This window comes from Scomber scombrus, chromosome 21, assembly GCF_963691925.1.
Source record: "Scomber scombrus chromosome 21, fScoSco1.1, whole genome shotgun sequence".
Classification (NCBI taxonomy): domain Eukaryota; kingdom Metazoa; phylum Chordata; class Actinopteri; order Scombriformes; family Scombridae; genus Scomber; species Scomber scombrus.
Genome location: NC_084990.1, coordinates 14895283 through 14948447, shown reverse-complemented (window position 1 = coordinate 14948447; position 53165 = coordinate 14895283). Strand labels below are relative to the sequence as shown.

The window sequence follows — 53165 nt, the reverse complement described above, 5'->3', positions numbered from 1 at the left end:
TTTTTATACACACTCACAACACAAATGTAGCATGACGTTGAAGAGGATAGTGAGCAGGAAGTCTGGCTACCTCACTTGGCCATCTGTCTGCGAAAAAAAGGGAGAAGACTGCATTACTATGATGTCAAGGCCTACAGGATATGGGGGACTTTGTGAGCAAACTGTCTTCATTTCATGTTATGTGTAGTGAAAACAAGACAAGAGTTTGTGAAAGATTGTAGATGTTTATCGAAGTTGCTTGTGCAAACACTTTTTGGTTGGTTGTTTTTTTGTTTCTGTTTTTGTTTTCCAAACGCCTGAAAACAGATTTGGTTTATTGGATTTGATGCGGGAGGTAAATCACTTTTGTACTGGATGCACAGACTGCTCATGATGTGCACATCTGCTGTTGTGCTATGAATTTATGATCTACATATGTGTCACCCCTGCTCTGACTAGAAAATGATTCAGGTACTACATTGTGCATATGTAAAAAAAACGGTCTTCTCTGCTACATCTTGGTCAAATGAAAGTCATAATACACACACACACACACACACACAGAGAGAAAAAAAATGCACTCTGGGGTTTCTGTACGTCAGACTGCTCTCGAGTGATTAGATTACAGTACATTCATGTTCTTCACAGCTCCAATGTGACAAATGCTTTGTGTGTACCCCGGGGAGCTTCTGTCTCAGTATGCCCTTCAATCACACACACAGATTTTATAGTTCACTCCGTTCCATGTACTGTAACTTTAAAATCATGCTTCCTGTCATTATATTGTCTGCATTGTTTTATCTGTGTGTAATGTCCTGTAATATTTGCTGTCATAGCTGGTTGTGTGCTGTGACGCGAGGATGATGTGCTGTCTAGAATTTCAGAAATGCCTGTTTTTTTTCTATGGGAAAAGCAGAGTAGGGAAATAATCCAGGATGCTTGATTAAAAACCAAACTCAGTGTTGTTTGCCATAAAAAAGTTAAACTTTCAGTCCCTCAGACGGTCATGTACTAAACTCTGGCAGTCAAAATATTTGCAGGATTTTTGATGAAAGGTTACAGTTTCTCTCAGCACACATGACTCTGAGGGACTGATATTGTTGCTCCAATTAAAGGTGATATCAGGCAAAATCACTTCACACCATTTGATTTATTGCTATGTCATTATAAACCATAAGGTGGTAACAAACTGCCTTTGTTTGCAGCAATAAGTGTAAATAGAAATATGACATTATTTGTAAATAGCCTTATAAAGATACTGTATATATTGGCTCTAAATAGCACTCTGACCAGCAGGTTTGCAGCTGTCCAGGAGCCATTAAGGGCATTAACTTCACAATGATAAATTACGGGAGATTATTGTTTATTGTCCCACTTACACATATATGCATCTGTTTGCTCAATTAACATTTACCCCTATCAGCACAAATCTTTTCAAATACTATGCACAACAGTTCTAGTCACTCACTTTATTTTGTACTTGACTTATCTCCAGCATAGCCACATGTATATCTGTGCTTCTGCAGTTTGAATAAAGATTTGAATTTGGACTCCAGCTTTGGGAGCATAGCAGCTTTTACAAAGTGACCATCTTGGATCAGTGTGCACCATGCTAAATCCTTAACATTACCATCACTGACTAGAACCAAGATTGGCTCAGGATCAGTATTATCCAGGTGAATTCCAGCTCTCACCATAATGCACACTACCAGGCTAGTTCTCTGCATGGCTAGCAGCCCTGTGATCCTCACATCTCTCAATAAAAGCAGATGAACTCTCAAACTGTGTCATCTGTTATTTGTTGTTGTTGTTGTTGTTTGTTTTTGTCAAAGAGTTCAGTAAAGGTGTTTCATTACAGATATTTTATCTCAAAAGTCACTCCAAGTTCTTTCTCAGACAAATACATGTGAAATCATTTGAACAATCATGGAGAACACCACTTATTTTCCCCAAACTGGCCACAATGTTTGCAGTCAAATGGCAACTGAATTTTTAAACTTGTTTTTTTACCTCATAAGTGTTAGAATAACTTCAAAACATCCAGATTTAGATTTTCTTCCCTGGAGACCATGAGTGCAGGTTATGTACAAACAACACATACAGTGTAATAATGACAAAAATAGCACACAATTGATGCAAAATGTCCACAGATATCAAATTTATTTAAAACGTTGTATTTGTAGTTGAAGTAAGTAAAGATGGACATTGTACTTTGGCAAGTACTTTTAGTCATTATGCCTGATTTGTTAGATTCAAGCAAAATGTGACTATAGTCTCCCACACAGCTGTCATTACAAAAGGTAACAGATCTGATTTTTATCTGGTGTAATATTGGAGGTTCTGTTGCTCCTAAACCTACATTTTTTCGCCTGTTTTTATCATTGAGTAGATTATTTTTTCATCCAGCTGCACATCTTTTCATCACACATTCATTCGCCACTACTCATTCTTTCATTTGTATGTAGATTTGAGTCTCACAAAAGACAAGTAACTGAAGTACCTAGATGTGTCCTTCACTGCTTCCTCAGTATTTTGTACCCCAAACAAGGCTGTCCATCCTTCAATTGGTCACTGGCCAGGCAGTGATTGTCACTAATCCTCACTAAACGACCCTGGAGGAAGATTAATTAATGTTGTCAACCACACTCCTTCTTCTTCAAGAGTAGATGTGGTTAAACAACAGGAAGATTGGGTGACATATCTCACTGTGTTTAATCAGAGTGAGTGATATGAAGTAGTGACCTCACAGTGAAGGCCACTGTTTATACAGTCACTGGCTATCAAAGACTTATAGGACATGAAAATGCAGACTTTTAAAACTTCTTGAGATAAAAAAAACACTTCTCCAACCACTTCTTGCTGTTGCTTGTACTAAAAAGCACTAATTTAAAGCTGAAAATCTGCACTCATTTTCAGTCTGTCATTTTACAATTGAGTTCCTAAGATTTCAAATTCAAACAGAAGACGCCTCCCTCCGTGGTCGCAGTATTGAGTACACTGAGATCTTTCATTTGAGTTGACAGTGCAAAGCCTGAGAAGCCTGCTTGTTCTTAATGACCATAAATAATATGATTAACTCCCAATGAAATTAATTGGCAATGGGCAAAGCTGCTGGCAGGCCGAATACTAAGCTGGCAGAGACAGTGTTGTGTGTCTCTGTGTCTGTTGTGTATGTGTGCCTGCTGTGGTGCGAGGAACATTTCTCAAATCATGACCCAGTTCTGTTATCAAATTGGATCAAATGTGATTTTCGTCTCCGTAGAGGGAGACAGAAATGTGTGCAACTGGCAGTACATCAAGCTACTTGTACACTTTCATAAAATTGCTGACTTTATCGCTAAAGATGGCGTGGTGCTCTCCACTTACTGTACAACCAAGCACTTGCATGACAATGAGTAAAATTCCCTGAAAATCTCATTCTGTGGCTCAAATGTCAGTGACAAGCAGAGAAGGGTGAGTGACTGTCTCACCCTGACCTAATCATTTTCATTTTTCTTTCATGCTACATCCATCAACTTAATGACAAGAAACTGAAGTGTTCAGTCTGGGGCAAGAAAATCCAACTAAGAGTATCAAAAAGACCCTGAGCAGGTCCTGAGCATATCATGCCCACACCACAAAATGCAATCAAATGGCTCATTAAATGTGTTATTCGTTACACAAATCACACATTTCCTGACACTCACATCGTTGCATCTTTTAAAACAGAGCAGCAGCTGGACAGACTCACAGTAGGGGTGATGATCGCAGCACAAAGGTGTTAACAGCAGGAATATGGCAACAATGCAAATTCTGGAAGAAAATCCGTGCTCAAAATAGCACTTGATTATATAGGCAGGAAGGCAGGCAGAGGGAGAGGAAAGCACTGTCAGAGGAGAATAAGGCTTTCAGGTGCTTGGCAGACAGAAAGAAAGAACACCTTACAGACCCCTGCATCAAACACATGCAAATAAAAATAATCTCCTATCCCTCATCTCTCTTACACCTGACTGGATATTATTCACAACTTGAAAATCTTGCTTCAGTTTATGGACTACACCGTAATATCATACACTGTGGATGCTCCTGAGAATATTTTTTAAATGCATTTTAGTCAGGCAGCTTCAGGGTGGTGGATGTAGAAAGACTGACATGCATGAGACCAGAGTTTGTTACCAACCCTGTCTCCTAGAAATTATGTTTATATTCCACAAAATTGTTTCCCTAATTATTTTGCATTGTCAAATGTATTGCTATCTGGATTATATTCACAGTTTTATGCAAATGAATGAAGCCATACATTTATATACCAAAATACGCCTCTTGAGTCCAACCAAAGGGCTTGGTTAAAGGATAGGTTCACAGTGTTTCAAAACAATAGTCAGGTGTCCAAAGGTAAAAACAAGGAGATATATTTCCCATATTTCAGTCTTTTTTTCTACAATCCTTCCATTACAGCTGAACAGGAAAACATTGTAAGTCGAGACTTTTTTAGTTAAGACGGCTGAAGTCTCATGTAAGCTTCAGATAAACTTTTAAATACATATTTATGAGGAATGTGGATTTAATTGCCTTCAACTTAAATTGTGGGCACATTTTGAGATTTTGTAATGGTCAGTATTAACAGGAAGCATGATTATAGCAAGCAAAACCTGTTTTAATGCTCATGTGGGCACCTGACTATTGTTTAAAGAAATATCTTGAAACTGTCTCTCATGAAATCACACAAATTGAGGTTAATTTAATTTAACTAGTCTACAGATTAACAGCCAAGAACCACTGAAACTTGAAGTGAAAGAACTGTGATTTGATTTGTTTTGATTTGTTGTAATCATCATCTGGTTTGGTTAGCAACACTCTTCAACCCACAAAGTTTCAGAATATCATCGCAATGATGTTCATGAAATTAATTGCATCATCAACACATTATAATGCTGCACCTACAGCCTTTTTCTGCCCACTTGAATTCTGGATTTTAAGACATTTCAGGCTCTACTTGCCTTTCCCTCCTCCCTGTCTTATGTTGTCACCATCCTCCAGTTCCAGTCATGTTTACATTTTTCTAGACCCCTGGCCATGTGAAACAGCATGTTTAATGCATGGTCTCATCTCCTGCTGCTGAGGCTACCTCCGCTTTCTCAGGATGCAGCTTGCACAAACACACTCTCAGTGACAGGAATGAAGCGCCACATGGCACAGTCCAGAGGTAAAAAGACAGTACACTGAGTTCCAGGGCTTTAAGTCTGAATAAAGGCAATGCATATTCTCTGAGTTGATCTGGGAGGTTAAACAGGACAGAGAAAATAGGCCCTGGGGTTGACACATGAAAGCTGTCTTTGAAGCATGCTACACTGGGAATGATAGATTTGAGGAATATGCTTCCTAGTTTCTATAGAAGTAGTATTTCCGGGTGGCCCTGGGTGTTTTACCATTATTCTAAGAGATCAAGAGAGTTTTATTTATGAGGGATCGATGCTTCAAACCATTGCTGTCTTTCTATTGTCTTATAGATACAACATTTATTTTTTTAAAAGTGACATAGTGCAATACACTGATCAGAAATAGAATTGAACTCAGCAGTATTAAACAATTTTAAAAAGAAATTCTTTATTCTTCTGTTTCCTGTCATCATTAAAGGTCAAACTGATGCAATAACAGGGTAAATATGTTATATTGTAGTGAATGGGAGTTTAGATAGATTAACTGGAAGTACTTTTCATAACCATCATTTATGAATAAACCAGGTGACAATGAAATGTGTGCATGTTGCTGCCAAATTAGCTCTTTAGAAAACCGAATGGACTGGAGAGTATTTACGACACTACCCTGTCCCAAAAATCTATTTTTTTGTGGCATTAGATAGGCTAATACACCAATTAACTAAATGACCCTTTAAATCCTGTGATTGATGAAATGTCCACTTCAGTGTCATCTCTTTTTTTTCACCAATGCTTAAATGTGATTGCTCCTGAGCAATCATTGCAACAAGCACTTCTTTTACTCACATAAGTGCAAAAATATAAGCTAACAGCATTTATCCTGCAAATTAAAGCATCCAATCAGAGGGCTTATAACCTTGAAGTGCCCTGTTCCTGCTGTTCCTGAAACAAAATCACTGGCTGTCATATAAATTATGGAATTTAAATCTTCAACATGAAATGAAAAAAACTAGGAAATTGTGTGAAAGACTAAACAAAAGATTTAAAGCGGTTTCTGACGCTAACGAAAGTTGCTGTTGAAATATTTTGTTTGATAGTAAATATACCATTACAATGTAAACTAATGTAGATATCTCTTTAATTTATCCTTAAAAAATGAGGTGCATGTCTACTCAGGAACCTGCCATGTATGCCAGATGGCTGTGTCATTGGTTATCACAGATGTTTGACTGAATTAAGCCCATGACATCTCATGAAAATACAACACTAAGTTCCAGTCTTGCAGATCCACCCCACCTCCACACCTGCTCTCAGTGCTTTCACTCCACACTGCGATAGTATTCAGCACGGCACTTCCCCTAACATGCCCTTTCATCAGTGATGACCATTTATATATGTTTTCCCTCTTCATCTTTAACCTTTTCAGCTACTACGTATCTTTGATGTTGTTGTTGGACTCTTGACTCGGCTGCAAAGGGAAAATCAAGGAAGGTCAAGTAGCATAGTCGAGGGACAAGGTAATGAGGACATAGCTCTTGGCTAGACAAGCGGGTGTTTTTTAATGTAAATATGTTTCCCAGTCTGCTTTTATCTGTTGCTTTGATTTAAAAGGTTTTGATAGCTAGTTTGCTCTAGTGTTCACGCCTGTTAATGACTACAGGGCCTCTGGTGATTCATCTCTACACTAAGCTGCTACTTTGCATTAGTTACACAGTCAAAAGACGCAGTTTCTACCTCCCTAATGGTTGGGTAAATACACTCTTTTTGTCAATTACCGGTTTCGTAGTTACTTAAAGCTTTCTTGTTATACATTTACTCAATCTACATGATACAGCGAACTATTAAGATGTCCATGTGAGGAGATTAAAGGCAAAATTCAACATGGGAAGTACGCTTTTACACTTTCTTGCAAGATTTTGACAAGAAAATCAATACCATTCTTTGTACTGCAAATAATGAGCCAGCTACAGCCAGAAGCCATTAGCTTAGCTTAGTGCAATGACTGGAAACAGGCAAAAAAAAAACTAGTACGGCTTTGTCATAGTAAAATCCACCTACTACCAGCTGTTAAAGTGCACAAATTAGCATTATATTTTGTCTAATTTGTACGAAAAGACTGTTTACCTTTGGTTATACAATATGTTTCAGTTATCAACAAATGGACAGTCGAGACACAACGCTGTTCACACCTGTGTCTATCATGCACCTCCAAGTTGTCCAACTGACCACTTGTGTTAAGATTTTGTTATTGTCTATGTCACTTTTGCAAAAAGATCAAAAGGCCCTGCGTACAAATATAATAAATATTACATCAGTCTGTCACCGGACAAGTGACAGATTTGTTTTGTATGGAGCAGCTATAAAAACGAAAAATGTTCCAATAACTGTTGTGTATAGGCTATTCTGTTGAAATTGGCAGGATGAAGAGTCTTTTGGCATTGGTGCGGTGTGACCAAAACAACCATCACTTTTTGCATTGATGATATATTTTCCTGTTATGTCCTTATCGGGCATGCATCAGGACACATTTGCGTTTACCATACAAAAACTATGTGCTGACATGCGTCACAGAATGGTCGTTTACACTTGCATATAGCCTAGCACTGTCCATCTGTGATCTGATCCCCAGAGATGCATTTTAAAATAAAGTGTAAACAGAGTCTAACTGGTTGAAAATTCAACTGTAAAAATGACGAGGCCCTAGGCTAATGGAAGACTCATTTGTGCAGCATCTTTGTCTCAGTCTGATGTGTTTCCTCTCAGGCATACATGATCGGAGAGTGTGTTGCCACAAGTATTCTTTGCCTCAACTCCACAACCTCAGCCCTCCCTGCCCTTTAATGGTTTCCAAATCCAACATGCCCTAAAATCTTGAAAGCGTACTTCCAAATCCATTAAGTCGCTAAGAAAAGGATTTAAAAATCCACGGGAAAGGCTTTCTTTGCACTCCCCCTCCCCATAGCTCATATCACGGTGCATTTATGGATATGAAGATATTAATTTTTCAGCTACTCCGCCTCAGCTCTTTTCTCTGCCTATATATATAGAAAAATATGCAGACACGCTACTCTATTGTTTTCCTTGTAATAGGCACAATTCAGTCAGAGTCCTCAATTTCGCCATAGACCCACAAAAGACACTCTAAATTGTCCTGTCCGGCTATGAAGATGATGGGCAAAACTGATCTATTCAATTTTAAGTGCTTCACAGACTTTGGGGACTCTCATTTCATGGCACAGGGATTAAAGGATAATTAGGGGCTGCTCTGTTTTACTAAAGATGCTTTGCTTGCTAATAGCTGATGCTACTTTTTTACCGCCCAAGTCAACAACTGTTATGGTAAAGAGAAAGATGAAAATAGGAGATTATTCAGCATACTGAAGAATCAGCAAGACAGGGAAATAGTTGGCAATAAGTCTTACCTTGCCTGGTACAGCATGTTCTTACAAAGCGCAAGCTTTAGAGAGAGAGTGCAGCAGGGGAGGAAAAAGAAAATGACGACAGCAGCAACAAGAGGGAGAGGAAATATAAAGACAGTGTGAAATCTCTCATGTTCCCTTAGTTGTGGTTTTAATATGGAAGACATGGTGATGAAAGTTTCTGCACAGTGAAACTAGAAAATACCCAAACAACCAACAGTACATGACTAGATTACTGTTTAAATGAAACATGCTACTCCAGTTTAAATTATGTTTTGATCTTATCCATCTAACATGCTGTATCAGAGTTCTCTACATTGCAGCCATATCATTGAGGATCATTATACTTTCCCCGTTGACCCTGCTTAAAATTTGGCTGCTCACTTCCAAGACTCAGCAAGATCCTCATTGATCAAAACTGGTTTCTTCCATTGATTAAACATTAAAAATTACTAATGTCATCCAGATGGCCCTTTCGTAATCAAGTTGTTTTTGCTTACTTCATCCAATGAAAACTTTCACACTTGACCATTTGCTCAGAAGCGATTTTGATATTTAATGTTTTTCGTGAACTGTGAAAAATGTTTTTGAATATCAGCAGCCTTTTCCCTTTCTGATTTAATTTAACTTTCACCATAAACAGTTATTGTCAAAGTGGAGCAATCCAAATGGAGGTTATCACTGTGGATTACAATTTTAAGCGGGCAATCTATAAACTGTGATGGATTTCACATTTAAAGTATCCCATGAACTTCTGCTTTGCTGATCTAGCATTGCAGACTTTTCCTTAGCTCTCGCTCTCCCTCTCTCTCTCTCCCTCTCTTATTCTCTCCCTCTCTTTCTCTCCCTCCCCCTCCCTGCAGGCTCAAGTATATTGCTAGAATAAAAACAATCACAGCAAGCAATTAAATTCATTTTGTATTTTCTAACAAAACATTGAATACCATCATTGAAATTCACACACTTCTTGAAAAAATTGAGAAAATGAATCATCATCTGAAGACAGATTTATTTAGCATTTTAATCAGTTATTGATGAATGAGTCTTGCTGACTTATTTATTATTAAATGAAGCATTTAGTTTACCGCTGCCTATGGCTGTATTGATTCATTTTGCTCTGTTTGCTGTGAAGCTCTGCTCTTAAGTCATATCTATACTTTCCAAATCATAATTGACAACTGTGTTTGTACCACTCTAACAGTCTCTCAGGACTGAAATCCAGATGTTAAGGAGAGGGTGGAGGGCTGCACAGCAAAGTCATCCCATATGAATCTAAATAGGACAGTCAGGTTGCATCCAGGCTAGGTGCATCTCCCCTGCCTGTTATCTGTCAGAACAGCCATACTGAACACCAAAAGTATCACGTAGTCCTAATTATTGCCACTGATATTGTCCTCATATGAACAAGTCTCATATCAAATTTGAGGTAAGTCAGTGCCATGTGATGCATCCTGACCTCTAAATGGACACCTGAGCACCCGGTGAGGACATGTCGTCCTACACCACAACCGACACAGCTTGAAGGGGATCAGACTAATGTTCTGGAAGACCAGTACTACAAATAAACAGGGGGCATAATGTGTTTTTATAGGGTTAATGTACAAACCATGTGCTTAAGGTGCTGTGTGCTCGGCACAAACACTTTTAGCTGATGCTTCATTGTTTGAAAAGTGTCCAATTATTCTTAATCTGTGTTCATTAGTGTTCAAGCTGAGTCAGACTTGATAAATATGAAAAATTTGGCATAACTGTTCATGTACATATGTCAAGAATAAGGGGAATAAATCATCTTTTTGCCAGTCAAATGTGGTGATTGAGCTTTCTCCTTGATCATATGTATTTGATAGTTTCACAACAAATCATAAATTGTCAGTCAATTGTCAGAAGTATTCAAATCCTTTACTTGTTGTTTTCCAGTGCTGGAAAAGATCAAGTTTAAATAAAAACTTGACAAGACTGGGTTAAGAAAGGCATCACAGGGGCATGCATCTGGATATCAAATCTGACAGCTGTGTCTATCTGATCTGTGATCTTTATCACAGAGCGCTCTTCCAATCATCAGTTGAAAGAGACAAACATGAGGGGGAGAATTAAACCTGATACAGTACATCAATCCATCTATTCAACTAAATTACAGGTGAGTGAAATAAACGTGAGGAATGAATATAGGATCAAAATGAGAGATAGGTGGATTAGAAAGAGTGACATGATTAGGTTAATAATGTCAATTTATGAGCAAACTAATCAAAAAAGGTATCATGATACTTAATAACACTGGACAGAATCAGACTCACATCATAAAATAAAGTCAAAAATTACAAAAACACAGCAGCTGATAGGACAACCAGTTATTAGTTATAGCCCAAAGAAGAGAGGCAGCCCAACACAAAATGAAAAAGGGGTCATCGAACTGGCAAGTGCAGGGTAATTCTTTCAGATTTTAGATAATTGTTTTGACATTTAAAAATAGACCATTAACTACTCTCATCTCCTCATCTTGATTGTTGCTGAAGATATCCTAAACTCTTAAGGGTGCTCCATTTGTTTTGCCTGGGTTGAAGGTCAACTGTAATAAAGAGCCCCGCTTGGTTGCAGCTCATATTCCTCTCCTTATCTAATCCCATTAAAACTCATGCTTCAGGAAATAGGAGTGCCTCCTGGTAATGAAGAAATACACTAACTGAGCCACAAAATGGCCTCGCTGCACAAAGCCTGTTTTCTCCTTCGGTAATCCCTACGACATCTTTGTGAAGCTCTTTCATTTATCCATCTAGATGGTTTCTTTTTTTTTTATTATACCACAGATCCATTTAGTAGTGATTACATATGTTTAAATTGCAGCTTTAGTTAAAGTACTGTGTGTGTGTGTGTGTGTGTGTGTAAAAGCTACTGCGCAGCGAAATTAAATCAGTGTCAAGGTAAGCAGATGCATTATGCTGAGTAAGCCTTTTCTTTCAGCTCCTCAAGGCCTTTGAAAGCCAAATTTTAAATGTGAGGGCTGCTCACTGCCAACCTCTAAAGCTGTCATATTGCTTATGCATGATCCGCAAACACCAGGTGTAGCCAGACTTAAAACATGAAGTCATCTCCCAGTGAACAGGGATTTTAGTGTAAGTTGTGGAAGAAATCTAAGGAGGTTCAACCATTGTATTCCTAGTCGAGAAGTCTTAAAAAATCAAGTATATTTTGTGCATTGTGATCAAGCCTTTCATGTGATCTGAATGGCTGCTACTGCTTTGAATAGACTTGAGAAGAGTCCCCTCAAATTCTTTTTCTCATACCCTCAGAGAGACACACACATACATACCAACAGCAGATCTGTCCTGGTTGGCAACAGATGCATCTGCAAACACTTCAGTCACATCTTCTCCAGGGAGCATGAAAGAAGGAATCCTTCAACGCCCGAGCAGGAAGTGAAAATGACTGGATGACTAGAGCGTCAGCAGTTCAAGTTTAACAAACATGACAGCAGTTGTACGCTGGAGAAAGGATAATGTTTGAATGAAGGTGCGATGTAGACATTTTGACTTCTCTTGTCTGCAGGAAAAGCTGAGAAAATAATTTATGATCTCAGTCATTTATTTATGAAAAGTGGACTTTTAATAATAATTTCCTGTGTTCAGGCTTACATCATTTTACAAGAAATCAACTATCTACACTAAAAAGTCTAACTATGTATGTGTTCTTCACCTCTCTCTGAGGTTATGCGCCAATGTCAACTGCAATATTCGCCAGCTGAATTCAGAGTGACTGGTAACGGGCCAAATGATTGCTCACAGCTAAGCAGATGAATTGATAAGTCATGGACGAAATGCATTACACACATGTAATGACTGAAAAACAGACTTGTGAATGGGCAGACAGCTAAACACAAAGGTGGAGGCAGCACTGGTTCTGCTTTCAAGGTATTTGTATAAATAAAGGCCATTATTCCTCCTCTGGAAAACCTGAGGTTTTTCTGTGGAGTGGACAGTAGAGGTCTAAAATAGAGTAACTATAAATACACAGTATGTTCTCAGAAAACTTCTGAACTCACTGCTTCAGCAAGGCATGGCCTGTTATATGTATGTTTCTGAAAGAGCTTTATGAAAGATGCATTTTGCTATCAAATACAAATCAGACTGATAAACACACACGTAAGTCACAATCAAATAATTTAAGAATATAACTGGAAAACATGACAGAAGTCTTAATGTCATGTCCTATGTGTAATAAATCACAGTATTCATTATTTTTTGTAATTTAGCAACTGTTGTTACTAAATCCTCGTTTTCATTACGTTGCCCGTCTACTTGCATAATCAGCAGTTACTGTTTCTGTATTTCACTGCACAGGAACAGCAACATGCCATAAATCTAGTATCTGAACAGAAACTGGTCACGAGCTGATGAACCCTCTTGATGGAGAGGAGAAATTAAGGACAGTAAGTGATATCTTTTTAGTTTGGTATGATCAAGTTGAATCTACAGCTATCTTGTGGTGTGACTTTTTGGTGCTGGTTCTCTGCTGCCACCTGTTGGACTTTTGAGAAGAGCAGCCCAAAATACAGTACATGAAGCCCTTTCATCCATATTTAAATTCCTCTGACCTAGTGTTTAAATATTCTGACTAAACACAGCTAAGTCAAAAAAATAAAATAAAAGTAGGAGTTGATCTACTTAAATTAAAAGGCATTTGTTTGGCCATTTTACCTATTGGGCAACAGTCCACATTCAGTCATTTCTAATACCAAAACGTCCACTAACTACATCAAACAATAATCACAAAACAATGTTATTCTTTTAACCAAATTTATTAACAACAAAATGCTAAATCTGAGAAGAAATGTCAATTTAGATTCACTTCTTTGCAGTTTCCTCCTCCTTTGACAGGTTCTTGATGATCTCCTCTTTCTTGGCCAGGAGACGCTCCTCTCTGCGTTTGCGGGCCTCCTTTGTCTTTGAACGGCGAGCCTCAGCCTGGTCACTGGATGAGAAAAGGGACGTGAAAGTTAATCTCAGTGTCACAGTTATACTAAATGAAAAAAAAAAAAAATCATGAACTAATGCATAGACTAAGCATGATGTTCTCAAGGTGAACATTTTACTAGTAGTAAAAGGTTTTATTTGTGTTATGACATGGCCAGCTCCCATTAATGTTATATGCAGTTATAAGTTATATATATATATATATATATATATATATATTAAAATATGATAACTTAAGTTCCTATTTTTGGAAATATTCATCTGAACTTACGATAGAAGCTTCCTGCGAGCCTTATCTGCCTTCAGTTTGTGGATGTGCTCCATCAGGATGCGTTTGTTTTTGAAGACGTTACCCTTTGCCCTCAGGTAGAGACTGTGGTACCTGGAGAAAAAAGAAAATGATCTCAGAGTGTCTCAAAACAAGATGACTTTTCATGGAATTGGAATTAAAACCAAAGTATACTGGCTTGTTCCCCAGCAATGAGCGCTGAATTTCACACGTACATGTGCCTGTCAATTTTCTTGGACTCCCTGTAGCGACGGAGAAGACGGCGCAGAATTCTCATGCGACGCATCCATGTCAGCTTCTCTGGCATACGGGCATTGGCTGTACCCTTTCTCTTACCTGTGGAAGGAAAACAGATCAAATTTAATAAATTGTAAGAACTGAAAGTCAATAAATTGAAGAAACATCCATGTCAAAAGTATCGTCAAAGTCTATCATTTGCAGAATTTAATTGATACTTCAGCACTCAGTTGTATGTTGTACTAAATAATGAGTTAAGGATTCAAAGTAGAATTCAATCTAGATTAAAACTGGTATGCGTGTTAAGGAAATGGATAAGGACATTTTTGAATTAATTACCCACCATAGCCCATGTGACGTCCCTTGCGGCGTGCCAGTGTGTTCTTGCGGCAGCGAGCACGGGAATGAACCGTCACAGGTTTTCTGATGATCAATCCATCCTTCACCAGTTTTCGGATCTGCTGGCCTGTGGTACAAATTCAGTGCAATAAAGACAGATGATGCACCAGCCTACAAAGTCCAGGGTATTCACATGTATATCAAGAGAACTCTTGACAGCAAGGGAAACAACTCACGAGAGTTTGCGTTGGCAATCTCATTGGTCTCGTTGGGGTCCAGCCACACTTTCTTCTTGCCGCAGCGCAAGACGCTGGACGCCAAGCGCTTCTGGAGCCTGAGCATGCTAGATAACCAAGCAAAACATTTTTGCTGAGACACTAGGAATAGTGTGATACAAACAGCCGTTCTCTATGAATTTGAACACAGAAAATAGTAAGTAGTATCATATCTCATTTGACATTTTTACTGAGGTCCATGTAGTCTCGCATTTATAGTGATATAGTCCAGGTTTCTATCTTAAATCCTTTTTCATTCTATGGCTAAATATTTCATTAATTCAAAATGATTGTTGGCAACAATTAATAGGAAATAGTAGACAAAAGCTTTATATGGCTCTTTTCAAAATATGGATATAAGTGCATACAAAAAAGTAACCAAAAGGTATAAATCAAAAGCAAAAGTACTGATAATATTCACACTCCAATGTGAACTGAACTAAACTACCGTTTATTGTTGGATTACCATAGTTTTATATCATTATTCTCATCTGATATCCGCGTGACAACACACCATTTAAATCCAGTGAGCTTTAAAAAGTATAAACTACATTGATAAGAAGTTTATACTTTAAAGTAAGTTAATTATCTTATTGCGTGTTTGTGGTTGGTTTTCTGCAGGTTTGGCAGGAGACGGCAGACTGATGACTGCAACTCACAGGTGTGCAATATTGATCCTTGTTAGGGTGAGACCCTGAAATAGATTTTAGACGTAAAATAGGAAAATAAAAAGCAAAATTAAAGTGCCTGGCATGGAAACACTAACCTGTAGTCGACTAGAAGGTATTGGTACTCACTAACTTTACGTGCCACTCAAGCAGAGAAAAGGGGTACCGAAACAATATGATACATCTTTGATATTATGGCTGATTTACTTAACCATAATTACTTTAGAGATCAGCTTGTTCAAATAACACGCCAAAAGATGAGCTGTTGGCAGCTGCGTCGCCGCTTAGAGGACCGGTGGCCTTTCGGGATCATGTTGTGACATGTCTCAGTTAACATGGCTAACCTCACTCACCAACACAGGCCCTACATGTGTTTTAGTAGAAATAAGCGAGTATACTGAAATTCGGATTAAGTCAGTCTTCCCTTTGGCCATAAATAAAGAAGTATATAACCTTTTAAACTGATTTCTTAGAATAAAAACACGTTTTTAAAAGTCAAATGTCTGGCTTACCTCATGGCTGCAGCTAGCTTGAGGAACACGAAGGAAATAGAAAGGCTGAGTCGCGACCAATATAGCTGTCGTCACAGGTGACTGAAGTATGATAGTATCAGCAAAACCAGTGTTTAGCTGTTGATTTAGCAGATACAGTGCGTATATTTTAATTTTGATTCCTCTATTATTATTTGTGTCATATCTGGACTATACTATGTTTTAAAAGTTAAACGGAGTGTATTGAATCATCCCATTCCTCTCCCCCATGGTAACACAGTGGTACGCTCCACTAGATGCGCTGTCTAAGTTCTGAACACTGGAGGGCGCGAAACATCCGTGAACCTTCACGTCTGTACTAGATAGATAGATAGATAGATAGATAGATAGATAGATAGATAGATAGATAGATAGATAGATAGATAGATAGATAGATAGATAGATAGATAGATAGATAGATAGATAGATAGATAGATAGATAGATAGATAGATAGATAGATAGATAGATAGATAGATAGATAGCTTTTCTCACTCTGGAAAAAAGGATGCCAAGAAACAATGCTACAGAACAAAGATAATTCAGTAAGAAATATAGATAGGTTAAGGAAAGAAGTCATGTGCAATAATAATAGAATAAGGTTGAGGTAACTCTAATTTAAACAGCACACTATATTAGGAAACAATTATAGTATAATAGGAATGCACCCAACCAATTTATGTGAGCACTGACAGTTTGAGGAGGCTATTATGCCTGCAATCATGGACTGTACTCAGTATGAAGAAAGAAAGACAAGCTCAGCATAAAAACTTTAATGAAACTGCCAAGTGGGCAGAGCAGAAGAGTTTACTCTGAGTTTGTTTTGCAGGATTTCTTTTCTGTACACTTTCAGAAGGTAGAGGTTATGCACCTAATATACTGGTTGCCAACTGCTGTTTGAAAAACAAAAATACAATTTTAGAAAATTAAATTCAGTTCTCCAATTTTCAATTATTCATGTTTTATATAAGGAACATAATTGATCTGTTTTTCAATCCAACATTTAACAGGATATAAAATAGAATTAACAAAAAAATATACAAGCAATCAGTCATTCCAGTTCATAAATAAATAAATAAAAGGAGGTATAGTATAAAGTAGTAAAACAATTTCAATAGAAATAAAGTAAATAATGTAAAAAGTATAAGTGACAGACATCTTTAATTAAAAAATTCTGAATAGATTTTTTAAATACAGTGTAGAGACTCAAAATAATATTTTATTTCAATTAAAAATAACTTAAATAATGGGGTTGTTTAGGATATTTTTGGTTCACAGGAATATTGCACACTTGTATATAATCTCAGGAACTTCTGCATATTGCACATTTATATATTGCAGATTTATTTACACAGAGATTGTTTTACTGTGTATAATATTTTATTTATTTTTATCACTTTCACCTTTATGCTGCTTTTCCCCCACGATACTGCTTTTGTCAATTTGAATTTCTCCCAAGGGGGATCAATAAAGACACATCTTAGCTCATCTTATATGTCATTTTCCTAACAAAATAAATAATGCTACAAATATTGATATTTTGATACACAAAACAGCAAATAATGTTTTTTTGTGAATACAAATCTTATGTGAACTTTTTCTCCATTTCTTCTTCTTTTTTTATGGAAAATTGAACTGAAATGCGTTACATTGACTTCTTACACGGACCGAAAAAGAGGAACGTTACAGTAACTACGTAAGTGGATAACTTAGTAACTGAGTAACTAGGTAACGAAGTAACTAGGTAGTGAGTGAGCATTCCGGTGAGCAGCGCCGCCCCCTGCTGGATTCTGGCCGAAGTGCGTAGCTGGCAACTCTGCAACAGCGCTCCTGCTGCCTGCTGTCACACATCTTTGCCTGTCAGCGCTGAGAGCCGTCCAGTCCTTTGAGGAGGAGGAAGAAGGGAACATTAGGGGAGCTGTTGTGGCGAGACACACGGGCTAGTGAAAGAACACCTAACCAAAACGGCTGAGTGCGGTTCTGTCGACGGATTTATTTTTGAGATATGAGTCAGCGTAACACAATATTGAAGGTAAGAGATGTCGTTCTGGCTAGCCCCTTGTTAGCGGGCTAGTGCTAGCAGCTACATCACCGACGTTAAAGTAACTGCTACTAAATGCCGTGCGTGTGTGCATTGTCATGGCAACAATAACCGTATTGTAACGTTAGCTTGGCACATTTATGACCCGTTAGAAGCTAAATCACGCCAGGGCTGCTCTCAGCGACACAGAGCCTGTCGTTAGCCGGTTAACTCTGCATTGACATTGAAGTTCAAGAAGAACCTTGGCAAGCACCGGTGGAGGTTTAACGTCTCCTGTCTGCCCCGGTGACTGAAATTAAATGAACTAACGTCAACTGCAATCCTATTTTGACGTAACTATCGTGCGTCAGGCTAATTGAGTCCCGTTGTCGGTGCCTGTAAAGCTCTACAATAGCGTCAGGTTTGCCTCATGTGGCTCTCTGCAATGTGCTAGAGACGGTGAGAGACACGGTTCAATTACTTATAACACGAATCGCCAAATGGTGCAAGGGCTATTTGACTAGCATTCTACATTATTAGGAGACGAGACGCCCTTCAAATAAACAAACAAACAAAAAAAAATCGTCGTGACTTTGAAACTAAGCCAGACGTCAGGCAGCCTGGTTTTTTGAGCCATTGTTGTCTGCACAGCTAGTTATCTGCACACAGCCCATCTGTCACACAGAGACTTCTCCTGTTTGACCTGCTTATTGCAGACAGCTTATTGCAGACAGCTCAGATTAACCTAGTGATGTATAGTAGGAGGGAAACTCTTGTCAAGTGTACGTAAAGACAAATAAAATGTGATTGAGTACAAATGTAGTCTCATAAAAAAAAGGATTTCCCATTTTACATAAGACGCTTAATACTGCCTGACTTCTGATATCAGCTTCAAAAAGAAATACAGGTGTATAATGTTATTTTTTACTGTTTATAACTTGTTGTATTTTACCAACGTTTTGACTTATAAAATATATATATTTGCAAGGTGTGTGTTGCTTAACTTCACAGTAAATATAGTGCTATAACAAAATGATCTTAATGAATTTCACAGATAAGATAGAAGAGGTATGTAGCCTAAGGGTTAACCTGTTTTACATATTTGTATGAGTTTTCCCAGCCTGTTTTATATTAATGGAAAATATTGGATATTTTGTAATGTTGCCTCAAAATTATATTAGTGCATTGCTTATAAATACTGCAGCGACATCTCAATTCTCATCTCAATTCTTATCATTCCAACACATTCTTGTATCTTTTGGGAATCAAGATTAAATGGATTTAATTATATTAATATGAATGCTAAAGAAGGCACAATATAGTCAGATTAATCTTCATGGAAACTTTAATGTCACGATATGGCTGCCCATCATCTGTTACTTAATCACTACTGCTCTTCATTCATCAACGTCTTTGTTTTGCCTCCAACAAAGTCACCCCATCATGTGCAGTACTCTCGGTCATTGACCCTTTTGAGAACCCAGTTTTCCCTCATCAGTGTGCGTATCCTCAAGCAGCCATCACCCCACAACAGCAGGACAAAGTGCATACATCCACTGCTGGACACTTATGTGAGGCTGCACTACCTTCTGACACACATTCAGAGTTTAGCATCAGAGCATTCATTCATAAAATGACTCACTAACCTATTTCCAACTAATGAGACACACTGGCTGTGGTGTTTTCTGTCAATTATCTTTGTTTTTCTTTGCACTTTGTCCTCGTCTCTTACAGGCTTTCGGAATAATCTGCAACATATACATATAATCATATACTCTGCATTTTAATCGTTGAACTGTAAATATTTTGGCACAGCAGTGGTTTTAGTACAACGTGACAGTATATACTCATTCACACAGATGGTATATATTTCTTGAAACTTCTGAATTATTTGAATAGTTTGTTGTATCAGCCACGTAAATGTCAAAGCAGGATACTTTTGGATCTTATCACCAACATATTGGGTGGTCAAGGTACATCTCCAACTCACTGCATTTTAATTGCTGAACTGTAAATATTTTGGCACAGCAGTTGTTTTAGTACAACGTGACAGTATATACTCATTCACACAGATGGTATATTTTTCTTGAAACTTCTGAATTATTTGAATAGTTTGTTGTATCAGACACGTCAATGTCAAAGCAAGCTACTTTTGGATATTATCACCAACATATTGGGTGGTCAAGGTTCATCTCCAACTCACTGCATAGAAGGGTTCAACTATATTGAATGTGGATAGTTGGGAAATTTGCCTGTGTTTACATGTAAAGTGTGCATATAGTAAAGTGACTGTTAATGCTGTTCATCAAGATTCATTCTTACTTTGCTGCTCACCTTACACACAGCAATAACACATACACACCACAAACACATGAGAAAAAGATGCACACAACAATAATATATTAAAGTTTTAAAAAAAGATAAAAAGACTAAGAAGAATAATATTAAGTTAGATGGAAAAAAGAAAAGATTAAATAGGCAAGAGAAGTGCCAAAAAACCTGAGTTTATTGTATTGTGTTAATTGTATAATAATCAAATCCATTTGCAGTCCTTAATTACTAAAATTAGAGTCAGTACCTTAATTAATCTACCTCCCTGTTTTAGTATCAAGTCCACATTTAACTAAGAAAAGTGAACTGGACTGTGTGGACTGTACTTTATGTAAAAAGAGTCTTTGAATGACCTGAAGCTCATTGTGTCCCACTGCAGCGACCTCGTCCTGGCTATCGCTCACCTGCTAATAAGTAGAGAGGAAACAATAGAGAAACAGCAGGCTGACTGTGTGCGTTGTCAAAGTTTGTCATTGTCTTGTCTTTGTGGGTGTTTGGGGCCCAGACGCTGCACACCTCCAATGTAACAAAGGTTGAGCAAGACAGTAACCAGCATAGTTTGAGACCATGTGAGTGACGGTCATTTCAGGCCTCTAAAAAAGACACACAAATAACAAACTGCAAGAAAAACTGTCAAATCTGTTGTTTTATATGGATAATTATCCCTAAAATATTATATATATAAAGAGAGAAATAACGTCTCTTTTTTGTTAAGTAGCTGAAGCAACAGATTTTAATACTTAATAAATATGTTTTTAGCATACCCTAAATGCTTACCTTTTCTATACTGTCTGAAAGTCTTAAGAGGCCTCTGATTAAACATTAAAAAATAGCCAATCACTGATACTAATAGATAACTGATTAATCAAAACATTTGATTAATGAAGTCTCTGTAATATGTAACTAAGCTGTAACAGATATTTATAGAGCTACAGTGAATACAGTAGTGAGTCATCCCAGTCCTCCTCTGGGGCTCATTATTTGTGCTGCTGGTCCAGGTTTCCTGGTGGTGGTGTATCCCAGGGCTGTACAGCTTCATGTTATCTATAAACTGACTTTGTAGCTTCTGTAGATGAAAAACATTTATATTATTTGCTTTGGTGGCACTACTGTAAAACTATATTTATCTTTAATGAGGAACAATTTAGTTTGACAAAATTTGAAATGTTTGTACATTTGAAGCGTGGTCTCTACAGTTGCTGTGGTCTCTTATTCTTCCACACTATTTAAACAGCAACATGTTCAGTCTCATAAGTTGTAATAGTGGCGCCACATCTCTGCTCTGAGATTATACTCTAAAGCTAGTGTTGGTGTGATTCAGCTTAACTGGATGAATCACAGAGAAATGTAGCAGTGTAGCTTAGCTGGTCTGATTGTGGTTGTGTTTGATTCAACAGTGCGATATTTAGCTTTGTATCATGAAACTAGTTTTCTTCCAAAATATATTGATATTTGAATGTATTTAGTAGTATGATATTTTAGTGCCTGCTTTCCCCTATTGCGACTGTAACATGGTGAATGGGAGTGTTTCTGGAAAACCACATTTCACTGTTGAAATTGAAGGCACCACTACTTAAAGAATGAGGAAATGTGGTTGTAATCTAATGCAGATTTCCAAAGCTGTATTTTGGCTCACCCAGCAGACTTTTGCCAGCAAATGAACGGGGAGCTCTGGGTGCAGGAAAACGTGGAGGGAAGTTAAACATAATTTATTTGCACACTACTCACATTGTAATGATACAAGGCTGGTTAAAAATCTGTGTTATACTGGTGCGTCAAATATCTCACGAGCATTAGTGTGACTTAAGCAAGTCTAGTTGCTGAAAGATTAAATGATATTGAAGTGTGATGAGGGAGATGCAAAAGATAAATGATTAAAATGAATTCAGACATTAAAGCAGCATCAAGTTTTTTTAAGTGTCACCTGGTCGTTCATAGTGTCCCTGTCTTTCATATCTTTGGGTGTGTACCGCACAATACTTTCTGCTGTGGATTGTTGCTTGTTATTCAGTGTATTGTGGACAAGCCTGTAATTGTATCTAGGTAAAGTGTCAGAGGATGAGTAAAACAATGTAAACGTCACATTACTCAGAAAATCTGGCCTAACTGGACCCAACAGGTGATCAGTGAAACTTAACAAGTAGGTTGATTAATGAGAGCAGGGTGATGCATCGCATGGGAGGGGTCAAAGTTTCTCAGCAGTCATCTTGAAGTGAGGCTGGTAACATATGGTCTCTGCTCACAGTCAGATGTTGTAGCGTGTACTGTGCTATTTTACATGTATATATTACTGTATATATAAAGTAGAAAAATAGAAGTACAATATGAACAGAATATACCAGAAAATTATTCATCAGTTATTTTGATAATTAATCATTTTGAATAATTATTTTACTTTTTTCTTGTTTTAGATTCTGTTGTTCCAGCTTCTCAAATGTGATTAATTTATGGTTTCTTTATTCTATGATAGTAAACTGAATATCTTTGACTTGTGGATTGTTGGTCAGGACAACAAGGACGACATCTGAAGACGTCACCTTTGGCTTTGTAAAATAGTGATAATCATCACAACATCCTTAGATATTTAATTGAATCGATAATGAAAAGATTTACCAGTGTAATGTTTCAGCTTTTCACACAGAAAAGAAAATCTAGTCGTAACGATATTATCCAACAGATGGGTTCTTATTTTATCTGAAAAGGGGAAAAAACTTTCACTCTTTATCTGCTAATAGTGATGTATCTGAAGACAAGTCTTCAATTATTATGGGTTTTATTCTGTGTTAATTTGTATTCTCAAAATTTGCTTTGTCAGGAGTTCATTTTTAAGGTTAAGTGCTTGTTTTGTTTATTTTAAGTATGATTTTTTAAAACTTCTGTTTCTTATTTACATTTGATCAAAAAGCTGATTAAAAAATTGCATTTTTGTGAATGATTACTACTTGCATAGATTATGAATTTTAGGGTGGCTGTATTAAACTCATTTTAAATGTAATTTTCTGATATTCTTCTGTCTTACCAGCTTGCCAGCTAGTGGTGTGATCTGGAGGGAGCGGAAAGGACAGGAGACAATATGGAGTTGTCAGATGGCTTGTTGCTGCAGGTAAACAACGGAGAGCAGTGGTGTAACCGCTGGAAACACCCCAATGATGACTCGGTAAGACAACAGACCCGAATCAACAATTCATCCTTGTAATGGCATTATAAGATCAGCTTTACACATCTTACAGGATCATTAGTGGTTAATCTTGGCTTAGCACACATTTGTTCCACAGAATAGGTCCATTTGTATTTTTTGTTATTCCGTCACAATAACTGATTTTTGTGCACGGATGTGTGTCCAGGACCGCAGCACCAGCCCGTCAGTCCTGCGCTGTGTCACCAGCACGTGGAAGGAGGGACTGCTGAACAGAAAGAGGCCCTTCGTGGGTCGTTGCTGTCACTCCTGTACACCACAGAGCTGGGTAAAGTTACACCTCAGCTAATAAGCTTGACATGAGTACATTTACTAGACTCTTGTCAGGTCCAGTGTATTGTTTATTCCAATGTGACTATGTATAATTAGCAAGACATATGCACACATCACCTATGGCTTTTTGAGGACACATGAAGTCCAGTTGAACTTTAAAATGTATTTTCTATGTATCAAACACATCCAAATTTATTTCAAAGCACACATTGTTATTTTACTACAAGTTATAGACTGTTTAAGAGATATGTGAGTATTATGGTTTTCTTCATAACATTTTCATGATCAGAAAGATGCTGCAACATTTCTAGCATAGTTTGTTTTTTCTTTTTTTAGTTTCAGTTCCAACATATAGACTAACCTTTCCTGCAGCATTGGGAAAAACACAATGAATCGTGCATTAAAATGTGACAAGCCAGTTAAATAATAGCACAAAAAATACTGAATAACAAATCAACACAAAACAGATCAGACCGGCTTAGTGTAACTTCCCAAGAAGCCCCAAGTTGTTTAGCTCTGTGAGGATTGACAGTTCAGTGTGCATTCCTAGCTTAATTAGACAGGTATTCACCAAAGATGAATACATTTAAAGGAATTATATTGTTATGTTTTAGTTCATTAAATTAGCAAAACCAAGGCTCTTTTTTTCCCTTGCTGATTTATTACAATGTTAATCATCTTCTTGTGGTGAGTGATCATTTTGTTTCTATTCTAGGAGAAGCTGTTCAACCCCAGTATTCCATCTCTGGGTCTGCGCAATGTCATCTACATCAATGAGACTCACACTAGGTACACAAAGCAACAACTACTCCATTAAAGTTATAATTTCCCTTCCACAATATGTTGCTCTAAGTAGTTGATTGCCTTGGTAAGAGAAACAACTTTAAAAACTACATATCTTAATCTTAAATTTCTCTTTGTACTTTTCAACAAGAGCTTGAGTTCAAATACCTCCTGTAGAGTACAATCAGTACAGTGTGGAGAGGTGTTGTCCTTCCTAACCTGTGTATAATTAGTGGCTTTAAATTAAGGGGATCATTGTGTGAAACAGTGGACAGGTAGACAGTTGAATAATTCAGAGTGTTTGTCAGTGGACACAGTACACGTGCATCCAGTGATAACTCAACAAGACACCTTAATACCTTGACTCTAAACATTATGAACATGGGTTTGGGGTAAATTCCAAGCCAGTCCTTTGAATATATATACATACTATAATGTATGCTTTTAGTCATCATGCTATACATTTCATCTCAAAAACTGAACTAAGTTTATATCAACATTTAGACAAAGACATCCCTGAACCAAGATGGACTGAAGGCACTTTGGATAAGTTAGTATTTATAGTTTTGCCAAATATAAAAATATTAGATTAGGGTTTAAACTTCTGCAGCTTTTTTTTAGAAAGCTGTGTGTAATGGATCTATCAACCTGAGCAGCTCTCTGGTTACTGAAAATGTGTTAAGTTACCAGAAATCAGTTTAAACAACTAAGACCAAGTTTGGTGTCATTTGTACTCCAGCAGTTGTTCCTTAGAAGCAAAACTATAACTTTGTCTGTATGTTAAATATAGTCACAGATATATTACTTTAAATATTGTTCTGTATTCTCAGTTAATTCATTCACACAGAATAAAGTATTTAAAAATATGTTTTCTCTTGCTCCGTTGTACATTGGTCCACGTTTATGTTTGTGTGTGCTCATGCAGGCAGCGGGGCTGGTTGGCGCGGAGGCTGAGCTATGTGCTTTTTGTCATGGAGAGGGATGTCAACAAGGACATGTTCGCCAGGAACGTGGTGGACAATGTGCTCAACAGCAGCGGGTAGGTGTCAGTGTAACACGAAACCTTTTTAGGAATGTTCCATCCAGTGCACGTTAGAGCATCATGAGAATATCTAGCGGCTCCAGTGGGATTAAAACTGATGACCTTGGCAACATCAAGAGGATTAAACTATACAGGGAGTGAAAACACTCAGCTATATACAGTTTGGGATAAAGTGTGCAAAAGGAGACCGCATTCAGAGAAATTCTGAAACACTCTGCTCTCAATAGTTATTGATGAAGGTGTCAGTTGACAATAATGGCATCGTAATGTTTGTGATTAATCTGTTGCAGGGTGGAGAGGGTTATTGAGAAGGTAGCCACAGATATGGATGATGCAGCAGGCCAGCCTGGCCAGCAGAACAAAGCTATCAGTAAAGTAAAGCAGAAAGCCAGGGCCTTCCTCCAGGAGATGGTGGCCAACATTTCACCAGCCTTCATCAGGTACATACAAAAGTCTGAAATGTGTCTGTCATTATAATATATCACTGAATTACCCTGAATTGGATTTGATACTGAATCAAGTTTTGCTTTTTTGTTTTGTTTCTGTTCAACACTTTCACTTTTTGTGTTGTTCAGGCTGACGGGCTGGGTGCTCCTGAGGCTCTTTAATGGTTTCTTCTGGAGCATCCAGATCCACAAGGGCCAGCTGGAAATGGTCAAGAAAGCCGCTACAGAGGTCAGTAGCACACACAACACACACACACACACACACACACACACACACACACACACACACACACACACACACACACACACACACACACACACACACAGTTAAAATTGATTACACACTTAAATGAGAATCTGCACTAAAATGTGTGAGGAGTTGTTTTCCATACACAGTGTACACATACAATACACTTGTTGTTAAGTATGTAATGCAATGTGTGCACATTGTTCATGGATACATGGTAAATGTCCAGTATATTTACTGGAGACATTAAATTCAAAGAGACATTTTTTTTGCTGGTACAAATCCTTATACTTTTTTTTTTACTGTCCCATCTGTCATCTTAGATCTTTTAAATAATCCATGTCTGGTTTTTGCAGCAAAATGTCCCCATGGTTTTCCTCCCTGTTCACAAATCCCACATCGACTACCTGCTCATCACCTTGATCCTGTTCTGTCACAACATCAAAGCCCCACACATCGCTGCTGGAAACAACCTAAGCATCCCCATTCTCAGGTAAAGGCCCATGTAGCTTCACGTCAAGTTTGATCCGGTGTGTTTTTGTTCTCTGTAAGTGAAAATACAAAGATCAGTTTGGTATCAGAAGAAAGGGAATTCCCTGGAAATAAATCGAAGAAATGAAAGCTGAACTAAGGAGTTCGACTGAAGCACTGATTTTACGTTGGGGAAAGTTAATCGACAGGCAGCTTAGCTAACAACAGGTTACAATATATATATATATATATATATATATATATATAGCTGTTTTTTTTATATATTGACAGCCGCAGATTATGTGCTGGTGCAGCCAATTAGCCCACTTAATAAAACTTTGATTGTTTTCAGCACCCTGATCCGTAAACTGGGAGGATTCTTCATACGGCGAAGAATGGAGGAGAACGGAGATGGAAAGAAAGACATTTTGTACAGATCCCTCTTGCACACAGTGAGTCATTCTATGTTTTTTGGGGTTTTTTTTTCTCCGCCACATGTAAGCCTGGTGTGTCTTGGTGTCTGCAGCTAATCTCTCATACCACCAAAATGTTGCGCACTATGAGATGAATAAATCCCTGTTTTTGTCAGCTTTGCCACCATTTTGACTGTAAGAGAGTGGGAAGGGACAACCAAGTGAGATTCAACTCTTCTTTGTTTGGGAGGCGAGAGTGAGGTTCGGGAGGAGTTTTTTATGTGTGGTGTGTTAGAAGAAAATGTTCTAAATAAATAACAATGTTTAAATTGAGAAGTTTGGAGTGGACTTATCATCCTGTTTATTTTTACCTTACTAATTGTATACAATTAGGTGAACCCATTGTGATGCTCAGTTAAAATACCATTACACAATTCTGTGCATCTTACAGAAAACTGAGTCCATGCCCTGAGTCAAGTCTACTAGTTGGTTTTTGGGTTGGGTTTTTTTGTTGCTAGTGTGTAATTATGTAACTGCGAGTGGTCTTTAGGCTTTTCTGCTGTGTGCTGAATAATGGGGAGGGAAACTTAAAAGCTTTTCTTTACGTAATGTTTGTCCAGCTATTTTGTTTTCTGTTTTTCCAGAATTCATAGGGCTACTGGACCATTAGCCCTTTATCTTTTAACAAAGTTGTTAAAAATAATAAGATGCTAATCAACTGAGACATGCTGATTTTCATCACTATGCTTAAGCCAACAGGCTTATATGTCTGATATAACATACCTATAACCATTATCAGCAATCTAATAATGCATGTAATAATAAAAAAATGTAGTATGCAGTATCACATGACAAACTGTGAGTTGTAGCTTGCTGTTTAAATTGATATAACTACAGATGGTCTCAGTTTGACTCTTGTGATTGGTGGTTGCCTGGGTGAAATTGTGAAGGGATACTAATTTTTTTTAACATTTTAAAGACGTTTTAATACAGGTTGATGTATAGTGAAAATGATTTATTTTTATATTTTATATTATGATTTATAACTTGTCTACTTATTGAAATATATTTTGAAAACCAACTGTGCACACTATGCATCTCAAGAAAGGCACTGATGCTAAAGCTTTTTGAATAAACTTCACGAGAAATTAGAGAACCTGATTAAAACTGGAATCTGAACCTTTTGTTCAGCTTTAGTATTTGGATAATGAGGCTTTACAGGCTTCTAGTCTCAGAGCTGTTCTACTGAGAATATTAATGCTTTGTCATCGTAAGCTACTTGTAGCATGCCAGAGGACTTGGAGGACTCTAAATGTGCTTTCTACAAAATAGTTGGCCTACTTACTGGATTTATTTATTAGCACCATTCTATCAGAGTTGAGAATTACTGTTATTATTTATGTGTGGAGTTTGTGCGAGAGTGTTAGGCTGTGTTAGAACTGTATATTGTTCGTCCAAGATAAGTTTGTATTGTGCCCCTAAGATAAGAGTTATCAGCTGACGACAGGAGTAACTGTTGGAAATGATGACCTATATCTTATCCCATTGTGCCGCCAGTATTTTACTGGACATTCTCCCAAACAGGGTATTAAAATTTGTCACTGCAGTTTTAAAAATGGGATCAAGTAGTGCCTCAGTGTGGTGGAAGATAGGACTTTAAGCAGGCATGCCTGTGTGGTTCACAGAAAAGTAATTAGCGGAACTCCTTTATGGGCAGAAATGCTAACAATAAAACAAAGCCGCATGATGCTTTAACTGTGGTTCGTTCTGTGAAAGCTGAACGTGGATGTCTGTCTCTTCACAGCTAAATGTCACAGCCTGGGGTCTATTTCAGGCTAAAGCATCTCTTCTAAAAAGTCTTTATAGTGTCTATTTCAGGCTAAAGCTTCTCTTCTCAAAAGTCTCCACATAGCAAGAGACAACTGTGTTCATACTGTTACACAACATGGCTGCCTTGGCACGTGCCTGGTTCCCCGTAGTGTGTAAAGGGATCAAACTGTTAATGACCACCACTCATTTTTAACTTGTTGTTAGGCTGCATATACAGCAGCTGCACAGCCTTCACGTGTCTTACCTCCACCCTGCATTGGAGTCAGTTTTGTGTTTTATAATGTATTATGACACATTTGTCTCGTTTCTAATAAGCAATGCCACCTTTTTTTATTTATTTAACTTTATCCCACTTAAACATGTTTCCTCCATTTACTCCAGTATACAGAGGAGTTGTTACGTCAGCAGCAGTTTCTGGAAATCTACCTGGAGGGTACTCGCTCCCGCAGTGGTAAGCCGTCTACAGCGCGTGCAGGCATGCTGTCCATCGTGGTAGACACGCTGTGCACTGGTTCCATCCCAGATGTACTGGTGGTTCCAGTTGGCATCTCGTACGACCGTATTATTGAGGGCAACTACAATAGTGAGCAGCTGGTAAGAACTTAGATGATGTCTGTTACTGTTTGCTTTGGCAACGAAAACCTCCACCAAAAAGCACAATAAAATGCATTATGGCTTTTAAATTGGTGATTTAGAGGTTGTTTTTTTTTTTACAACTGTCTGAACTGAACTCTTCAATCCCACCAGGGCAAGCCCAAGAAGAATGAGAGTTTGTGGGGAATAGCATGTGGAGTCTTCAGGATGCTGAGGAAGAACTACGGTTGCGTCCGAGTTGACTTCAACCAGCCCTTCTCCCTAAAGGTGACTGACTGCACATCTGTATCAGCTTTTAAACAAATACAACTACAGCTGTTAGGCAAACTATTAATGTTATACCAATTTGGAGAACACCCTTGATTTTAAGCTCAAAGTGTGTCCAATATAAAGTTTAAACTGTAATTGTCACAGTTAAATTCTGAAAAAAATTTTCATGAACCAAAAGTTAGAAAAGCTGTCCCTCTGTTTGTCTGACTCTGTATTTTTCATAAACCTTTTGTTTGTTGAATGTAGGAGTACTTGGACTCCCAGAGAAGCCGCCACATTCCACCACCAGTGTCTCTGGAGCACAACTTGATGCCCACAATTATTTCTGCACAGTAAGTGCAAACTTTCACCTCCAGCTCTGAAAGTCAATGATATCTTCCTCTGCACTCTGCACATGCACAAACCACCGACAGTTCCACCTCTTACGTCATAAACCCTCATACCCACACTCGACTTCTCCCTCCTCCCACTTCACGGCAGGGTCTGTTATCTGACATCTGAGAACAGCACTTGAGTTAACATCGGCAGGGGTCACTTCAGTTCAGCGCTGTCGCTGCATAATAAAACGGATACAGTCATACAGTACTTGAAGGACTGCAGCACTCCATTGCAGCTGGTTCAGAGTCACAAGTTCAGACACCATGCCAGCAGAGCTGATCGAAAACCCTTCAACCCTTTAAGCTGCATGAAATACTCATTTTATAAAAAGTGCCTGAATGCATTTATAATACTACTCACATAATGCTAAATGATGGCATTACTGAGTAGCATATCCTTCCCATAAGTCCCACATAAAAGCCAGTCCTTCCTAGATTATATATTGCATGCTTGGTTGAAATTGTAATGCCATATTACAGAATACATATAGCTCAGATTAGTGTTTATGTCAAATAAGGGGCAGTTCGTTTACATTTACAGCATACGTCAAGTCCTGCATAAACAGCGAAAAGTGTATGATTTAATATGTTATTAAATTTCACGTCATGTTTTTCTAAACAAAAAAGTTTTTAAAAAAAATCTCTTTTTATAGATTTCAATCATGTGCCACAGTGATAGTTATAGCTTTGATGTTGGAAACCACTGTTTGAAATTATGTGTACATTTTCAAGCTAGCATAAAAGAGGTTTTGTACACAGTCATGTTAGTGAAGCTTTTTCACATGTCGACTTCTTATTCTTCCAGGCCAGACGCTCAGCTGTTCAATGGGCAGGAGGAGGAGCAGCTGAACAGGGAGCTGCATGATGACATCTTCAGGAGACAACTTATTAACAACCTGGCCAAGCACGTCCTCTTCAGTAAGAAATTTACAACCACTCAACCAGCATACTACCCTTACTACTACCCTCATATTGTAACCCTGTCGCCACCGAGAAACTCCAGACTGTTGTGCCTTTAATGACAATGTTAAAGTGAATTTCATAGCTCTGTGTTGTTAGTTTGTGGTTTAGAAAGATGAGACAATAAGCAAAAGACGTGACAAGTCATGAGTCATCACAAACTCACCAGGAAGCCACGTTCAGCTATATGTAGTGTAGCATTATTTATTCAATCACATCTCATTCACTTATGATGTTCGAGCATCTGGCTGCTGCTTCATGAGGGTCTCCTTGTATCCTTTTATCTTGTCCAGACACAACTGTACTCCTTTTCATCCTGTGTTAAAGGTGCACCTGCTTGCCGGAGCAAAGGCAGCATTCATGAAACTCTATCCATCATTCTGCCTTCATTAATTGAAATCCAACACAGCACAGCATCAGTCCATCCGCTCCACATCACTCAGGGCTTTTTGCCCCAGGGTAGCACAACAGAAACCGGTTCTCCCCAGCTCATTTAGCTGCATTCTCCTATGTTAGCTCAATTTTTTTTACCCTCAGCCAATCACAAAGCCTCCAGCTGGATGGCATGTTGTTTTCAGCCAATAGGGTGAAGGGGAGGATAGTGAGGCAGAAGAGAGGTGGAGTGCAGTACAAGTGTTGGTGTCCACTAATGTTTTACACTCCTGAACTTGAACTATGCTTAAGATGACCAATAGTAACCCTTGTCCTGAGACATGTGCACATGCGCGCGCACACACATGCACATATCCATTTCTCTTTCTCTCTGTATCATCATTATACTCAACTCTTGGATCTTTTCACACCTAATTACCTAAAACAAACCCAGTACATTAAACATTTTTATAAGATTTATTTTAAGCCAGCAGGCTGCCAAATAAATAAAATTGTAACGTTTATCACAGTGAAAATGTTTGTTAGAATATGATGTTAGTCATTATTAACCAGTCTTGTTTGTATAACTTCCTTTTGCTCAACATTAATATCCCATATAGCATTCATGTTATTGTCTTAGTCAGGACATTTTTATGTTTGGTGTCATTTTCAAAGTTGTAAAGCTGTTCGTCTTTGATTGAGGTCTGAACTCTGCCATGTGTCTTTCAGCTGTGTGGCATTAAGTTCAGTTCAAACACTGTTTATGTTTTGGCTGTTATCTTTCTGTTGTAGGTTGCAACATATAGTATTCTCTTTGTGTCTTCCCTCACAGCGGCTAATAAGTCGTCAGCGATCATGTCTACCCACATTATTGCCTGCCTGCTGCTGTACAGACACAGACAGGTAAGGCCAACTGTCCTCTGTATAACCTCTCTCCTGCTGCTCTGCTTGTATTTACTGCACCCTCTTTCTCCTTTTCCATCCTATTCTGTTCTTTAGATTTCAACTCCTCCTCTTTTTCTCTCTCATTTTTTCATCTTAATCCACCTTCTCTCCATCATGCTACCCCCCTTACACTAGCCAAGGTGATCTAAATGTCACAGACCTCTGCATGGTGGTAATGAATGTGGAGATTTTGTTCTTGCTGAATCCTCAACACTGCTGTACATTAGCAGAGAGCCTCTGCCCTCTGCTGGCACATTGATGCAAGTGTCTTAAAATGAAAAGCATCCACTGAAATAGTCTTTCTGCCCTGAGGAATTGTCAAGTGCTACACATTAAACACTTACGGTCACTTTAGTGGGTTGTGTTCTGGATGTTTGCGGTTTATGGGGTCAGTCATTTTTGGGCAAGATGCACATTTTCAGCATGTGTTTCCTCCACTTTGCTCCAGGGCGTGGTGCTGTCCAAGCTGGTGGAAGACTTCTTCAACATGAAGGAGGAGATCTTGTCACGGGACTTTGACCTGGGCTTTTCGGGGAACTCAGAGGATGTGGTAATGCGTGCCCTCCACCTGCTGGGAAACTGCGTCAATGTGACCAGCAGTGCAAATCGCAACGGAGAGTTCACCATTGCACCCAGCCAAACTGTGCCAGCGCTTTTCGAGCTCAACTTCTACAGCAATGGCCTTTTCCACGTTTTCATCTCTGATGCAATCATTGGTATGTTGAGCCATCTGGTTAAGTTTTGTGCTCACTCTGATGTGTCACTGATCTGTTATTCTTCAGTCCTTTGACAGAGAAAAAATATTCTGTTAGACTATTGTGGCAGTTTAGAGAGACTCACAGTTTCTTTAGGCCTACAGATGTTAGTTTTGTCTCCTCTAAATTTCTCTCATCATTTGTGTCCAGCCTGCAGCATCCTGTCACTGCAGCGAGAGCTGGTGGTAGAATCAGAGTCTAATCAACAGCCTGGTGGTCCCGATAGCTTCCCTCTCAGTCAGGAAAGACTCATCCGCAAAGCTGCCGGGCTCTCCCACTTCCTTATTAACGAGGTGGCCGTCGCACCAGTAAGTTCTGCTCATTTCTGCCACATTCCTGCACTTTGCAAACTGCACAAAAGGAGCCCATCAAGTAGTCAGAATGCATGTTGGGAGTACTATGACCAGCCCATATCCACACTAGGTTTTCTCTGATCTCAGATCATTTGAATGTTTCTTCCATGTTTCACAGCTTTTTCTCCTCTCTGTCCCACAGCCCTGTCAGACTATTTACCAGGTGTTCCACGATGCAGTTACGCGGCTGATCCAGTATGGAGTTCTCTATGTAGCAGAGGTCAGTGTGCACTGTTGGTGGAAAAGAGTGACAGTAACTTTGGCTAACATCTTTGGAAGTACTGTCAGCTACAATCACATGATTGTAGTATTTTGTGGGATTCTCTTTTTATCATGGCACAAGTGGTCAAAATTGTTGATGTGAGTGTGTCTGTGTGTCAGGAGGACCAGGAGGAACTGAGCCCCAGCCCCACAGAGGAACCCTGGCCCAAAAAGTTCCCAGAGCCCCTCTCCTGGAGGAGCGACGAGGAGGATGAAGACAGTGACTTTGGAGAGGAGCAGAGAGATCGCTACTTAAAGGTCTGGTTTAATAGACTTTTATACCTAATTGTTGAAGCACAACAGCATGAACATAACAGCATGGATCATTAAAAACATTCACTGCCAGAAACTCTGTCGTACTGTACACATTGATTTCTGTTGAACTAACTTTCTCTCCCTCAAAATGAATAACTTGTCAGAACATTAAACACGTTCGTCCAACTGTTCTTTTTTATTCTCCAGGTGAGCCTTTCTGCAGAGCACCAGGAGTTCTTCATCTTCCTTCAGCGACAGCTCAGCCCGGTGCTGGAGGCCTACGGCGGGGCTGCAATCTTCGTCCACAGTCTGAGTCAGCCCATGGCGGAGTCTGACTACACTCAGAGGCTCTTCAGATACCTGCTCACCCGTACGGAGAGGGGAGTGGCTGCTTATGGTAATAATGCAATATGTGTCCACACACAGTACACCCTAGACCAAATTGCAAAGTCATTTAAAATTCATCATCCAGGGTAGTTCCTACATTGAATAACCAAATAAAGGGCACAGAATAATGTCTGTGGTATCCTTTGATTCCATTTATTATCCCAATAAGACTCATTATTAAACAACAACAGGTACTGGAACTAAATTTATGGAATATGGACACAGTGTAGTACCACAAAAAAACTATCCAAATTAAATTAATTAAAGCTGTGTTAGGCAGGGTTTTTTTGTCATCATTGGACAATCATTCATAATAACCTTTTAGACTATATTGTATATATTGTAATTGAAGTGTTCTGAGAGAAAACTAGACCTCCTCTTAGCTCTGTATTCAGGCTTTAAAAAATAAAGTCTGTGATGGGAGGCCAATCACGGGTTTCAGAGAGAGGGTTCCTTTCTGGTCTGTAAAATAAAAATTCACAGTGCCGGATCTATTGGCTAACATTACTTAAGATTTTGTTGTCATAGGTCGTTATTTTACACTAACCATGAATACTGTTTTTTATTCATATGTTCAAATTTGTTCATGGTAGCTAATTGTGGTCTGTCACTGTTCTCACAACTGAAGCTAACGTTTATGTAAAAAACACCTGGATGACCTGACAAACTCCTGGGCTGGCTGGTGTTTTTTTCCTCCCTTTCTAGAAAACTCCCTACCCCAGCTTTAACTTGTGATTTTTTTAAGAGTAATAAATTTGACAGAAATGATTAGTATATCTGTGCCCTTTGTAATCCTATTCTCTTCTTTTTCAGGTGAAAGTGCAATTTATTACCTGGTAAAGAACACAGTGCGGACGTTCAAAGAGCTGGGGGTGAGATGGTGTTGTATTGAAATTGTGAATTCATTCTTTTTCTGTGTATATATATTTAAATCCAGCGAGTTAAGACATACCTCTTGTCTTGTCATGTTTTACAGGTGCTGAAGGAGAGAAGAGAGAACCGGGTGACAACTCTGGAGCTTAGCAGCACCTTTCTACCTCAGGCCAATCGGAACAAACTCCTGCAGTACATTTTAGGATTCACCCTGCTGTGACCTTGTCACCTTCAGCCCAGCTCAGACCCCCAGGCACCTTCCAACAAAGGGCTTCTACTGGTTACTTCTAAACAATCCCAGGTGCTACTCTGTGGAAAGCTTTACCAGGAAGTGCCTTCACGTGAACACCGCTAACTTTTAGCTGTTAGCCAGAAGAGACTTGAAGCCAGTCTTCCCTTTTGGTTCCAGTCTGACTGTCTGTCGTAGAACTGTGCAGCTGATTTTAAAAAAACAAAACACACGTGCGGTTCATTGAAGAGGTACCTCCAGGTATATAGCTCTCTTTGTGAACTCTGCCAGTGAAGTTATGAGGTTTTAATATGATCAGAATTTTAGAAATATACTCAGCAGGTTAGTAAGAATCACAGCAATTCAAACAAAGCAAGCTGCCTTTCGTCTATACAAGTGAACAAGCAAAATATGCATAGAAAATGGTTAAAAATAACCAACAACAAAGGCATTTTTATATTAACTCTTACTGCTCGTTTGTGAAACTGCTGTATTCTCTCCAGTGCACCCCACAATCCTACTGTAGAAAACTAGTCAGACATTTAAAGAAAGAAAGAAATTCCTGTACATAGACCATAAGAACGATCTCCCTTATAGTTCATCAGTTTATTTCTCATGCATAATCTAAAATGTGTGCACTCAGGTGTCATCAAATTTAACATTATAGCAACATTAGAAAGATTTGTTGACTCCTGAGGGATACAGTGTCCCTGCATACATATCCAAAGTTTAATTTACAAAAATATCTGTGAATCTAATCCTACATAGAAACAATTAAGGTCAGTAATGCTGCACAGTTACTGTTACTCAGATATCAAAAAATAAGCAGCAAACCAGTTCAACCTTGCAAAAATCTCTGCTTAGCAAACACAAGATGTACTTATTGAAAGTCGGGCATAGTATAAAACACGAGCATCCACAGTTAAGTGCATTCAAACCACTATTATCTTAAGTACATTCAGTTACACTTTTGTCATGGGTTTTGATGAAGAGTAAGTTTGATCTCTGTATGTGTAACACTTGTAATCACCTTTCAATGAATGTTACATAGCACAGCACTTAAAATACCTAAAACCAGCCATCCGCTTCATTTCAAACGAGACAAGCTCAGAAACTCTTTTCTTTCAGGGAAAGCAGAGATTTGGGATTACCACCTTTTTTCCCTGTATTATGTACACTCTGTATAAAAAAAAGCCTTTAATAGCACCACTGCTGAGAGAGCATTTTGTGCTCTAATTGTTGGGCATTTGTTAGACAGTGGAATTGCGTAGTATGGAAAAATAAATGGTACATATCCACTGTGTAATCCGTTAAACAAAAGGTCACATTTCAGTTTGTGTAAAGAAAATACGACATGTACGCTGTCAAGAAATTTGAGTCTTGGAGAAAGTACGGAGGATGCCTTTCTCCTTTTTGAATTGTTTACTTTTGAATACAGATTCTTGCAACAAAAAATAGTCAGGTTTACATATTCTTGTTTTTTCTTGGTAAATGAAATGTTTCACTTCCGTTTTTCATTACCACTGTCTTACTTTAAAAAAAATAAATAAATAAATCAGTTTAAAAACTTACTTTTACTACCACTAAACACTTCCTGATAGTTACACTTTTGTGTCCCAAAATACAAACTGGGTTGGAATAAATATGGGAGATCATAAAAATCACAAAACCTGAGAGAATAAAACCTGATAGTGAAACCTCAGTGCACAGTACCTGCGCATGTAGCTGCAGAATAATTTCCAGTTTTCATTTTTATCCTAAAACAACTTGGGACTCAATATTTATCCGTCTAATTCTAAATCTAAATACATTTTTTGAATTGTACGTGAACATAAATGTGTAACAGTCGACCTTATGTTGGTTTGTGAGTGTGCGCGATGATGAAATGATGCGCACACAGCTGACTGGAAAAAGGAGGAGAGTGTTTGGAAAGGTCAGAGGAAGTTTGATTAATGGCTGTCATGATGGGGAGGAAATGCGAACCCAAATCTCAGATCGATAATGTGAAGACGGTGTGAATGTTAGAAACTTACATTCTTAAGCTGTCAGGATAATTTTTTGATTAAAAATTATCTAAATGAGAATTGGATGTCGTGACAATGGTCTACAACACTGCTTGTTACATTTAATTTAACATACAACTTTATTGAATAATATAAATCTGCATATTTTCGTGCACTTTTTTTTTTCCAAATCTATGTAAGAAAAAAATGACCCAGAAATGTTGAAGGTTGCTTGTTGTGGATTGGTGGATGACACCCAAAGCATGTGGAAGAAAAGAAAAGTATGTTATTAAATGGAAATGTGAGCAGAGTGCGCGAAATTGGAAGACATCCACGCTACACATTTCTCCATGCTGAAACTCAGTGCGAGACATTTAACGCATTTCTGAGCCCACAACCTGTAAAAGGGTCCCCAAACAGAGGGACCTCTCCGCCAATATAAAAACCACTCTACGTACTGTACTGCATGTTTCCTCTCATCGCCTTTAATCATCGACACTTCAATGTGAACTCTAATTAACCTGAGAATTGTATTTTACAGTCTAGTGTGTGAATTATGTCGAAGAGAAAGGTAGCTTGTTTGTGTAGGAGATGAAATTTGTTACCTCTTGAATGTATCTCATCTGTCCCCCTAAAAGGTCAATGTGATAATGTAGAATACTCAGTGGTACAGATATGAACTCCTCATGGCGGTTGTTGAGACTCTTTGGCTCTTTAAGGTGCATTAACAACATCTCGCCACAGCTATGTAACTTTGTAGGATTAAAAAAAAAAAAAAAAAAAAAAAAAACCTGCCTGTATCTGGGGAGCAGGTGCCTTTTTAATGCACTGTAGTGTTCTTTGGTTGTGTTTTTTGTTCTGTTTTTGTGCATGTTAACAAAGATTATTCCGTGTGGGAATCCAAAACAACAAAAGTAGATTGTAACTTTAAAAAAAAAAAAAAACCCACACACACAAGAGCAGAGAACTTGTGGTTACCGTATGAATCACCAGCTACTAAAAAGAAAAGTGTCACTTTTTTTTGTTGTTGTTGCTTTCTGAGGGCAAAGCACAATTGGCATTATTAGATTTTGTTTTTAAATAAATTAATCATAGATTAACAACAGTCACGTGTCTGACTTTTTCTTTTGGTGTGATGAGACAGTAAATGTTTGGATATCAATGTCTTTATTAATGTTACCTATGGAGACAAATTGGGGTCATACGTTGTCGTCATTCGAAAATGATCTGAAACTGAAAGTCCAAGTTTTGATATTGAATTTAAAAACATACAACAATGTATTTAAAAAATAAGAAAAATCTCTTCAGTTTTCAAGTCTTTTTTTCACTTTCAGGTCAAATTTTCTTTAGTTTCAGACTTGATATTGCTTTGAGGGCGTAGTATGAAGCGAGAGGGGCGGGAAATAATGAACGACAGCATAACAATGGGCCCTCCTCTGTCATGTAATGCAATGTATACGTTATAGTATAGTTCTTTATCAAAACTTGGACTTAAAGTTTCAAATCTCTTTTTCAAATGAAGAAAACATATGATCCCGATTCGGCTCCATAGTTATCCATATTATCAATCCAAAGGCAATGGTGTAGTTACAGAATATTTTGTCAGTCAGTGTTGAGAGCTCTGTCTAATATGTAGATGAATAATGATATAGTGTTTACCTAAAAATAATACATACTACATATATATATGTATATATATATATATATATATATATATATATATATATATATATATATATATATATATATATATATATATATATATATATATATATATATATATATATATATATATATATATATATATATATATATATATATATATAAAACAATAGAGAAAGCACAGTTTAACTCCTGTAATAGTAGATGGTTCATCATTGCATGTTGATTACACTTATTTCAACCATTGCATCTTTTTTCCATTGAATAAAAAGTTGTCTAGTTTTTTTCCCCCCATATTTAAGTTTTCTCCCATTTGAAAGCTGTGTATATGTTTTGCAGCCCTTATTTTAGTAATTCATTCATATTTAATAGATAGATTTCTTTTGTCTACCATCTGTCTTGCCATAATGTTGGGTTTTTTTAGGGTTTGGAAGCAGCATGTACTATGTACCCCAACTACTTAGCATTCATTTATCAGATTAATGTTGTGTCCTATTAACCCGACTGAGTGTTTTGGGGGGGTTTTAAGTGAAAATGTTCACCAAATGACTAGAACCCAAACATATTCAAAAAACACTTCACTGCATACTGAATCCCTGTTAATTTTGTGCAGTATAAATATCCTTCACATAGCTCACAGTGAATGCTGTATCAGAGGTCAATGCATGCCAGGCTGAAGAGGAGGAAGAGGAGGGCTGGATTGTTCATTGAGGATATATGAAGGGCTGAGATGCACTGAAGCCACTGTGGTCATGAGGGCGAAGCAAAAACGACACGTGTGCATTCTTCTGCCCAACAAGCAGCACCTGGACTGTACAGTCGGGGTGAGTGGCTTTCAAAGTCCTGTATACTATTTATTTATTTAATTAATTCTCAAATTACCACCACTGAGTTGCAAATTCTAAGTATTCTATTTTCATTTTATTTTACCTTAGGTTTATTATTGTTATCAAGTGGCTAATACTTTTACATTTTATGTTCATGTATTTTTTCATGTGAAGCTATTTTATTTTGTTGTAAGGCACTTTGAAATGCTTTTTTTGTATGAAAGGTGACACAAATACATATATTATTGTTATTAGTAGTAATAGTATTATCATTATTATAATTATTATAATTGTTATCATTATTGTTATTATTATTATTACTACTACTAGTAGTAGTAGTAGTAGTAGTAGTATGGGACAGTAAAGCTCATTGAATCCTACAATGATTAAACTTCCTGAATAAGGGTTGACAGCTTTTTGTAGGTAGGGTGGTTCGACGTTATCTATGGAACAAATTTGTCAAAGTAGGTTTTAACCTATATTGGAGAAGATTGGGCCCAGGCTCTTCGTGAGGGGTTTAAATGGTTTAGCTTGGTCTGAAATAACTAGGTACAGTCACTCTTAATTGGCCATTACTTAGACATCCCTGTTGACTCTTGACGCAGTATTTTGTACTTACCTTCTGCCTCTTTGTGATGTTTGTGTGGGCGTTTTTATGTTTAGTTTGTTATCATTTATTTTGGTTGCATATTCACTCGATTGTTTATTTATTTATGATCTTATTTCAATTTTGTTTGTTTTTTGTTTTGTTTTGGGGTTTTTCTCTTTTTTCTTGTCTCTTTCTTTTTGTTCTGTCTCTGTTTGTAAAGTAAAGTTTTCACACAAAACCCGACAATTAAATTATTAAAATATGCAAAGAAAATAAAGTCATTGCAGATTTTATAGTATGTATCTATGGTCAGGGAGGGATCTCCATCACATCAGGTTTGCATCACACAAGTGTCTGATATCCAATATTTAATAAAATGCAGAGACAGTGTGATATCTTGCTTCTTGTTCCGGTTTGTGTTATTGAATGTGTGTTTTTTTAGATGCGGGCCAGAGGCCACGAGGTGTTGAACAGTGTGTTGAAGCAGCTTGGTGTCAGTGATCTCCAAGTCTTTGGCCTGGCTGTTCTCAAAGGTCAGTAAGAGTGTGTGTGTGGGAGTTCGGTGCAAAGTGTTTTGAATTCATTTAATGAGGAATGCTGAGATTTAGGGAGGCGGCTTAATAATAAATTAACTTACAGGAACAAAGAGAGGATAGAAAGTCATTCATCTGTCAGTGTAAGCAATGAGGTTAAATCACATTATATAAACTGTATGTCACAGAACTTAATGTCTCCCATGTTCATTTAATGTGTCCATTTCTTCCCTCAGATAATGAATACCTCTTTCTGGATTTGGAACATAAGCTGAGCAAGTACTTTAACAAAAGATGGAGCAGAAGATCTTTGATGGTGAGCTGTTTTCTCTCAAGTGTGTTTGTAGTGTTGAATTAAAGCTTTGGAACCCTTTTAAAAAAAAAAAGATGTACATTGGCAAACAGTGATAATGTATTGTGTATTTCCTAAAAGGATTTAATGAGATTTATAACATCTTTGTTACACAAACTGTTTCTTGAACTATCTAGACAATGGAAATTATGTTCAGAATGCAATTTTCTCAAATGAGCAATGTTTCTCTTTGACTTTGTTGAAATATTTCTTTATTTTCTACATTTACAGGTCCCATTCATCTTGTTTCTGAGAGTGCAGTATTATGTTGAGAGTGGGCAGCTAATAATGTGAGTTATTTCTCTTCCTGAACATATACAAACATGAACAGTCTTCCCTCCCTGCATAACAATGTGTTAATAAAGTGTCTTACTGTCATGGATGGATTTAGAGAGCCCTTTTTTCATAATGAGCAAAACTCCCCATGAAACAGAGACTCTCTTTTGTGATTCTGTGTCTTATTTGGTTGTTTCAGGAGCAGCAAAGTGCAGCAGCTGTACTACAGTGAGCTGAGGCAGAAGGTGCTGCGCTCACAGAGCCGCCATCAGGAAGCTCTGCTCTTCCAGCTGGCAGCGTCTGCGCTCCAAGCTGAAGTCGGAGATTTGGAGCAGAGAGAAGGGAGTGAGGAGGGAGAGGAGAAAAGACAGGAGAGAAAACACAGACATTACTTTCTTCCTGAAGATTACTTTCCCTCCTGGGTAAAACAGAACTTTCAGGCCTAACATCATGAATGATAAAAATTATTTTACATGTTAATGTTACATGTGCTTGTGCCCCCAGATGATTAAGCGTCGTGGGAGAGAGTACCTGCTCCAAAATAGTCCGGTGTTACACGGTGAGCTGAGAGGTGTGTCTCACAGCCAAGCCATCCTGCAGTTTATAAAAGAGGCCAGCAGCCTGCAAGATGGACCAGTCACCTTCTACAGGATGAGACAGGTCAGACTGCACACAGTCTCCATGTTTCTAATAATTAAAGAAAACCATCAGAAGAAGAGTTTAAACTGTGAAGATGTTTGCTATTTTTTTATATGTCAAACAATATTTCAGACATCACTGGTCTGATTTTGACTGAAGGTATTAATCATTTACTATACACACACTGTTCTGGTGTTTAAAATGATGTACTGTAAGTGTAGATGTACAGCTCTAAATCTGTATTTTAAAGTTCCAATTTCACTGAAAATCAGAGAAATTGTTACCGATTTGACTGAAATAGGCAGAATTATTTGTATGTGGGTGACATGTTTGACTTATTTATGATTTTGTGTGATTTTCCCTTTAATTTCACTCCCATGATTATGAGGATCTAGCCTAATATGGAAATATCTCAACCTGGCAGCTCATCCTGAGAAGATGAATTATGTTCATCATGCTTATATTATCAGCTGCTGTTCCTCACTTTCAATCACTGCACTATGTTGTTATTGGCGAGAAGCTTGTGAGAGACACAAGCGTTTAAATATGCGACAACATACACTCACACAAATTGCTCCCTCCACATCCTGAAGGAATCCATCTGCTGCATCACTGATAATATATATATATAATATATTATCAAAGCTGTTTACAGTCACCTTCTTCCTCTGTCATTTCATGTTCAGGGGAAAAAAGAGCTTAAATGTTCAATCCTTGTTGGTGTTACATTGAAAGGAGTACATATCTATCAGGTGAGTCTTCCACAGTGACAAATAAAGTTGAGTTTGTATGCATTACAAATGTGAACTCATTTGATTTTTCTTAAGGAAGTGGAAGGGAAGCAGTGTCTGTTGTACAATTTATCCTGGACTAATATAGACTGCTTGACTTTCCAGGTTAGTCCCAAAGATCATGTACACATACACACAGATACACAAAGACAAGCATACATATACAAAGCAACAATAAACTCATCTTGCACATTGCCACTCATCCACCACTCTCTATTTTTTATTCTTCAGGGCTGCAGGTTTGAAATCCATGCAGTGGGCTCTCTGTGCCTCCCCAAGCTGCTGTATTACACTCATTCAGCTTTCCACTCCAAACACATCCTGAAGCACCTCTGCGACAGTCACAGATTCCACATGAACACCAGAGATGCAGTCAGCTGCATCCAGCAGCTGGAAGACATGCAAGGTCAGCAGCCTCGTCTTTAACACTGCAGGGCTTTCCTTTGCAAGAACTGAACATGTTCATGACTAATTAAAATTTGTGATCAGCTTCCACACGAGTGGCCCAAATGTCCTCAAGAAGTAAGGTAGCTGCATTTCAAGTTGTTGCCACCTCAAAAACAAATCCATTGTTTTGTTACAATTTCATTTCAAACTTACTGGTTCATTTCAACAAAGTGTTAAAGTCATTTAAATTAAGAAACATTATTGGAAAGTCTCCACTCGACTCTATTATTCAATTATTCTTCACAGTTATTTAATAAATACCAATTTAACTGAGCAATATCATTTAAAAAAAACTTAATGAAGAATACAATTTTGATTCTGAAGTGTTTTTGAACAGAAACATTAAAACAGGATAATATTGGACTTTTATGTAAATAAATTTCTTACATAATCATCGTCCATGGATGTCTCTCTCTGTGTGTCTGCAGCCAGTCAGTTCTACAAAGAGGCCTACATCTGTGACACAGCACGCCTAAGACAGACACTCCACTGCAACAGCCTCACATCTTCTATGTCTGACTGCAGCCTTGCAGTGGAAACAACCACACACACCTGGACCATTGAGGATGAGGACGAGGATGAGGAAGTCTATGTGACAGGTCAGCTGAAAGGAGAAAACGGTGCAGCTCTTGATGGTTTTGTCGGTCTGTGCCACTCAGATTTATCAGTGCAATGTCACTTCCAAGCTTATAAAATCTATTTTAATAACTCACATTAAGGTCCATTTGACACAGAAACATTTAGAAGCTAATTGGTCTAATAAAGTCATAAATTGTTTAATTATTATAGTATTTTTGGCTGGATATGAAGACACATTGTGTTTATGTTGATGGCAGAGTTTGAGCTGTGTGTGGATGATCCAGAGGAGGTTTTTGTTGACAACCCAGCCGAGGTGCCCTGGCTGGCTGAGCTGCTACGTGTACCTGTTGATGGACGCATGGTGTTGCCCCCTTCCTGTTGGGAAGGTTAGTCCAAAAATCACTATAATGCAGTATCTAAAATAAGCTCTCATTGTGTGCTTATCAGTTCTATTTCACATCATTTCATATCCTCTTTCTCGATCAGCTGTCACCACGGAAATGAAACAGGTGAGAAACTGCAGATCTGTCTAACTGATAATTGATAGAAGAGTCCTAAATCAAAGGTACCACAGTTCAACCAGAGTCTCCTCTGATCATTGTGCAGGTTTTGAAGAGGAGAGCTGATGAGGCCGTTTCTGTCGACTAATGCATAGCCAGAAGCAAGATGGACTCATTACATGTTCTGCCGCTCAGCACAAGACCCCTGATACAGCTGCCTTAATGTTCACATTATTTTACAAATGAGTAATCATTAGTGAAGGGGTCACTAGATACTTGTGTGTTATTATCTACTTGTAATTCTGTACCTAATATATCAATTATGGTTACAATTACTGTTAATTTCAAGTGTAACATAAGCAGCCTTTAACTAATATCTGCAACAATAATTAAATAACGTTTTGTCAAAAATGTGTCTGTTTCTGCTCCCATTGAGAATGAGGACCTAATGTCATAATTTCACCTTCAATGTTGGCAAAATGCTAATCAGTTAGATCAAGTGGAAACACCTGAGTATGTGTGCAAGGCTTTTAATTAACATTTACATATGAAGGAAGATGTTTTTTCTCACACAAAGGGTGAATAGAAACAAGCACAAGAAAACAGAAGTAGTATGTGAAATAATCAAAGTAACAGTAAAAAATAGCAAAAAGTAAATAAATAAATAGTAATAAGTAATATAGTGTCAGAGATACAAAACCCTAAGCATACAAATTGAAGGTTTAAATATTGTTTTTTCCCCTTCACATATTGTTTGGATTCAAAGAATGAAAGATAAAGGCTTCTTATTACTAAAAGTAGCTTTTTCCAATTAATGAGATATAAAAGACAGAATTGTTCAATATTATCCTTGATAAAAAATGTATTCTTTTAGTTTTGGTTTCTCTCTATTGAACACTTTATTGCACCATGTCTTGTTAGGAAAAGGATATTAATAGAGAATCAAACGAGCTTCTTCCAATTCAACCAAAAGAAATCCAAAATTATTTTCCTAAAGAGCTGGGTACCCTTTTATATGTCTGTTATTACAAGAGTACAACTCAAGTATGCATGTCTAACTCTCTTCCTAGGTGTTAACTTGTGGGGAAACTGGGAATCTGAGTAACCTTGAATTGTGATGCTGAGACATTATTGTAAAATAGATCATATAGTTGCACCAGCGGGAGGGAAGGTGAATTTTGCAGGACTGTAATATATTTCATATTTAGAAGTTCTCTGTGAGGGGGATTTAGATGGAAAGTTTCTTTTGGTGAAATCACTCAGGCTATGTATGTCATCAGTAGTCAGTCAGCCAATCAGCGCGACGGGCTATTGCCGCGTTCATGTTCAATGGGATGAATGAAACTCATGTTAACGATTTGTGAACGTTAACGTCAACAAGACGGTCTTTTATATCCAGTCTCAGTTTGATTTTTAGGTACCAAGAATTTTCACATTATTAGGTACCAAGTGGCATATATCAGAGATTTCAGGAAAAAAATGCAAATCTCCTAGTCGTAATACTAGTCTTCTAGTCGTAATAGTAAGAGTCTCGTAAATTACAACAACTCATACGTGCCTTGAATGCGGCACATGACCCAAACACGGAAGCAGCGCTAACGGCTTCGACAGTGAAAAGTTCAGGTTGCTACGTTGTCATTTAAACCTCAACTAAACTAAACATTATTATCATTATTCACACACACATTTAAAACAGTAGACACGTTTTGGGTGCTATTTATTTGCTCCCAGATGGCTTTCTATCAGTTTCGTTTAGCTGTGGCGCTTTGTGTTGCGGTTTTATCGGCTGTTGTCGCCTTTGTGGTTCACAATCAGGGTAAGTGGACTAAAAGATGAAGATGAAACTATGACATGATAAGGAAAAGTTGCTGTAACGGTGATATGTAACAGCTGATGAGACTATCAGCTGTAACATTGAGTAACAGCGCCCTCACCTGGCTCTGTTTACCGCTGTTACGTTGCCTTGTGTAACCCTGGTTCTCTCTGCAGCGATGCCGCCTCTGTTCCCCTCGGCCATCGGTGTCTGCTCTCTGGCCGGGATGGCGCTCATCTGGAGGGACATTAGCTCGAAGATGAAAGGTGAAAGCAGGACCCTGAGCAGCCTCCTCACCCAGTACGTGGCGGTGAAGGGGGTCGGCTGGCTGGGCAGACGGCAGAGACGGAAACTTGAAGCCGACACGCTCAACGTGAAGCAAGTTCAAGAGGAGACTCTGCTGAAGCGCCTGCAGAAAAACCAGCACACATGTTATGGAAGACAGTATGATTTCAGCTCAATAAAAGGTAAACATGTATATTTGTCATTTATCTGCCGTGTAACTGATGTAGGGTAACAACTTGCATGTATTGTACCACAGCGGTGACACTGATGTTTCCCTTGTGTGTCTGTGATGTAACATTACATACTGCTGTTATGTATACTATGCCATGCTGAGAGCAGTGACAGCAGGGCCGGAGCCAGGATTCAAGGTCACAAGTCTAAATTCCCCCAAAATCCACCCCTCCCACCCCATCAAGAAAGTTTTGTTCAGGCATCAGACCCAACTGTATAATTATTTTCATGTTTTTCCCCATGTTATTCACATTAGAACGGCAATGATTAGTCAATTAATCAGTTACTCCTTTAGCAAAAAAAAAATTGGTAGTTATCTTGATGATCGATTAATTGTTTTAAGTCATTTTCCAAAAAAACAAACAAAAAAACCCAAATATGTGGGTCTGATACCATGATACTAAACTGAATATCTTTGGTGGTCATCATAACATATCAAGACATTTCAGGTTGCATCTTTGGGAAACAGTGATCATCCCTTTTCTTCACTTTCTGATATTTTCTAAACCAATCAACTAATCAATTAATTGAGGAAATAATCAACAGATGAATCGATAATGAAAATAATCATTAGTTGCGGTATGATAGTGTCAATGCAGTGAAGGGGGATTTTCTAAAATACTCTTCAGGGGACTTATTTATAGCACTGCAACTATTAGCCAACTCATAGAAAATTAAGCAGCACCTATTTTGATAATCAAATGATCAGTTTAGTCATTTCATCATCAAGAATAAATGCCAAACCTTTGCTAGTTGCAGCTTGTCAGATGTAAAGCAAATAAACTTTTCTGTGTCATTCATGACAGTAAACTGAATATCTTTGGACTCTGGACTGTTGATCATATAAAACAAGACTTTTGACTTTATCACAGGCTCCAAGAAACCATAATGGGCTTTCCTCTGACTGTTTTCTGATATTTTAGAGATAAGACAATGAATCAAGAAAATAATTTGCAGATTAATAAATAATACAAAATAATTGTTAGTTGCATCTAATCTAGCTATTATGGACAGCATACTCAGTATTTTGTTGAATAAATACCAAATATACTGTATGGATATATACATTTTTCTGACAAATTAAGTTTTGTCTATAAAAATGTGGCAACACTTACTAGCTATTTTAGAAGCTTTCAACTGGATGTCACAGTGTTCATAACTGAAAGCAGTTTTCAGTCATTAACAGAGACCTTAAAACTAGCTGTTTGTGGTTATTTTTTAGACAGTGATGACTTTCGGGCACGTCACCCCATCACCACATACGAGGACTATCGTGAGTTCATCAAACGCATCGCTGTGGGAGAGGAGAAGGTGATCATTGCAGAGAAGCCGCTGATCCTGGCTTTGACCTCTGGGACGTCGGGGGCCAGCGCCATGCTGCTCAGCACCAAGGACACCAACGCTGAGTTCTTTCTGCAGGTGAACCTGCTGCTTGATACTAATGAATATGTATTGGGCTAGTTGAAGTCTAAAATGTGGAAACCCAGCCTTATGAGTGTCTGGACAGTTGATAGTTTCAATGTCTTGTCATAAAATGTCCTCCAGGGAAGCTGGGTGTTGCTAAAAAATGTGTGTGGGGTCATCAAGTTAAGTTAAAAATTCAGTTTTAAAGTAAAAGTTTGGCATAAAGTCATATGTTCTCAGTTTTTAGGTTGCACTTTATGAGCTGAGGTCAGCATAACAGTTTCTTTCTGCTGTGTTGTTGTGCATGTAAAACCATGTTAAAGGTGTAATAATGTGTGTGTTTTCACCAGGGGGTGACTGTGGGTTTAGACGCCATGCGGCAGGCATTCCCCGCCACAGACAGCCTGCAGCGCACAACCAAGTTCTTCTACACGCCGACTTTTCGCCAATCAGAGGCCGGCATTCCCATTGGGCCAAACTCCTCCACACCAGCTTCCTCCCGCCACATGCTCAACCTCTACACCACCCCAGCACCCGCCTTCGAGGTGAGATGCACAAAGTGATTATTGAGCGTCATATCTTTGTCTTGCATAATTAACACTCACTGCAAATACCAAGTGATTTTTAAAAATATATTTTGTATTGATTTTATTTTCAGGTTCCCAGTGAGAAGGACACTCTCTACCTGCATCTCCTCTTTGCTCTAAAAGATCCCAGTGTGGGAACACTAGAGTCCAACTTTGCCTCCACAGTCTTTTATGCTTTCACTGCTTTACAGGTACAGCATGATTGATTTATTCAACAGACAGTACTTGTGTGTCATGTGAAAAGACTTTCTGTGTTACTTATTTCTGCTTTGACCTCTTCCATCATTCTTTTATGAAGTGTTTTTTGTGATAAGATGCACAAAGAGAAAAAAAACTTAGCAAAAATGTCGCTAAAGTAAAGAACAATGTAGAAATTCTGAAAAAGGAAAAAGCAAAACATGCATCCATGAAGGTAAAATCATCTAAAAATATAGATCTTTATGTTTCAGAAAATTGAGGGAGGCAAAAAAAAAGAGAGTAAATCATCTTAAATTTCATCCAACAGCAGCAACCTGTTGTTTATTTGGTGGAAACTCCTTGTAATATCCTTCAGGCGTAGCTGGTTTGAGTCCCCTGTCTAGTGAAGTGGTTTGAAATCTCAAGTGAAGCATCGAGCGCCCACTGACCAAAAAAAAAAAGCTCTGGTAATTTGTTTGATGAACTAAGGATTAAAGAAGTAATTCCTAATGATCTCTTCCATGTCCCGCAGGAGCGCTGGCAGGAGCTTGTAGAGGACATTGAGAGAGGGAAGGTCAGCAGCGCTCTGACTCTGGAGCCAAAGGTGAGGGCCAGGCTGGAGGCTCTGATGAAGCCAGACCCAGAGAGGGCTGCTCAGCTCCAGGTCCACTTCCAGGACGGCTTCCAGGGGATCGCAAAGCGCCTCTGGCCTCACCTCCACCTGGTGCTAGCAGTGGACTCAGGCTCCAATGAGATCTACGGGGAAATGTTGAGGCAGAGCTACTGCAAAGGAATACCTTTCTACTCACCATTCTACGCTGCTACTGAAGGTAGACACCTGCACCTGTCATGTCTTTGAAATGAACTCATCTAAAGGAGTAGTGGCCTGGTGGTGGCTAGTTATTCTGACAAAGGGTGTTTATTTTAATACAAAACCTTCATGAAGTCATCTAGCACATCTAATAGGACAGTCAGACATTACACAGACTTTGTACAAACGAGCTGGCAGGGTAAAGTCTGTTTGATGTCCAGTCCAACTGATTCTGACATTTGCAGTCATTTATTCTTTCTTTCTTTTTTTCTTTTTTGCTGTTGAACAAAGTTAGCAGGTTTACAGGTGTTTTTAGGTATCTTTTAGTGGGCATTTGTCATCATTTTTGACAATTTGTAAAAGAAAAACCATAATTGTCGCTAAGTGCTTGCTCATGTGGGAATGTTGGGTCTCTTTAAAATTAAAACCTCAAGAGTATGGTTTAGAATCTGCTGTATGTGTAAAGTGTCTTGAGATGACTTTGTTGTGATTTGGCGCTATACAAATAAAGATTGATTGGTTGATTGATTGAATTTCTCCATCTAAAAAATCAATTAGTAGATCATTCAGTAATGAAAACTGTCACTAGTTGCAGTCATAAAAAAAGGGTATACAAGCATAACCTTTGCAAGTCACAAACTCATCTACGCTCACTATTGGCTTTAACTGTGTGTATGTGGCCCTGCAGGTCTCATAGGGGTGAACCTGTGGCCTCAGGAGCCAAACAGACGCTACCTGCTGTGTCCTCGCTCCATGTTTTGTGAGTTCCTGCCAGAGAGCAGCCTGGAGGAGGAGACGCCTCACACTCTGCTGATGGAGGACGTGAAGGAGGGACTCAATTATGAGCTCGTTATCACAAACGCTTCAGGGCTCTTCAGGTCTGTGAAATGTTTCTTATTTTCAGATTAGTTTAGTATTCATAGACAGGTTCTCTTGAATTGTTTCCATTTTCTTGTTGCTTCAAATTACAGAAGTGCTTTGGGTCACACAGGGCAAATGTCAGCTGAGTGCACCTTTGTCAAACTATGACAAAGACTATGAAATGAGAAGTTCCATAATTGCTTTGTATCATAGGTGTTTGGATGTTAATGCTGCTGTCCATGCTCCGGCTCTGTAAGACAATCTGTCATTCAATAAAAACTTGAAGAAGTATGCAACCTGCTAAATGTTTAATTCCAGGAACTTCATGAACATTTGATGAGTCGGACAGCTGCATAAATGAATGGTATTTGCTGTGTTACAGATATCGCGTCGGAGACATCGTGAAAGTTGTCGGATTCCACAACCAGTGTCCTATTGTTGAGTTTCAGTACAGGTACAGTTGTTGCGCATGTGCTGTATAACATTTTGTCTGTCCATGTGAATGTTTGACATATACCACAGACTTTAAGAAGCTATTCTCTCCCTGCTTCTCCAACCAGACGGGGACAGATGTTGAATGTGCGGGGGGAGAAAGTGTCTGAGGCGTTGTTCCTTGATGCGTTGAAGAAAGCTGTTGCTCAGTGGCCCGGAGCTCAGTTGGTTGACTACTGCTGTGCAGAGAGCGGCATCCTGGGTAATAAGCCTCAGTCAAAGCAGAGTTTGGAATCTGATATATGTGTGTATTAACTCTTCTGAGTGGTTTGTCAGGTACAGCCTGCATTATAATGAATTGTATGTTTCCATGGTGTTGCAGGTGATATGACAGGTGGCTCAGATCCTCATTATCAGGTCTTTATAGAGCTGAAAGGTGTGAGGAACCTCACCGAGGCACAACGATACAAGGTAAGACAATCCTGGCTAGCATCACCAACAGACAGCATGTTTGTGCTCTAGTTTGAAATAGTTATTTTAATCCTCCCTCCTTCCAGTTGGACATTTGCCTCCAGCAGGACTCAGCTGTCTACAAGTCCTTCCGTATCAAAGGCAGCATCGGACCAATGAGGGTGCAGCTGGTGGCGGAGGGTGCTTTCAAGGAAGTTCGCAAGCAGATGATGGCCTTCTCAAACACGTCACCCAACACGTTCAAAATGCACCGCGTGTTGCGCAGGAAGGAATATGCAGACTTCCTTTTGGGAAAAACGGTTTCCTGAAGTTGTGGAGAATGTGGACTGTGGTGAGCAGCACTGACCGGATAGAATGGCTCCAGTTTTTATATCAACGACTCATGAATGAGTTGATGAATTGTGCCTTTGAGACTGACAAACACAAAAACAGAACATCATTCATTATTGGCAAAGAAAAATATTAATTTAACTGATTGTTTTGTTGTTTTTTGTAACATATTTATAAGTTTATTAAAGTGAACTGTTAATCAGTTATTGTGGTTTTGTGTAATTCACAGTTTCGGGACTTTGACTGGTTTCCATGAGAATCACATTTACAGTATACAGTACCAAGTAAAGTCTGGACACTGAGGGGAATGAGAAGGTGTGTCCAAACTTTTTAATGGTCTTAAGGTGAATCATTCTGATCGTTTGAAAACTGCTACAAAGACTTATCACCACTGGCTTGATATTCACTTTGGTGTTTTGATGAAAATGAAAAAAAAGCCAAACATCTAGAAACTTATCTGCACTAACCTTGCTAAATCTTGTAAAATGTCTACATTGCTATGTATTTTTTAAATAATATTGTTTGAATAGACACCATCTGGTTTTATTTATATGGCATCCCCACACTCGCAGCGTCTCACAAGTGCAATCACCTGTGAGGATCAAAGCAACATTTGGCAAGAATTTATTCTAAAAATAAAACCCCTGTTGTCTGCAGAAATCATGAAGCAGGGCTGCAGTGCAACACAGAATAACATCGTAAAAGATTTGTTTTATCTAATGTATCCGCTGTGGGTTAAGTGCCAATTCAAAATTATAAAGTAAAATTAGACAGCCTAATGAGCAGCAAGCTTGTTAGAAACTGCTGATTAGCTAAATCTGGATTAGAAAGCTTTTGATGTTTTGGTCTCTGTTGTCTTGTTTGTGTCTTCTTATAGAGAATGCTCACAGACTGTTGGTACAGGTAAATGCAGCGATTTCAGTTTCCTGTAATCACGTTGTCGTTTTTGGGACTACATTTCTTCTACTCAATTAATACATTTATCTTCATTTATCTCAACAAATGAATAACCTGTATTTCAGATAATATAGGGGTGGGCCACT

At 38.3% G+C, this 53165-nt stretch overlaps 4 protein-coding genes across 4 annotated transcripts; 3 read left to right on the top strand and 1 right to left on the bottom strand.

The window, feature by feature from the left end:
* Window positions 1–13309: 13309 nt before the first annotated feature.
* LOC134003208 (large ribosomal subunit protein eL19-like) lies at window positions 13310–15870 on the bottom strand. Its single transcript, XM_062442340.1, has 6 exons — window positions 15824–15870; window positions 14605–14711; window positions 14373–14495; window positions 14008–14128; window positions 13775–13885; window positions 13310–13501 (listed from the first exon to the last, which is right to left on the bottom strand). The coding sequence occupies exons 1-6, from the start codon at window positions 15826–15828 to the stop codon at window positions 13375–13377; spliced, it is 594 nt and encodes a 197-aa protein (XP_062298324.1). The 5' UTR covers window positions 15829–15870; the 3' UTR covers window positions 13310–13374.
* A 1846-nt stretch (window positions 15871–17716) lies between these two features.
* gpam (glycerol-3-phosphate acyltransferase, mitochondrial) lies at window positions 17717–38630 on the top strand. Its single transcript, XM_062442522.1, has 21 exons — window positions 17717–17871; window positions 23213–23347; window positions 23535–23654; window positions 24375–24448; window positions 25368–25481; window positions 25775–25924; window positions 26060–26159; window positions 26534–26670; window positions 27001–27100; window positions 29273–29485; window positions 29639–29752; window positions 30002–30087; window positions 30938–31050; window positions 32297–32367; window positions 32858–33125; window positions 33315–33472; window positions 33660–33737; window positions 33899–34036; window positions 34241–34430; window positions 35234–35292; window positions 35397–38630. The coding sequence occupies exons 2-21, from the start codon at window positions 23264–23266 to the stop codon at window positions 35511–35513; spliced, it is 2484 nt and encodes an 827-aa protein (XP_062298506.1). The 5' UTR covers window positions 17717–17871; window positions 23213–23263; the 3' UTR covers window positions 35514–38630.
* LOC134003113 (FERM domain-containing protein 6) lies at window positions 36877–44868 on the top strand. The gene is made up of 14 exons (XM_062442244.1): window positions 36877–36911; window positions 39867–40011; window positions 41046–41136; window positions 41373–41452; window positions 41720–41778; window positions 41964–42186; window positions 42269–42424; window positions 43090–43155; window positions 43231–43299; window positions 43426–43600; window positions 44070–44240; window positions 44478–44606; window positions 44707–44729; window positions 44827–44868. The coding sequence occupies exons 1-14, from the start codon at window positions 36877–36879 to the stop codon at window positions 44866–44868; spliced, it is 1464 nt and encodes a 487-aa protein (XP_062298228.1).
* Window positions 44869–46318: 1450 nt separating this feature from the next.
* ghdc (GH3 domain containing) lies at window positions 46319–52326 on the top strand. The gene is made up of 11 exons (XM_062442665.1): window positions 46319–46536; window positions 46710–47000; window positions 48272–48468; window positions 48804–48998; window positions 49112–49231; window positions 49750–50047; window positions 50717–50906; window positions 51272–51343; window positions 51450–51583; window positions 51704–51792; window positions 51879–52326. Exons 1-11 carry the CDS (start codon window positions 46452–46454, stop codon window positions 52098–52100), a joined length of 1893 nt encoding a protein of 630 aa, XP_062298649.1. The 5' UTR covers window positions 46319–46451; the 3' UTR covers window positions 52101–52326.
* The last annotated feature ends 839 nt before the right edge of the window (window positions 52327–53165 follow it).

Bases quoted from the DNA above. Each gene is read 5' to 3' on its own strand.
- LOC134003113 (XM_062442244.1), top strand. From the start codon at position 36,877: ATGTACGCTGTCAAGAAATTTGAGTCTTGGAGAAA. The intron at 42,425-43,089 runs GTCAGACTGCAC...TTTCATGTTCAG, and splicing joins CCTTCTACAGGATGAGACAG to GGGAAAAAAGAGCTTAAATG. The intron at 44,607-44,706 runs GTTAGTCCAAAA...TTTCTCGATCAG, and splicing joins GCCCCCTTCCTGTTGGGAAG to CTGTCACCACGGAAATGAAA.
- LOC134003208 (XM_062442340.1), bottom strand. The intron at 14,496-14,604 runs GTGAGTTGTTTC...TTTGTACCACAG, and splicing joins GATTGCCAACGCAAACTCTC to GCCAGCAGATCCGAAAACTG. The intron at 13,502-13,774 runs GTAAGTTCAGAT...TTTCTCATCCAG, and splicing joins GCTCGCAGGAAGCTTCTATC to TGACCAGGCTGAGGCTCGCC.
- gpam (XM_062442522.1), top strand. From the start codon at position 23,264: ATGGAGTTGTCAGATGGCTTGTTGCTGCAGGTAAACAACGGAGAGCAG. The intron at 30,088-30,937 runs GTAAGTGCAAAC...TTATTCTTCCAG, and splicing joins CCCACAATTATTTCTGCACA to GCCAGACGCTCAGCTGTTCA. The intron at 33,738-33,898 runs GTCAGTGTGCAC...TCTGTGTGTCAG, and splicing joins GAGTTCTCTATGTAGCAGAG to GAGGACCAGGAGGAACTGAG.
- ghdc (XM_062442665.1), top strand. From the start codon at position 46,452: ATGGCTTTCTATCAGTTTCGTTTAGCTGTGGCGCTTTGTGTTGCGGTT. The intron at 48,469-48,803 runs GTGAACCTGCTG...TGTTTTCACCAG, and splicing joins ACGCTGAGTTCTTTCTGCAG to GGGGTGACTGTGGGTTTAGA. The intron at 51,344-51,449 runs GTACAGTTGTTG...TTCTCCAACCAG, and splicing joins ATTGTTGAGTTTCAGTACAG to ACGGGGACAGATGTTGAATG.